Here is a 72,089-nt window from a genome sequence, read left to right on the forward strand (position 1 = left end):
CCACTTTTTAAAACTACTTCATCTGGGGAATGTTTATGTATGATAAAACGAAAATGTAAACGTGGGTTTAAGGTGATTGCCCCGCTTACTTTATATAACAAAATATCTGCTGCTTTTCAAACTTATATTGAAACAGTATGTTAGTTCTGTTCTGACAGTATATAAAGATACTGGCTTTCACAGACACATAAGCAAAGTCTTTTTTATGAGCTCATAAAGGCTAGACTTAGGAATATTTAAGTAGTGGGTAATTCATAGAACAATATCTTTAGTCATTCAGCTAACATAGAGGGCAACCACAATTTATTCTTCTTAGATCTCTTCCTCCCATTTTTTATATGCTTAGAAGGTGAAAGGTATTTAGAAAAGACCTACAGACATTTTTTTTTTATTATTGAACTATCACAGATGTGCTCTCCTGTGGACTCCCCTCACTCTGTGCTCAATATATGTTCACCCACTTCAGAGAAGATGGTGAAATGAACCCAAAATGCTAGCTTACTATTTGCATTATAAATGGAGGCACAAAAGGGTATTTTAAAACTTTGGTTGATCTGGTATATCAAAGATTTCTTTCTAAGCTACTTCAGTGACTGCATTGAAGTAAACTGAAAGCAATAGCTTAAGAAGTGGCAAAAAAAAAAAAAAAGGTGGGGAGAGTAAAGTCATAAAAATTAACCCCGCTTATTCCCATGCAAGTCTTCACTTGATCTCCACACCCAGCCCCCTTTGTGAATCACTTTTGTTTCTTACTCTCTTCTCTATTCACAGGACCCAACAAGGAAGAAATCTGGAGTTTTCTGAATTCAAATGTTAAACTAGTTCTCACTGGAGTACAATTCATTTTCCATGTCTTGCTAAATTTGTACGCAAGCTTCCAGCAAATAGCGTAATCCCCATTTTTAATTTACTTGAGCTCATTACCAATAAATATGGCAGCTTTGACTCTATTCTGCATGTTGCAATGTCTTCCATTTTCCTCTGCTTTATAAAGTACCCAATAAAGTTACCAGTCATTACAGTGCTTACCTGAGACTCATTATCAGCGAGGCTAATGAAATTTCAATAAGACCTTTCCATGTCTCTATGCTTAAAGCTTTCTAACTTCCACTTTGACCTTCACAGCTCTGTGGGTTTGTTTTCTGTTTTCAAAAATGGAGATCAGGCCTCCCTAGGAATCATGGGAAAGTTGAATGGGGTTGAAGAGAAGTGGTATTTGAATTCTACTAAATAGCTACTGAACACGGTAGACTCTTCCATGGGCTCCTGCAAACTGAACCAATCAGAGCCCCTAGGAAGAGGCAAAAGTTGCTATGTGGCCTGGGCAGTGCCCGAAGAAGGAACTGGACTTCTCCTTTTCAGGGGCGGTTAATATGTAAAGGCTGAGAACTCTTCATGGGCTCAGAAGATTGAGAAACGCAAAATTCAATGCACAGAATATGAAATCTTATTATCAGAACAGTAGGGGGAAGGCACCTTTGGTCACCACATTTTTTTTCTTTTCTTTTTTTTTTAAATATATTTTATTGATTTTTTACAGAGAGGAAGGGAAAGGGATAGAGAGCTAGGAATATCAATGAGAGAGAAACATCGATCAGCTGCCTCCTGCACAACCCCCACTGGGGATGTGCCTGCAACTAAGGTACATGCCCTTGACTGGAATTAAACCTGGGACCCTTCAGTCCGTAGGCCAACACTTTATCCACTGAGCCAGACCAGTCAGGGCTGGTCACCACATTTTTTAAAGTAAAATACATACTATTACTGAATATGTCTTCAAAAAACAACGTATCTCAAAAATGAAAAATTATGCCCCTATTTGATTATTTGCCATTGCCAAGAATATTTTAACTATGCTATTTAGAGAAGATGCCCTATCTACCTCTCATATTACAATGTAAGAGTATTTAGACTAAATTAGTATAATAGCTGACATATTTCTACCTACAATATGAAGCTCCTTAAAAATGATCCCCAAATTTGCTTTTTTCTCACACTTTATCATACTTGGTACTGATAGGAAAATAACTCACCTGGGAATGGATACAAGTCTCTCTGTTCCTCTGATATTTACTTAAATAGCATAGCTTCCCAGATATGAAAATTTGAGGACATAGAACTCTGGTTATACTTCCACCAAATATTTCAGTGTTATACTTTGAAAATACATACAAACTTGTCCCCAACCTTCTGAACATTCACCCATCCACACACCCCGACTACAACCAAAAAAAAAAAAAAAAAAAAAAGAAAAGAAAAAAAGAGATAGCACCACAGATAGCACCACTTAGTAAAATAATATTAAGATTGAATTTTGGATAACACTGATCAAGTAAAATGCTAACATTGCCATTTAACAATATGGAGCTTATTAGACCAGAGGTACATCGTCTCTAATTAGGAAATATAGTATGTAATCATTTCAGTTTCACAACAAAATTCATTTTTTTAGGGTGGTTAGATACTCGATTTGCATTTGACAAACTACTGTCTAATGCAAAATTTGCCTCCATGTTAAGCCCAGAATACTTAGCTATCTGTCAAATTATTTCAGTACTGTCTTTAACAAATCAGACCATTGGAAAGACATCCAGATGTCACTAACTTAGGTATCACACCTAGCTAAATTGAAGCCGTAGTATGAACTTCAACTGTGAATCCTGAAAGTACTTATTCATGGACTATCAATTTGCCAGCTCTTTTAAAGTACATGTTTCTAAAATAATCATAGATATTGGTATTTTCTTAGAACTTCATAAAACTTCAAATTGCATTTGGTAATGAAACTTTAGTAATGTTCTATTATTGCTACATATCCCTGTTAGAAACACCTCAGTCAGTATCTTTCTCTTTCTGACACCACATCCTACCTACTTCCTCCAGAGTTCTGAGACTCAAGGCCATGTTACAATGACCTCTGCCATATTTCACCAGGATGTCTTCCCAATGTCGGCACTAAGTCTTCCTGAAAACACATCTCACTTCAATTGTCCGTCTAAATTTCTCAAGGGAAGTCTGCCTGACAGTCAGAAGGAAACAAACAAAACTCCATAGTAATGTAAAGGGGGCTAGAACCGTTATATTTGAAAAACCCTGTGGAAGTCTCAATCCCAGTTGGCATTTCTGTAAATTGTTCATCTTACTGAGGTTGTAAACCAGGTTGAGAACTGGAGGACTTCCGGCTGGTCCTTAAGAAGTAATTTTTATAAGGAATAATAATAAGACTTTGTCAATGTTAATATCTGCTTGGTTAAACAGTTCAATCCACTTTAGAAATGAAAGGGGGGAGAAACTCCATGACAGTTTCAAAAGCAAATAGTAAGGAACATGGTAAACCTTTGATTTGTCAGGGAAATAAAGTCTCCCAGAAAGTATCTCTGTATTAATTAGTAGAATTTAAAATTTAAAAATATAAAAGTCACTACAAAGTGGAATTTTACTTAATCTCTTCACTGCCATAAAGCTGAGGCACTGTCAAACACAGCCTATTTTTAAATAGAAGAATGAAAATACATTTATTTTCATTTTGAGAAGAATTTTATCAGACTTCCTAATCAGTATAGCTTAAAAGTTTATTTAGTATAATTTATTAGGATTCCATATAAACCAGAAGTCAAAAGGTCGCTTATAAATCTTTATATTCAAACTACCTTATTTAGTAAATATAGAACTATTGGAAAATTGCTATAAATTTTATATATTTAGACATAATAGAAGAAAAAATTGTTATAGAAAAAGGTCCTCTCCTACCATCCTCTCACTTAGGGGGTGGGGGGAACACATGCTAAGGATGGAGAAACACAGTGCTAAATCCTTTGAAATTCAAAAAGATCAGTCTGATACTTCATGACAAAGGTTTTATTGTTCATTTCTAACCCTGTCTGAAAATAATCCCAGATTTTATTTAAGTTCTGCCATAGTACTAAATATTTCAGGAGGCAATAAAATCTAGGACAGTCCATGTTGCAAAAACTGCTTTCAGCGTGCCTGATAAAAATGACAGCCCCTCCCCCGCTTCAGGTTCAGATACACCGGAGTGGGTTTTCCTGTTATTCTGAAGCATGCCTTTCTCCTCATATTCACAATAAAAGTTCGGTGTGCTATCTGACTGCAGAAGTTCCTTCCTGAGCACAAGTGCGTCTTATCTGTTGAGAAATTCTGACACCAGGTAGATAGCTGTGTATGTCAAAAGCATCTCTCTCGGGCAGATGACTGTTTTAAAAACGTACATGAACTAGCAAGTTCTCTGTGCAAATATACAAAACACTGAGACTATAAGGCAGTTGTTGTTTTTTCTGGAAAAATTATTTTGCATTTCCATGGTGGACAGTTCTACGTACACCCCTGTCATATGTCCGTGTTCTGAGGCTCTCCAACACTTGTCCACCCCCATCTAACCTCTATACAGTTGGCCCCTGCCCAGTTCCTACAATCTATTCAAGAAAGACTAAAAGCTGGTTGCTATTTTCTAAACACTTCTTACTTCCTCCTATCTCTCTTTCCCATGAGGGCCATGCCAAAACAAAACAAAACAAAACAAACAAGCTACACACTAGGCAGGTTACCTTTGCCCTTTCCCTGAATCTCATCCAGAGCTAAAAGTTGGCACACACTGCCGACCTACACCCAGGTCAGCTTGCTGTGCCTTGCCATCGCGCCACCACGCTGTTCCTGCTCCCGAAGCGGGGTCAATTAGATAAAACAACTTAGGTTTCTGTGTAAACTCATTACTGATCTATCCTTCCAGGTAACTAGAATCTTAGTGAAATTTAGGTGTACAAGTCACCAGATAAAACCTCAATCCCCATTTGTTATTTCTTACACACCAAGTGTGTGCCGGGAATTCTGCTGAGGCTACAAATATGACTAAGAAAGTTCTTCCCCTCCAGGTGCTCTAAGTTCAGGGAAGTCAGCAGATCTAAACAGCGTGTTACATGTAGTAATGAGGACATGCACAGGATGTGCTAGAAAAACAGGAGGACAGTCAAGTGCACACAGCTTTATGGGAAAGAATAGGAGCAGGGGGAATTCTACTCACCCAGTAATACAAACATCAAAAGGCCTGGAAATGCTTTCAGTTTTTGCCCATTGAGTACACTGTTAGCTGTGGGCTTGTCATCCATGGCCTTTATTATGTTGAGATATGTTACCTCTATTCCCACTTTCTGAGAATTTTTACATAAATAGGTACTGGGTCCTGTTAAATGCTTTTTCTGTTTCTATTGTTATGATCCTGTGATTTGTGTCCTTCATTTCGTTGATGTGGTGTGTATCACATTAATTGATTTGCAGATATTGTACTAACCTTGCATCCCCGGAATGATTCCCCCTTGATCATGGTGTATGATCTTTTTAATATGTTGCCGGAATCGGTTTGCTAATATTTTGTTGAGGGTTTTGGCATCTATGTTCATCAGGGATATTGGCCTATAATTTTTTTTTTTCTTTGTAGTGTCTTTATCTGATTTTGGAATTAGGATAATGCTGGCCTTGTAAAATGAGCTTGGGAGTCTTCCCTCCTCTTGAATTTTTTTGGAATAGTTTGAGAAGGATGAGTTCTAGTTCTTCTTTGAATGTTTGGTAAAATTTGCCTGTGAAGTCTTCCAGTCCAGGACTTTTTGATTATTACTTCTATTTCATTAGTTGTAATCGGTCTGTTCAGATTTTCTATTTCTTCTTGATTCAGTTTTGGAAGATTATATGTTTCTAGAAATGTATCCATTTCATCAGATTGTCCATTGTTGGCATGTGGTTGTTCATAATATTTTCTTCCATTCTTTGTATTTCTTTGGTGTCAGTTGTTACTTCTCCTCATTGGTTTCTGATTTTATTTATTTGGGTCCTCTCTCTTTTTTTCTTGATGAGATATACCAATTTTGTATATCTTTTCATAAAACCATCTCTTGATTTCATTGATCTTTTATATTAGTATTGCTTGTTTAGACTCTATTTCATTTATATCTGCTCTGATTATTATTTCCTTTCTTCTACTCAACCTTGGGCCTTGTTTGTGGTTCTTTTTCTAGCTCTTTTCAGTATAAGGTTAGAGTGTTTATTTGAGATTTTTCTTGCTTCTTGAGGTAGGCCTCTACTGCTATGAATTTCATTCTTAAGACTGCTTTTTCTGTGTCTCATAGGTTTTGAGTTGCTTTGTTCTAATTTTCATTTTTCTCAAGGTATCTTTTGATTTCTTCTTTGATCTCATTGTTAACCCATTCATTGTTTAGTAACATGTTATTTCCCCTCCATACATTTGTGGGTTTTTCAGTTTTTTTCTGGTGGTTGACTTCTAATTTTGTACCATTGTGGAAGAAATATGCTTGGTGTGACTTCAGTCTTTTTAAATGTATTGAGACTTGTTTTGTGGCCTAATATCAGGTCTATCCTAAAAAAAGTTTTATATGCACTGGAATAGAATGTATATTCTTGATGCTTCGGGGTGAAATTATCAGAAAACACCAATTCAATGCATCTGATCTACTGTGTCATTTAAGGCTGTTGTTTGCTTGTTGCTTTTCTGTGGATTGATGTCAATGGGGTGTTAAAATCCCTTATTATGACTGTATTACTGTCTATTTCTCCCTTTATGTCCATAAAGATTTGTTTTATATATTTAGGTGCTTCTATGTTGAGTGCATAAATATTCACAAGAGTTATATCAAAAGAATATGTGCACCCCTATATTCATTGCAGTGTTATTTACAATACCTAAGATAAGGAAGCAATTCAAGTGCCCATCAAAAAATGAGCAGATAAAAAAGCTGTGGTACATTTACACAATGGAATATTACTCGGCCATAAAAAGAAATAAAATCTTACCATTTTCGACACCATAGATGGACCTAGAAAGTGTTATGCTAAGTGAAATAAGTCATTCAGAGAAAGACAAATACCATATGATTTCAGTTATATGTGGAATCTAGAGAACAATATAAACTAACAGACAAAACAAAAACAGGCTGACATACACAGAGAGCAGACTGATGGTTGCCAGAGGGGAGGGGTTGGTGCCTGGGTGGAAAAGGTGAAAGGGATTAGAAAGTACAGATTGATAGCTACCAAATAGTCATGGGGATGTAAAGTACAGCATAGGAAATATAGTCAATAATGCTGTAATAACTATTTATGGTGCTAGGTGGGTACTGGAAATAATAGGTTGTCTAACTGCTATGCTATACACCTGTAACTAATACAAAATAATATTGAATGTAAACTGTAATTGAAAAAAAAATTAAAGAAGGCCTGAACTCTACTATTGGGCTAAATATTTGTCTATCTATTTGTCTATTTGTCTATTTGTCTATCCTATTAAACTTAGGATCCATCTCAAAAAAACACTGTACTTAAATACTACTAGTTCTACATTTCTCATCTGACCTCTTTTCTCCAAACCAAATGCCTCAGTCCAGGACCTAATCATCTACCTGGACTATAGCATCACTAATCCTTAGATCAGCGGTTCTCAACCTGTGGGTCATGACCCCTTTGGTGGTCGAAAGGCCCTTTCACAAGGGTTGCCTAAGACCATATCAGATATTTACATTACGATTCATAACAATAGCAACATTACAGTTATAAAGTAGCAACAAAAATAATTTTATGGTTGGGTCACAACATGAGGAACTGTATTTAAAGGGCCAGAAGGTTGAGAACCACTGCCTTAGATACTTCAATTGGTCTCTGGCCTTCACACTGTTAATATATTGAGTTTGCTAAAGGCAAATTCCTAACCACCTGGTAGATTGGGGTAAGGGCCTGAGAAAGACACCCTGAAGAATTGGCTCCTGACATGCTATAAAAACAGCTAGCAAAGAAAAGCAAGAAGGGCATTCCAGAGGACAGCCTAAGCACAACTCTGGAGGTGAGATAAGTATGGTGTGAGCAGGGGAAAAAATCTGAAGTTCCAGCATTTGCATAAGGATACTAGTAGCCTCTGATTTGAAAGCTTGAAAGCCAATACAAGAGATATTTTTAGTCAAGTGAGTTTTATGAAGACTTTTAGTCAGCCTTCCTAAAGCAGCAACTTCCTTTTTTGAAAATGAGACCAGCCCTAACTTCAGAATTTCTCTTCCACTCTCAAAAACTCCTCCAAAGCATGTTCTTTCTCTCCTTTAGAATCCAACATCCCTGGAGACCTTTCCCAAACTTTACTCCATCTATCTCCTCAGATTTAATTGATTCATATAATTATGGCTATTTTGATATTATTCTCAGTTATTACCTCTTCTTCCCCACAACACTTTGGAGGCAGGAGACTTGGATTCAGTTTCTTTCTCTTCTCCTTACAGAACATTTGAGAGCTCTGTGAATGCTGTTAATTTGTCATCTGGCTTAGCATTTCATAAGCAGAAGCAGACACTTACTTTTTCATAATTGTTTCTCAGGTAATATTTTTGCACAGAGGTATCAGCAAAGTAAATCACAACAGGAGGTGGTAAGTGTCCAAGGTCATTAGATATGAAAGAGCAAATATAACCAGCTGCCATTTTAGAACTGGCTGCAATGGATCTGGTGTCTTACACCCTTTGTCTCATTTAATCTTCACATAATGTCATATCACAGCATCAGTATTGTTACCACTATTTTAATGATGAGAAAACTGAAGCTCAGAGAGATTAATTTGCCCAAGTTTTTCAGAACTCAATTAACAATTACTTACAGGCACACCTCAATTTTCCAGGCACTGTGCATACAATAGAGATACGAAGCTTAGTTGAAACAAAACATGGGGCATGCCCTCATGGAGGTTATAGTCTCATATAGAATACAGGCTCTAAACAAATATCCACACAACTAAGTGTCAAATTGTGCATTTGGAAAGTTTTAACCTGGTGAGGACACTTAGGGAAAACAGTATTACAGGAGAGAGCTGACAGTGACTGACCAGAATTTAATCATGGAAAGAAAGGAGGAAAGATTCTTTCCAAGGTAGTAGGGCAGGATCAGGACACAAAACCATTCATCTGACTTAGAAGTTCCCAAGCCAAACATTTTTAAATCCACGAGTTCAAAATAATACAATTAAACACACAAATCTCATTTGCCATCTATAAAGACTGCTAGAAAATAGCTGAAGCTGGTGAATAAAGGGTTAAATCCAGTACTTATCCTGAGTTGTATATACAAACAATAATAAACATATAATTCCTGAGAGTAATCAAATAGGCTAAGTTTCTCTTAATAGAAATAAATATTTCAGCTACTTGGTTAAAAATTCATTATATTAATAGAATTAATATATTGCAGTGGATAATGAATTACGAGATCTAGGCAATGATCTATAATGGCTACTAATATCACAAAAAGGGAGGCAATGAAACATTATTTGCCTCATAATAGAAATTTGCTACACATTTATGAGGTAGCATTGCCAAAAAAAAAAAAAAAAAAAAAAATCTTGAATCTACTCATGCTTTTAAGGTACCAATTTACAGGAAACAGAACAGACTAAAGAACATGTCAAAAGATAACACAGAAATTTTATCATTAAAATCAGGAAATTCGCAGGGAAAAAAAAATGACCCAGTTTCTTCACCAAATCGAAGTTAAAGGGGTAAAAAGGTAGAAGGAAACCTTCAGATTAAAAGAGACAAGAGTATATTCACCATTAGGGTCCAGATTCAAACAAACTGTTAAAAAATGTCTATGAGACAATCAGAGGAACCTAAACCCTGACTTCATACTGAATGTTATTTCTTAATATTATTAAGCAATTTTGGTACAATTTTAAGTGTAACAAAAATTGCAGTTAATAATACTGCAATTGCATTTTAAATAAAAAAGAGTCCTTAACTGTTAGAGGAATACTTGGGAATATTTACAAATGAAATTATGTGAGGGATTTGTCTAAAAATAATCTCAATAAAACAAGATTAAGTGAAGATATAGGTGAAACAAGATTGGTCATGTTCTTGTTAAGATTACTGAATTTTAATAATAACATGGAGATTTAGTATACTCGACTATATTTCTGTATATATTTAAACATAAATTTTAATAACAAAGTTGATATAATGTATTAATATAATACTGTCTTTTAAGTCTTTTTCCCTTGTTCCTCTGTGCCTCCTTCTATAAAGGCTCTTGACCCTTTGTTAAGTCTAATGTTCTCTTTTAAAGATTCAATAGAACAATAACAAACCAAGGATTTCCTCCATCAGAAAAAAAGGAATCATCTGAGCCATGGGGGTAACCTTGCTTTAATTATCACCCTCTTTCTTTCTGAACAAGTTAGTTCTTAACCAAAGTGTAGTTCGGCCAACTCTGAAATATGCTAAGAGAAGACATACTTTTCAGCCTTGACCTTAGGCAGCCTAAAAAGTGCACACCCTTCAAAACTATTCCGATTACACCCTGTCACACCTCTTCCTCATTTTTCAACTTCACTTTTTTACCATCCTGCATTTTGACATCATGGACATTTACAATTATCAGCAAGGACACAGTCCTTCTCCATAGTAACTGTAAGTTTACTTAGTGTTTATATAGAAAAGTCCAGAGTCAGTGCCATGCACACTCAAATGGAGCCTTAGTGTCCAGTCCTCTCAATTCTGAGGGGCAGTAAGTTAGGCCCCAAAAAGTGAGGGGACTTGCCCAAAACTATATACTGAAGGTAAGCACAAGACCTAGGCACTCTGAAATGACAAACACAGCTTTCCTCTATCTCCAAGAACAAAAGATCACTCAGAACTATGATGTTATGATTCATTTTAGCCAATGTGTCCCCAAAACATACAATTCTATGCAGCATGGTTGACTCCCTGGGGGCCACCTCCTCTTTCTAGCCCAATAGTGTTAATGGTGAGCAGTGGCAGGTCCCAGACACAGCAGAAGAGCGTGGAGGCCTGAAGGTGCTGCCAAGCCACAAAATGGGTTGTTCTGTGAGCAATGCAGGGTGGACCATGCTTTTCCACACCTGGAAGATGCCACGTATGCTTTCAGCCTATAGTGTGGACCCTTTTTTTAGTCTTCCCATAGGTTTCTTGACTTTATATATAGTTTCAAAAACTTTCTGGATGGCCTGGCCGGCGTAGCTCAGTGGTTGAGCGTTGACCTCTGAACAAGGAGGTCATGGTCCGATTCCCGGTGAGGGCACATGCCCAGGATGCAGGGCTCCATCCCCAGTGTGGCAATGATTCTCTCTCACCACTGAAGTTTTTATCTCTCGCTCCCTCTCCATTCCTCTCTGAAATCAATTAAAAATATACATTTTTTTTAAAAAGCCGTCTGTATAAAAAAATATACTAGTGCACATTTTAAACCATCTCTTCCTCTCACTTGATAATTTTAATTTTGTTCATTTTTTTAAACAGATACAAAAATGAATAAAATTCACATCCTTTATTAGTGCTTTGGCATTGGTCATTGTTAAGCTGAAGCAATTGGCTAAGTGACCGCTAGAAATAATGTTAAAATTTCTTCTGTGGTAATTTCCTATAAATGCATACAAACAACTCTCCATCACATTCTATAAGTTTTATAGATTTCCAAAAAAGCCAGACCCAAGAATAACAAGCAACCTGCCCAAGGTCTCAGAGGTGATGGGGACATTGCAAAGAGCTAGGCCACCAACCACTGACCCCAAACCCACTCCTTCCACACAGCACAAGAGAGAGGAAAGAACCATGTGGGTGTCTTTCCGAGATCAGTGGAAGAACAACTCCCCAGCTAGGGACCATCAGGACCGTAAGGCCATGTACGTTTTCATTCCCTTTCATGATCTTCCTGTGCAAAGGCCAAAGTAAGTGCTGCGCTTTTACAGGGCTGTAAACTGGCTGTGGGAGAACAGCCTTGGAATGAACCCGATATTGGGTGTGTGTATATGGTTCATGACTCTGCCGTTTAGTGCACATGAGTCACCCACAACCCAGCGAGGCTCCAACATAAACCATGTCCTCAGGCCATGCCCTCAGCCCCTGCCACAAGCTTATTCACACATGATGTGCTAGCCTGGCACCCGAAACTCCCAAATCATCTGTGAGTCAGAGCTCATTACACGGGATACTTCAGGGTTGCTATCCTAATATTTGGCCATTATTTTCTTAATTGAACCAAGGAAAGGAACCTGGGAAATGAGGGGGCCAAGCTGTTATTTATGCAGTAAAGGATATGAGGCAGGACCAAAGGCACCAAGAAGAAAACATTCCAAGTTTAGCTTTCCCTAGAGGAGGTCAACAGCTCTGGAGCCAGACTCCTCAGTGCCAAACCCAACTCTGCTGCAGTATATGTGGGATCTCAGGCATATTACCTCTTCCTCAGCTTCCTCATCAGTAAATGGAAATAACATAGCATCTGCTTTGTAGGGCTTGTTCTTAGTAGGGCAATAATACCTAGAATGTATATATAAATAAGTCCTATTATAATTTTGCCTTCAGAATACTTTGGCTTAAAACCATCTATGTCATAAATATATATGAAGTTAACCCATTAACCCATGGCAACAAAGACTACCATGAAAACCTGAATTTGAATAACTTTGTTAATTACAAGTTTACTCCATATTTGATATCTGGAGTTGGAAAACAAAATAAGTTAGACACTAGTGACCAATATAAACCTCAATGACATCTCCTGTGACTTTAAAAAATGCAATATTTAATCATTTTTTTCATGAAATTCTACCTTAGAACTATGTCCATGTATCTCTTCAACTTTGAGGTCCGTGGGCCTATTTTTCTTCTTGCTAAAGTTCAAAATCTAATTTCTAACACAGGTTACCACTGTAATAAACTCTACAAGCTTTAAAATGACAGGTTGAAAGATACAATTTTTTAGAGTTATGAATTAATAGCCATATATGTCAAAGACTTTGAAAGTGCCAACTTTTTCATATTTATAGATATATTATTGAAATGATAAAAAATGAACTGCAGAAAGAGGAAAGAACTGAGAACCGCATATAATGAATCAAACATACTTAACAAGACATGTACAGACACTTTGGTGTGCATCTCTTTTATTACATTCCATTAATCAAATATTGCTAAAGACATCCATCTGAGCAAAGTGTCACAATGTTATTCTATAAAAACATTCTTTTGAAAAGAGTCCGTCCTGACATCCATATCAACTATATTTGTCTTAAGTGATTGTCAGGCCCACATTTCTCAGAAATTAAGACAATTTCTGTATGTGTCTCCTGAGCTCCCTCTCCCTCCACCCTCTTCCTCCCACCGCACTCCCACCAAGCTGGTTTAAAAAATATATATATTTAGTTGGAGAAAATGCACAAACTCCAATAATGACTCGGGAAAATCTGTGTATAAATTATTTAAATTTCTGAAAGCATGCATGATATCAATTCTAGATTTTAAGTTTTCACAAATTAGAACAGAAAATTCTCGCAATTTAGCAAAATAATTAATCTGTCCTTAAGGGGATTTTTTTTTTCCCTAATGTGACATAGACCTGATGGTTGTACCTAGTTATGATGACCTATGTTTTCATTTTTAGGCTGTTAAACTACCTAAGTATTGCAATTTTTATATGTAATAATTTCTAATGTGCAGTTGGATTTCTATTAGAGTGCTTTTCATGGAACACTAAATCTATCACTTAATATTCTACTCATTGGGAGAAACACACATAAGAGCAAACAGATGAGGAATATGAGGGATATCTCATGATCAATTGCCATCAGACTATGTAAAAATCATAGTATATTCTTAAGTTCCTTTTATTATAGGCAGATATTTCAGAAAATATAACAATGATGTACTTAAAAACACACCCTCTTTTTTCTTTAAATAACCCATGTTATTCAACTAATACATCCAGATAATATTTATAGTTCTCTACACCTATGGCTTGGTTTTGCCATACTTAAGCTGAATCTTCAAACAATTTCGGTGCCTTTTTTTTTTAACCTGAGAAAAGAAACTTCAAAAAACTTTAGAGCTAGAAGATAATCTTAGTTACTATGCAATTGAACAACCAAAATCTAAAAACTGGAAACTAGTAGCTGAATGTGAGACTGATTTTAATATCTTTATTTTTAAAGACAAAGTATATACAAAATTGAAGACAGGTAGAAAGAGGATCAATGTGTCCACGAACTGCTTAGTCAACCATCTATGAAAAGCATTTGGAAAAAGAACAAATGAGGCCAATTGTACCTTTGCCTTCATATAGATTCAATTTTCTCTTTCAGTTTGAGAAGAAAGTTTTTAGTACTTATATAAACCCTTTCCCCCTTAAAAAAATTCCAACTAACATATAAGCAAGTATTATTCAGTTTGACATAAGATAGCTAGAAACTTCTCTTCTAAACTTACAGTAACTACATAGAAAAAAAAAAATCCGGTGTGGACATGATGATTTTTAAGACTGTATTGAAGCCACCTCCAAAACCTGGTTCTTTTACTGTAAGACATCTAGAAGGCCAGTTCTTTTCTTCCGGTCGTTGGCACACTCAGAGTGACCAGCCGACTCATTGCTGTCACCCAGACACAAACCTAATAAAGTCTATTTTTAACTAATCTCCATTAACCGTGATCTGCTAGAGGATTTCTTGCTTGAATGTAAAAGAACAATAACCTGATTTAATTATTTTCTCAAAAATCACTTTCATCATTTTGTCCAGGGGGCCAAGTCCCAAAATCAGAGCAATTTTTCCCTTCCAATTTTATATTGTAAAGCTAGATTTATTTTACTCTTAACTTTAACCTTTTAAAAAAAACAACTTGTCGTATAATTAATTGCACCGGTGTTCTGGATGTCAGAACATGATTTTATTTGATTTTTTTTTTTAGACTAAAAATGAATTTTATCAAGAAAATTGACCAATATTCCTTAAATATCCTGGAAAAGCATGGAGGCTTGGATTTCAAACAAATATAAAGTGTGTTTATGATTTGGATTTTAACCAGGGTAAGAAGTATGTATCTGGCTATTGAGTCCGATGACTACAATCTATTCAGCTGTTCAATGAAAGATGAATGCAAGGAACAATTTAAGTGTTTTACTCTCATCCTGACCACAGTTCTACAAGGTAACTACATGGCTCTTATTTGACCAGTGAGGAAACGGAGGCTTCAAGAACGGAGTGACTTGCCCAAGGTCACAGTGGCAAAGTAGGTAGACCCCAGCTCCAATGAAATCTAGGCCTTTACAACTTCTAAGCCGTGTTCCTGGGAGTCTGCGGACTGCTGGGCTGAGTGCACTCAGTCCGTTCTCTTCCATAATGACTTATTAGAAGCAGCCAGGGCTCAGGGAGGTTCTTCTGTAAAAGAAAGTTTGAAAGAGCCCCACAGGGTTGGCCCAAGGAAGCTGTCAGCATTCAGGGAAAGCTCACAACCAGGCAGACACCCTATGAGGAGATTTCCTAAGAGGTCTTTTGCCAAGTGTTTGGACATCACGATCATAAGAAATTTTTAAAAGCCAGGGAACTACTTGCCTGTGTAAATCCATCTCTGTTTTTCACTTTTTAGTAATCTAACAAGATTACAAAAAAAAAAAGTACCAAGTAGAAAAATATAATTTAAAACAGAGACCATCAACTAGCAGCCTGTGGCCTGAAATCTTGTTTCAACCACACAAAAGTTTATATATTCTTTTTAATTTAGTTTCAATGCTTTAAAAATGGGATCTTTTTTTTCCCAAAAAAAATTCCAGATTTCTGGCTCACCTTAAGAATTTGGGAAATCTGGCCACCCGGTACCCATAGTCTAGCAATTGGCTAGAGCAAAATGTGTGTCATTCGAGTTTAGAAAGGCCACATACTGTCCAGCTTGACATTACTTCCTTCCTCCCCACCCACATTTCAATATGTTCAATTATGTTACTCACTTGGAACCTATGTGCGTTTTCGAGAGTAGAGCGCTGGCCCAAAGCCTTTGTGGGATCCTTAGAGAGCTGGTCCAGACTCAACTCTGCACAGACTCCTTGCCCAGCTTTTCTTGCTTCAGTACCAACAGCTCTCCATAAAGTTGGGGAAAGCTGGTGAAAAAGAAAGAAGTGGGCTTCAACAGGAAGGAGAAGCCTGGCTCTCGGTAACTCATGCTTCTTTTTAAACAAGATGAGCTGCCATTGCTCTCCCAGTCCCAACCTTCCAGGGTAGAGGCTGCAGCTACGAAGGTTGATTTGCGTCCAAAACAGGGAAGACTTTCTCAGCAGGCACCGTCTCTCCCAGTAGGAGCAGCAGGCAGGTAAAGTAACCTGCCAATTCTCAATGCCTCTTTGGAGCTGCTGAAGGAAGACCTGGGGGTACAATAAGCAACAAATGGGGAGAAAGTCAAGTCAGAATGAGATTCCCTGGTTGTGTTCCTCCTCTTTTCTCTGTTTGCATCCTGATAGTCCCCCATGACTTTCTCACTCATCCAGGGTTTTGAAACAGAGCGAACACTCAGGAACAATTGGCAGGTGATTTCAAGTCATTACCTGCCTGCCACGCTAATTACAAGCCATTACCTGCCAGCAGCATGCAGGTTTGTACAGTTTGTGAGACACGGGGAGGGTCTGCTTAACTGGAAGGATCATTTATCTCCGACTAAATAATGCCAGCATTGGCAGCCCTGTGCCTACCGACCAGTGCTACGCTATGTTCAGCTGGCGCTCATTCTGTAAGGAGCATCCTTGAAGATGCGCTCACAGCATGTTGCCTGCAGAAGGCCAGGAGGACATCCATAGTTTTCTGGCATGGATCACTATTTGCCTCAAATTTCACACTGGTGTGTATTAAAGGGGGAAAACACAAATCTCATTTTGCAGTTTTCCCTACTCTAACGACTCTTTGAAAACATACAAAATACAGAGGGAATAAAACTCTACCACTTTAAAAGGGCATTTTATAATAAATATGGTTTTAGATTGCCACCTGTTATTAATGATCAATAAGATAAAGTTCCATTACAATCTTAATTTTCACTTGCAGGATGGATATTGCTAATGCATGTAAATTATGCACGCCTCTATTAAATGAAGGTCCATCAAAAATTGTCATTTCTAATCCATACTGTGTAAAAATTGTGACACAATGGATAATTAAAAATTTTAATGCTTTCCAGTTACTTTTTAAATTATAAAGAGCCCAGTTCTGCTGCTGTTTTAAGTTTCATTTTATTGTATTCTCCAATCTCAGCATAAGGAACACAGGAATTTACTAGCTTTTAATTGCTGTAGTCAAAACCCCATTCTTTTACTCTTCTGTATCTTGGCAATGAACACAAGACACGACAGGTATGTCACACATTATATTTTGACTGAACTTTGAGGATAATTTACAGGATTTTTCCAAAAATGACACTTCCCTTTTATTCAGCAGCTTGAACATAAAGACAGAACACTCTTCTGACTGCAAATACAGCAATTATACCAAGTTATGCTTTGACACTGTTACCACAGGCAAGTGGCCAAAGAGCATCCGCAGTCAAAATATCTAAGCAAGTTAACAAGCTCCCTTTACTCTCCACAGAGCGGGAGAAGAAAGGGAATCCAACCCCTGAGAGATGTTAAAATGAAGGAGACAAAAGGCTGTTGGTGTTTGTTAAAGAAAATGGTGTCAGTGTCTTGGGCTGATCAAGGTGTAGAATCTGAGGCCCTGACAGATGCCCAGGACTGCTTTTGACAGAAAGCCTTTTTCCAGGTCAGATCTGCTTGATGATCTCAACTAATGAATGACCGGCCTGTAGCCCTTGCGTTGGAACTACACCTTGCTTTCATGGGGTGGTCGCACTGGTCTGCCCTTCTCTCACCGCCCCGCTCCCCCATCCTTTGCAAGACTGCATTTTGCCTCCTCTTTTTTTATTTTCAGCTCCATTTTATAAAATATCCCCACGTTTACCACACAAAAGACATTGAAACTAATTAAGTAAACTCCAAAGAACTATTACAAATCATTTTGCTTCAGCCAGAGATATCAGATTTAATTAGGTGATCGGTGTTGACGGGGGGACAAAAACAAAAGCTATCTCCTGTTTGAAAAGGTTCAGGCCCTATAGAGACCCAGTCTTCCCACTATGACACAAATAATAATTGAGCATTTCTTTTTTAAAAAGAAGAAGGAGACAGGCATGAAAAGCGTTTTCTGTGAGAGACAAAAGCTTTCATCGGAGGTTTGTTTTCTCTTTTTGCCAGGTGATTTAAAAAAAAAAAAAAAAGCACACCATTTACAAAGAAATAGCTATAACCAACATTGCTATCGCCATGACACAGAATATAAAGTGCTTCTAACGAGCATAATTTTTACAAGTGATTAATCAAAATCTATTTAGCCAGTCATCTCCAATGATTATCAACAGACTTGCTTCATAGTTCAACGAAAATAGTTTTTTTTCCCCATGATACCTGTCACATAGCAGCTTTTCTTTGGTGTGTAGTTAAAGTTCATATACTAGTTAAATTATCAAAATTTTAGTGAGATAGATTTCTTCTTCATAAGGAAAGTGAAAGAAAAACTGCTGGCCCCACTTCAAGCGCAGCATGGGGGTGTAAAGTGAACCCTGTTTCTGTCATTCACTGGGAGCGTGCTATTTTGATATATTGGCAATAAATAACATAGGATAGGATAATTATTTCTGAATCCATCTTTATCATGAATAAGTTGTCAAACTCTGATGCACAGATATATTGGATCTTAAAAGATTATATTCTTTGCAAAGGAAGGTAGTTTAGTTTTATTACAATATTTATTGAACTAGAAGTTCAAAATGAGATGCTTTTTTAAAACTTTTCTTCTACAGACATATGACAGCCAGACTTCTTTTGACAGTGGAAATCCATGTCATTATTGTCTTAACTCTTACCCCTGTACACATGCGCACACAAACACACACGTAGAGAGATTATGAAGAAAATCAAATACATATTGGTTTCCACATGATCAACAGTGGGCCTCTCTCGTTTCTTTTTTTTTTTTTTTTTTTTTTTTTTTTTATATATTTTATTGATTTTTTACAGAGAGGAAGGGAGAGAGACAGAGAGTTAGAAACATCGATGAGAGAGAATCATCGATCAGCTGCCTCCTGCACATCTCCTACTGGGGATATGCCCGCAACCCAGGTACATGCCCCTGACCGGAATCGAACCTGGGACCTCTCAGTCCGCAGGCCGACGCTCTATCCACTGAGCCAAACCGGTTTCGGCCTCTCTCGTTTCTAACTGATATTTATGGCGTGAAGCAGCTCTGAATAATGGCTCTTTTATATGCTGTTGTTAAACAATTTTCCTGGAATTTTTGTCCAACAAATGCACATAACTTCGTGTGATGGAAGAGCCTTAACGCTAGTCTGAAGCAGTCATACAAGCTACGCAAAAGGCCAATGCAATCAATATTTCCCGAGTTTAAGTACACCTCAAAAAATCCTTTCTTCAGCTCCTAAAATGTTGAAAGGAAAATAATTTTCTCCGTTGGCATTTAAATGGTATCGTTCCGTGTGGAGAGAGTTACTGAGACATTTGTTGGAAGTCAACAAAAATAATTTGGACATATTTTGAACTTATTTTATCTGACTCCTCGACATTTAATTTGGTGTGAAAAACGGCAACGGTAGAAAACAGATGTTAAGGGGCCAAGTATACAGCAGAGGTCAAAACAAACATAAAACACCGCTTCCATTTCTAAAAGAGGGGGGGCAAAAATGATTCCTCCAGCAACAGGTTCGATGGGAAACCTGCTTTTTTATTGTTCTGCTTGGGATATCTGTAGACTGCACAATGCAATGCTGTCTGCCGTGGAGCAGTACCTCTCAGCACTGGTAATTTAAGACTTTCTTCTCTGTAATACACTGAACCATCATAACCTGTCTCTTCCCATTTAGTTTAACCTACAACCACCACATACTGATTTGGCTGTGTGTGGCTTTTTCTATTGCCATTTATTACTCTGCTCGACTCCTGAAATTCTGTTTGCAATTTAAGGCCACAAATTAGAAGCGTAAGTCATCTGTTTCCTATAATCCCCCTGTCAGGACTGGAATCGCATTTGGAGCTCAGCACTGAGTCTGGGCCCGGGCCCTTACAGACTTTCTGATTGGCTGGCCTCGCTAAAAGCTGCAACAGAATAAATAAAATGCTCTGGAAAAATAGAGCTTTTGATCAAAATAATAAAAAAAGAGAAGGAAAAGAGAAAGAAAAGAAACTGGGTTGCAAATATTTTCCTCTCCCTTTCATAATAATCAAATCAGTTGGTACAATGGTAGGTTGGATCTGTTTTCTCCAATAAATAACAGAGCTGAATATTACTCCTTTAAGAGCAAAATGCTAAGTATTGAAGATTCCATTTGGGAGAAGAGTGTAATCCTGCTTCAATCCGCTATGTATTTTTTTGCTGCATATGGAATATCTCTTCTAAGTCTTGCTCTATTTCTGACAAAATACAGTTTTTATATTGCAGATGTAGTAATTAGCCAGGTATTTTTTAATAGTGTCATAGATCTTTTGCTAAGCTAAAAATCTGTGAAGTCCTAACCTATTACCAGGCTTTCCCTTTTACAATATTTTGGCAAATGTTACTTAGTACCCCTGGATTTTATAGAATGCTTCAATTTATCTTTCTAAAAGACATCTGTCCTTTAAATAGCGTAAGAATTTCAAAAATTTGGGAAAATGACTGTTTCTTCTTTCCTTCAGCTCTTGTTAATAGATCTCCTACCAACCCTGCTGGGCTTTAGGGACTTTTAGCATTTCCTAGTTTAAAGTATTTCTATTTTCTTTCCATTTTACTTTAAATGCACAGCATATCAGATTATATAGTAAAAACTGCAAAAAAAAAAAAAAATAGAGACATACAGAATAGCCACATCTAAAACATATTCTGAGTTCTCAGTGCAATTTTGAACTGCCATTGGGCTTTAAGAAATCATCATTCATTAACAGGAATAAAATCCAGCAGAGAGATTCATGTTTATTAATATACTAGCTATACCTGGGCCATAAAGGTTGGAAATAAATGGATCAACATTAGCTGAATGCCCCCAAAGTAGAGTTGTTCTTTCAAAAGGAAATAAAGTTCATGGGGGAAATTATATATTTAATGCAAGCTAAATTTTAGCCAAAAATTAAAATTAAGTTTAAAATATTAGCAATTTTTAGAGACAATTTTAAGAAAGACAGGAATTTTTAAGAAAAACAAGAGTCATAATAAGCCATTTGACAGTTCCATGATTATTTACAATAGCACTTCTGGAAATGTTTTGTGCTCCTGTAACTTCAATTTGATCTCTAAATCTTTTCGCATCCATCTCTGCAGGGTGTTGGTCTACAGTGCGGCCTGTGCTTTCTGGTTATTTCAGAGAAACAAAAGAGGAAAACTCGCCAAGACGCTGAGGTTTCAAAAGAAAGAAACAAACAAACAAATAGCTACTGTACATGCGCCCTCTGATTATTTTCTAGGTTTTTTTTTTCCAACCATACTTTCTGTGTTGCAGATTTATTTAATAAACAAATGCATCTTCTGGGCCCATAATACACAAATGCATGCTACTGTTAATTCATTTACAGAATGCGCCGTGATGGCCCTAAGCAAAAGAGCAATCTTGTTATAATGAATGTGTACTATTCTTAATAAGCACACTGTAGCAACGACCCGCACTGCACACAAAAGCACACCCAAACCATTTGGTTTGTTCCCAGAGCTCGGACACCAGTCCCACTATTAAATAGCTGTGCGCTGGGAGAGCAATCCAGTATTGGCATGCAAATGAGCGCACTGAGAGGCCAGATGCTGCTTTTTAGAAAGGAAAAGTGCCTCAGCTCAAATTTGGGGGGGAGAGAGAACCTGTGAATGTTACCAGTGCAGGGCAGCTTCGAGATTGTGTTCCTTTATATGACTGACAGGGGTGGAACTGCTGGTGGGATGAACCTAGGAAAGATGAATAGAAAACAGAACTTTGCAAACACGTGAACGTTCGTGAGCTCCATATTTCCATAGGTCCGCTGGAGATGGCCCGCCACGTTTCTTTGTTTATTTTGTTACACACACACACACACACACACACACACACACACACACACACACACATATAACTGTATTTTTTTATTGTTGACACTATTACAGATGTTTAATTTGTCTGTATGTGTTTTTTAAGGGGTTATTATTTTTTTCAGGTCCAAAATGATGCCTCTTGTGTTGAAAATTTAAGAAATGTTATTTCTCCTTTTTAAAATGAAGCTATTATATTCATAGGAGTTCAATGACTCTCAAAAGCTCTGTCATTTCAAAAAAATATATATTAGGTTATTGAAAAGAATGCGGATTTTTCTCTTCAAACCAGCTCATCAAGCATGACATTCATCTGTGTTTGTGAGCTTTCGTAATTTGTGGTGGACAATTGGCCCATTAGTCGCTGCCTTTATCTTATCATAACATTTGACTGCCTTGAGGATAGAGTAGGAGGGGAAGCCAGTGCCCAAGAGAATGAACCTGGACTTGCAACAACTTTGGTAGATTGTGTTCCAATCAGAATCAGGACACTGTTTTTCCTCTTGACTCATATTTCATTTTCCTTTCTTCTCAATGTTTAGGGAGTCATTGATTTATTTGATTTCTTGTAGATAGTTGGAGATGATAAGGACTGAAGTCGTGGGTATGTGTTTTGAGAAAAGGACTAATGAAAGGAAGCAGAAACACCCATACGTAGTAAAATTCACAAGGGGAGATAGCCAGATTCCTGTGACACAGCTAATTAAAATATATAAGTTTAATATGTCCCCTTTATAGTAATGGCATTTGGGGACAGAACCTTCCTCTACCCAGCTTATTAATCATGTAACAAGAGAACTTACCATATATCTTATTTCTCTGAACATTTATCTGAATACATACTATTGCCTTGATACTGCTCAAAGCTCTAAGAAGAGTTGTTAATCACAGGGAATAAAAAGGCTCATGGTATTGGCCAAATCTACATATTAAACCTCCTGGTTGTGGGTTATTAATTATAAACCCACAATAAATAAATCTTCTTTGCAGAAATACTGACTTTAGTAAAAATAGAAATGGATATAAATATATGTGGTGGACTTATTTCAAATTATTTTTCTTAGTTGATCATAGCAGTACCTTTAAATTTCTTTGCAGCCTTTTCCCATCAGTCCATTGGTTCATAAACTATATTTATACACTTAATAGAAATTTATTTGAACACTCTGTTAGTTTCCAAAGACTATCTACATAACAAAGGATCATAAACCAAGTGTCTTAAAACAGTAGACAGTTGTCCTGTTACAGTTCTGGAGCCTAGAAATTCAAAATCAATGTGTTTTCGGGGCCATGCTCCCTCTGAAACTTCTCAAGAAGGGTGTGTCCCTGTCTCTTCCAGCTTCTGATAGCCCCCGGCATTCTTTGGCATATGGCAGCCAACTCCAATTTCTGCTTCTGTCTTCACATGGCCTTCCTTCCTCTGTCTGTGTCTGTTTCTTCTACTCTTTTTAACAACATCAGTCATATTACATTGGGGCCCACCTTAATTCAGTAAGACCTCATTTTATCCTGATTACATCTGCAAAGACACTATTTCCAAGTAAAGTAATTTCTACACACACTAGGAGTTAGGAGTTAACATCTTTTGATGGGGAAAGAATTCAAACCATTGTAAGTACTTACTGAATACCAGGCACTTGCATTGGGGAATTTTATCAATGGCGATAAGATCCTATAAAAGTTGTTGTGGAATTCATTATAAGAATGTTATTAAAGACATATTGACTTCATCATATAGAGTTCTACCTAAGAGAACTTGGGAGAGTATGCTCTCAGGACTCGGCGTGAGGAATCATTGAGTTTTTTCCAATTGTCTTTGTTAATGTTAGATGCTTTTAGTCTCATAACTGATCTTATTTTTGTCTTTGAATTGGCTGTTAGTATTTTCAGAATCTAATTTGGACCAATCACAAATAAGTATACAATAACTACATAAATGTATTTTATATAATAAACTTTGCTCATTTCTATCTTATTTTTCTAAATTTTATTTCTTTTTGCCATTTTCATGTTTTTATCTTGACAATGCATTATTGGAAATGGCATTTAATGACTAATTCTGGGGCAAAGCAAGTCACAAATAAATACATTTTTAATTAATTGGGATAAACTCAAATTAGATTTCCCTAGACCAAAAATAATTTTAAAAATAAAATATATCATGAAAAAGAATATTTTACAAATATTAACCTATTTGTTCTCAACAACTAGGAATAATCAAAGGTTAATGGTATGACATAGGACATTTATTTATAACATAGGTTGAGTCCTCATGTAGTACTAAAGTCTGAGAGAAATATTTGAAGCAATAAAGTTTCTGAAAACTTCTGTATGCCCTACAATAAATTAAAATAAAACAACTAATTAACATGGTAATTTGCTTCAGATAACTGAAAGCTATCAAATAGCAGAAGGAACAGACACTATCTTCTCAGAGACAAGATTTGTATCAATCACTATAGTGTATTGCAAGGCAGAGTGTGAAGAACCAATAACCCGAGATGACCAACACTGGGAAAAGGATATCCCAGTCTTAACTTTCCATTATTAGAAACGTTCAAGCAATGACATCCCATGAGTCAGGGATCTGAAATAATTAATCTAAGCATTTATTAAGAAGTTGGCTCAGAGAGCTATATTTCCTTCCATCCAACTCCAAAATCTTAAGATAAATGACTTATTTTAAAAATATAGCCATTGTTTTAATATCATTGGTTACATTTAAACAGTTCCAAATTTATAATTTCACATTTAGAAAAGAGTCGGACATAGTAATTTGTTCTATCCAGGCACCAATTGTACACCAAAACTTTCTTTCTACAATCTTACTGAATAGCACAGCCACAAAACCTAGAATTTGGGTCAACAGGCCATATTTCAACTTAGTAATTTTTTAAAAAAATATCAAGAGAAAATTATTTGTTCAATAACGTGTAGCAAGTCTAGAGCATAACCAGAATTAAAAGTTACCACTCCTGATTCCAAAGAATTAGTAAATAATGACAATCACTACTCAACCAACTCAATTCAAGCCGCACTGGCTTCTCCTTATGTAATCCTTAGACACCTCGTTTCTGAATCCAGTCGCTAAAAAGCATAGGATGGTCCTGTGGCTCTTCGAGTGACAATTGTGAATGTGTTTCAGAGTTTCATCACTTTCAGACCATATCCATGCACGTTGGTCATTGTCAGGACTAAACTTTTTTTCCCATGCACACATCGGTGAGCCAGATTTCCTTACGGCAGGAAGGCAGGACTTACCCGGTCATCTCCCTGTAAACATATCTACTGTGCTGTGCTGCCCTTTGATTCCTGGGTTTTCTTACACAGGGACGTGCACTCGGTTTGGTGGACAACATCATTACTCCTTCCTCCCTTTCCCTGATGGATGACAGACTATTGCAACAAACACTGAGCAGTCCCTCCCTGTGATTTCTGGCTTTCCCAGTGACATGCTCTGTAACTTCACCCAAGCCACTCACCCTTCCTATGAACACGGTCCTTCCGTGGAGAACTGGAGGTCATTGGTTTCACCAGATCCCATTCAGGAATCACTGAAGTCTGCACTTGAAAGTACATATAGACAAGGGAAGTATTATCGTTATTATTGTTGTTATTTATGACTAATACAGCTGCAGAACTTGGAGATTTACGATCTCCCCGTGGATTTTACTGTGGCCTCCAGAACCTGAGATTTAATTTTAAAAGAATTAAATTTCCAGTCTGCTTTTACAGGGGTGACTGTGAGTACGGATGCTGACAGACTGTTGTCTTCAGAGGCAAAAGCCAGACACCCAAAGACAATGCCACAGCTCGAACAGGGGGTGACCCTTTCCCATTCATCTTAATGGAGTGTTAAACTTGAAGCCTAATTAGGTCCACTTAAATGCCAACATTATTATACTTTTCTCTGCTTATCTTCATACCAGAAACAATCAACTAATGCACTCATTTAATCTGAGTGCGTGCAGCGATCACATCCAGACACCCTGTCATTTTGATAGCCTGCTTTGCAGTCATAAAAGTACAACTTTTAAACTTGCACTTTGGTTGTTTTTAATTATCCACATAATTAGATTACTTTCTATTACCTTGAAATTTTAGAGGTGAGGCTGCATACACATACATACACATACGTATGACGTTTGTCAGGCAGTGGGGCCTGATCACGATTCCCACAAGAAACTGGTATCGGACTTGCTCCCAGGATAACAAACTAAGATGTGTTAAATGAAAGATCCCACTCCTGCCCTTCAGAGAAGGTCAGCTTTAGAGTTTATACGTTGCGTCTGTGCCTGAGCTTCCCACATTCCCTTTCTGATTCATTGTTGCTGCCTGGACTCCATTTTAATTTTTAATTCCTACAACAAACCTTGGGAGAAACAGAATTTAAAATATATAAATCCACACTTGCCTACTTTGTACCAAGGGAATCCAGATCTGGGGGCTCAATTAAAAGCCCTTGACAACCTTATAAAATATCTCGTAAAACTGTATTTATTTACTCACAGCTATAAGGAGGTTAGTCTGTTTCTCTTTAATGATCTCTGTGCCAAAATGGCATACAAGAACACTTTTGGAAGTTCATCATCAAGGGTATGGATAAAGACGTTGGTGGATATCTTCAAGATGGGACAGGTTTCCCACCCCTCCGCCTACACACCCTTCCACTGATGGCCATACCTCTTGTCCCCCACAGCTGAATGTCAAAGAACACGATGCATGCAGGAACCTTTTCCAAAAGTGTCTGTGATCGATGCTGATAGTACACACCTTGGTTTTCTGACCCTTCCTAGACAAACAGAAGATTATATTTCTTAGCCCCTTTTGCAATTGGATGGGACTATGAATAATCCTGGCCGATAGAGTGGGACATGGAAGGAGGTCGCTTTGGGGAAAAAAATACTTGACAGCCACTGCCCACTCCCCAATGCTTTCTTTCTCAACTTAGACAAACCCTGAGGCTTCATGTTGAGATAAAGGTGCAATGAGATAGACGTAGCCTGATATGCTTGGTCCTCACATGGAGAGGCCCTGGGCCAGCAGAAGGCTCGCATGTCTGAGAACAATATCCTTTTGGTTAACCATGAAGATTTTGATATTATTTGTTGCTTTATGTTGCCTAGTCTTTCTGAGCTAAAACAATGTCTCAGAATTAATTTCTAAGCCTAACCTCACCAGATGGATATCATATGTAACTTTCATCGCTGCCTTCTTCCAGCATCAAGTACAAGCGAGTGATCGAATGAAGATGCAAAAGTCACTCCAAACAGTCGACCGGGCTCCGATTTCACTCCTCATCGTTGCCTCCCTTGTGTCTTCTACTTTGATCTTGAAAGAAGTAAACTAAGTCACGTCACAAGCTGCTCTTTTCCACCAAGAAAGAGACTGGGAAGACAATGGGTTGTGCACAAGGCTCAGGGCATTTTCCGAGACAGAGAATTAATATCCAAAGGCAGGCAGGCCAGAGTCAGAGGGTTGGGAGGAAAAAAAATCCCGTAGATAAAACCCTACATTTCAGGTTTGTATTACCCAAAGAGGCACCAGGGCCAATGCCCATTCGCTAGCTATAAAATAAGCAACTATCCAGAGGGCTATTAAAGAGAACAGAAAAAAACAAAAGGCATCATAATCTTTAAAAAGGAGGCTTATGTGAATAAAAACATCAAATTAAATCTGAATTGAGCCAGGCAGTATTTTGACTGAGCCTTTTAGATGGCACTTGCAAACATCTAAACTTTGAAAACAGTTGCTCTGACCACTTTGTAAGGCAAAAAAAACCTGATTTTTACTTTGACAGGAATATGTTTAATGTGTTTACATTAAATCGGGTCACGTGGTTTCTGACTTCAGAAGGAGTTTGTTTCCCACTTACACACTCAGTTAAGAAAATTCCCTAGATGATACATGGATACTAATGAGCTCCAGCAGGGACTTAAGGAGGAAAATGAGCCTTAGGGAGCCTTGGTAAGAAGGGAGGAAAGTGTGAGATGGAGAGAAAGGGGGAAGCGACCACTGGTGAACAGGCAGGCCACATGGCCAGGAGCCCTGTGAGTTATCTAAGTAAGGATCGGCTTGGTTGCTACAGAAGATTGCAAGCCAAGAAGACCATGTGCGTAGTGGAAGGCACACTCACATCAGAGTCAACTGGCACTGGGAAAACAATTCCCCAATTACCACCTCTGACCTTCAGCATGTCGGTCTCCCCATCAGCAAAACAGAGATAAACATACCTACATCATAGCGCTAGTGTGGGGAGGAAGTTTTGGATAAGACCATGCATGTAACGTTCCTAATACACTGACCACACAGAGTAGGTTTGCAGTTAACATTAACTCCTACTAGATTTGCATGCTATGTGAATTTCACTTGGTAATAAAAACCATATGTACGCAGCAACTTGGCGGGGGGGGAGAGTGGTACAGGCGAGTGCCCTCAATGATTGGGTTTCCCTCGTGAGCAGGGAGACACAATGCTGACATTTCTTCAGCTGAGCTCAAGTCCTAACTGACTGAGGTAGTGTGAGTATTTCCCAGGGGCATATATATGATGAAATGGAATTTTTAGGATAATTTTCACCTAAAATTTCATTTGGAATTTTACCCCTCAACACTACATAAGGTGCAACTCTGCTGTTATGATACAGTAAGGAATCCTTATGCTGCAGTTTGTGAAAGAACACTCACGGTTTTGCTAAGCACACTTTTTATATGTTCTCTCCTCCACCATGAAAAGTAACATGGTGTTGCAAAGACTACAGCACTGGGGCCAGCAGACCTGGGTCAAATTTTAGCTTTTCCATTTGCTAGTTCTGACATAAAAGCAAGCCCTGAACATCTTTGAACTTCCATTTCCCCATCAATAAGTTGGGGTAACTCAGAGGAATGTAGTGAAGAGTAATGTGCCTAGCATAATGCAAGCAACAATATGAACTCTCTCCCAAAGCCTAAACCCCTACAATTCTAATAAGAGTTATCAGAACATTCTGTTATTTGTGTGCAACTCTCTCTCACCGGATTATGAGTTTCTCCAAAGCAATAGCTAGGTTATTTTATACTTCGTAATCCACATATTTGGAAGGAGAGAGTTAGGAATTTGGCTCTGGAAGAAGAAATCAAAAGTGATCATTGTTGAGCACAAATGAAATAAAGAAAACTATATTATCCCTCCCCTTGTTATCCTTTCCAACCCCAACAGGAACTGGAAGAAGTCATCTGTAAGCATTGTCTCAGCTCACGCACCTCAAGTCCTTTCCTCTGTGCACTCCAAAACACAGCCATTTCCATCATTTTAATACTGCTTGGGCCAAAGTTACCACTGACCTCTATGTTGTCAAATCCAGAACTCTCTATTCTCTTACTCAACCTATCCTCACCCTTTAGTGTAGTTGACTGCTGTCTTTTTCTTAAAATTCTTTCTTCTCTTGGCTTCTATGTCACCATGCTCTCATGGCTTTCCTCTGTTCAGTCTCCTTTGCTGACTCGTCCTGTTAATAGACTTCTAAACTTTGCAGTGCCAATTCATTCCTGGCCCTCTGCGCTATCTACACCTTTTCACTAGTGTGCCCTTCCATTCATTCATTGGGTAGTGAGTATCATTCTTTATCTCTTACCATTCCTCAGAAATCCAAACTCATCTAACCAACTGTTACTTGAGGTCTCCAGCTGTATGCCAAATAAATAAAAATTCACACGCCTAAAAGAGAATTTTAGATTCCCTCCCCTCGCCCCAACTGACTCCTGCCCCAGGGTTCTTCATCTCGTTAAGCAGCACTATTCTCCTTCGGAGATCAGGACAATAATCTAACACAGGGCTTCTCAAGCTTTAATGTGTACATGAATCGCAGGGGAGCAGGGAGGTCTTCTAGTTCAGTTGGTCTGACTTAACGCATATGATTGTGCACTTATAACAAGTTCCAAATGATGTGATACTGCTGGTTCTCAAATTACATTATTGAATAGCAAGGATTTTGGAGATCAGTGCCTCTGTTTCCCTAAAGCACATCCACAAATACATACTTTAAAAAATCAGCAATGTTTCATCAACCACCTTCCTCCAGAATCTAGCTGTTCTTCAACTCACAAAACCTGGTCAATGCTACTCATCCCCCTTCTCTCATGCTACCATCATAGGCTCCTACCTAGCCCCCTGCTTCTAATTGGTCCCTGACTTGCAGGATGTTACCTCCACTGCAGCCTTATAATACTAATCACATCACATCACTACCAAGTTTTGTGTTTTAATCACACCTACAGTTAAATCTCATCAATGACTCTTGAGTGGTCCCTGCCTCTCCTTCAGCCTAATTTGGTGTCACTCACTCTGTGGCCAATGATGCTCCAGTCACATGGACCCTTCGTTCCTTAACCTTGCCCAGCTCACTCCCACCTTGAGGCTTTTTGCATTTGCTGCTCCCTCTGCTTGGAAGGCTCTTGCTCTCTTGATCTTTCACATGGCTGGCTCCTTTCTGTCATTCAAATCACAGCTTAAATGTCATCTCAGAATGACCTTCCCAGACCACCCGATCCAAAACAGCCACTCTGTAACCTGTCACTTGATATCAGATCACTGTCTTATTTCTCTGCATTTCACTTGTTGCTATGTGATATTTTATGGATTATTTATTGATTGGCTTATGCTCTCTCTTCCTACCTCCTGTTCCCTTCCTCCTACCCACACTAAGAGGTAAGCCTGGGAAAGCAGAAATTATGTCTAACTTATGACCAGTTGTGATCCCAGCATCTAGGTCAATTTCTGATATTTAATAGATAATCAACAACCACTTGATGTATGATTTGATGAATAAGTGATTCAATAAGAAGTTCTGGAGTCTATTACAGAAGGAGAGAGTACGCAGCTCCTTGGCATCTGGGCTTTCCACCTATTCTTGCAGGAGGATCCTTCTTAAATCCTCCTCTGAGTCCTCCAATCCCACAATGCTTAAAAGTGAAGATGAACATCGAGGGATGAATTGCCATCACTTTTGTGATGCCACAAGCACTAGAATTCTGCTCATTTCAATAAAAGCCAGTCAGTTTCTCAAATAAAAAGAGCAGCTCCTCTGAACATGAACTTAATTTCCATGACTCTCCAATGACCACTTTCAGAAGCTTTACTTGAATCTATAGCCATTTAATATTTGAGGGGTGGGAGCTCACTCATAATGATTTGAATATGGAGCTTGATTAGATTATGCAGCACATGCATGGAAAGAGGGTAGTTCCAGTGGATCACAAAGTGTGGTCCCCCAGCCAGCATTTTCTGCATCACCTGGGAACTTATTAAATATGCAGATTCCCAGGCTCTGGCTCCAACATTCTGAATAGAAAGTCTCAGGATGGGGCCAAGCAATTTGAGTTTTAAAGATTCTCCAGACGTTTCTGATGCATGCTAAAGTTTGAGAACCACCCATTTAAACCATTTACATATAGCATGCCTGGGTATTAGCAGGCAGATATTCTGGAATACCTTTCATTGACCTAAGTTTATCCAGGAAACAGGACTCAACCTAACCCCTTCACTCAGCTTCCGTTTATCTTCTATATCACTCTCCTTTGTTCCCTCCAATTTAGCTGATACCCTCTAGTGCAGTGGTTCTCAACCCTGGCTGCACATTAGAATCACCTGGGAATCTTTTTAAAATCCTGATTTCTGGGCCTCATCCTCCAGAAATTCTGTTTCTTTGTTATGGGGTGGGGCCACAACATTAGTAACAAAGAGACAGAATTTCCGGAGGATGAGGCCCAGAAATCAGGATTTTAAAAAGATTCCCAGGTGACTCTAATGTGCAGACAAAGTTGAGAACCACTGCTCTAGTGATTCCACTGGTTCTTGGTATTCAAGGAAAGAAATAACACCGGATGTTTAAACTAACCATGCTGGGTAGAGCTCTCTCTCTCTCTCTCTCTCTCTCTCTCTCTCTCTCTCTCTCACACACACACACACACACACACACACACATAATGAACTTATTGAATCATTTATTTATCAAATCATACATCAAGTGGTTGTTGATTATCTATTAAATATCAGAAATTGACCTAGATGCTGGGATCACAACTGGTCATAAGTTAGACATAATTTCTGCTTTCCCAGGCTTACCTCGTAGTGTGGGTAGGAGGAAGGGAACAGGAGGTAGGAAGAGAGAGCATAAGCCAATCAATAAACAATCCATAAAATATCAAATAGCAACAAGTGAAATGTTTTTATATTCACTTTAATAATTTAGTAACTACCTGTAATCTCGGTTATTGAGCACGGCAGTAAATGTAGTAAGACTCTCTTACTTGTAAAAAAAATAATAATAATAATTTAGTAACAATAACCAAGAAAAAGGAATATTTACATATGTCCTATTGCTTTGCTTTCCCCTGTGCTGCAGTGTCAGCCATGAGCCCTGGCTTCCTGTGCTTCTTACTGATTGGGTACAGATGGGATGCTCACAACTCCAATTGAAATCTAGATAGTCATCTGTGCTTCTGACAGGCTGGCTAAGAGTCAGAGCTTCCCACAACCCCTCCTTGGGTTCCATTAAATGGCTAAAATGGCTCAGAGATCTGAGAAATATGTTCCTTCTAGATCCCCAATTAATTGTTAAATAATGTTGTCATGAGCAGCCAGAAGGGTGAGATTCACAGGGTGAGATTCACGTGCGTGCACACAACCTATTCAGTTGCTAAAAGAAATTCCAAGTGTGTAGTCATATCTGAACTATGATATGTATTTCACCCAATTGTTCAATGAACCAAATCTCAGCGACCTCAACATTATTCAATTCAGGCAGATTTGATATTCTTAGCTACACAGCCATGGCATCTACCTGCTTTCAGTTTTGATCCTAGAAATATTCTGTGTCAGCCATCACTAGTTTCAAGATGAGAGCTTACATAAGTTAGTGGTGAATGAATTAGTATTTTTAAAAGTCAGTATTTATGGAAATTGTTTCCCAATTCATGGCTAAAATCCATGAATCACTGTGGATCCATGTTTTATTTTCAAATTTAAAACAAAAGCAGATCTCATAGGTTGCTTTGTAAGTCAGTTTACATAGTCACATGTAGAGACAAAGTTTTGTTTCCTACTACCCACCCCAAGTATATCTGTTGATTCCTATTTAATTCTTCAGTTGTCAAAGTGTGAAAATATTAGTAGTGTGCTTACAGTCCTAAATTGAGGGTGATATTTATCACAGAAGGTAGAGATAAAGAGAGTATAGAGGACACTCCAGGAAATTTGAATAAACTGCATGGCTATCATTTGGCTATATTTAGGGATGTGCAACTAAGAAAAACATGTTAGTGAAAAGTGAGAACAATGTTGGAAAGTTGTTACTTGAATTTCCCTAACATATTCTATAATGTCATGCATTGATACATGGATTTTTGTCTTTTAGCAATCATATTATTCTCCTTAAGGTGCAAAAAGCTGAAGCCAAGGAAATATTAATTCTGTTCCTCAATGTCAATATTATGCAAAGATTCTACTTTAAATATTACCATAATTGCAATACTATTTTACAATTATATCAGACCCAGCCACTTTCATATGCGTATAGTACATCGTTACTTTTAATAATCATCATGAACCTGAGGACAAAACAAAGGTTATTTTCTCCATTTGAAATATCAACCTCTGAAAATAAGAGATGTCAAGTGGCTTAATCAAGACCACATAACTAATTTGCGTGGAGCTAAAGTGAATTCCAGGTCTAGCACTTTTTCTGTTACATAATACACACTTGGCTGAAATTCCCAGACATCCTAGGACATGGTAGAAAAATTATTTCTTCAATAATGTAATGTTGCTTTACTCTAACCTGATTATGCACTTTTTTAAGCCATAATGACAAATGCTGGTTTAAAAACTATATTCACTGACTGATATGAGAAATCACCTTCTAAGGACACAGGCCCATCCCACACTTTGCAATATTCTTATCATGCTAATGTAACTGTTGGGAGTAGTGACAGCAGGATGGATATAGAAGGACATTCATTACATGAAGGAACAGTACATATTGATTTTTCTTTCCATTGCAGAGACAGGTAATACAATTTCATTGCCTATTCAATATGAAAAGAGGACTTAATGGAGTTATGGTTTATGATTTGGCCATTGTGTCAGACTTCCTTTCCAGCAATCCCTTTTCCATCTCAGACTCTACCCCAGGACCCTAGCTAACCAGACAGCTAGATCTACCCATTTAGGACCCAACACCATTGGTCCTGCAGAGCATGAGACAGAATATATGAAAGAAAATAGTGAGTGAGGGACTCTTTACAGGTTATTTCCCTACAGTCATGGTGGCTGAGGAACGCTGGAGACACACATCCACAGGGATGCCCTTCAGTTGTACGAGATAAAAGGCCACACTGCCCGCAGATGATGTGGTTAACAGTCCTAAGGTCATAGAAACTTGAGAATGGATTCCTTGTGGCAGAGTTCCTTCCAGATATGGCTCAAAACCAGACATTTTAGGTTTGTTGTTCATTTTTTTGGCTTATTTCCTTAAAACCAGTTGTGAATGTTATTAGGAGACAATTCTCCACAGGTCTTTCATATTCTTGCATATCTTACAAGAAGCACTGACTTCCTTTGTTCCAGACTATCTGTGCAAGGATATATTTTTAATCCTCATCTGAGGATATTTTTTAATTGATTTGAGAGAGAGAGAGAGGGAGAGAAGGAGAGAGATATGAGAGAGAAACTTCAATTAGCCACCTCTCATACATACCCTGACCAGGATCAAACCTGAAACCCAGAAACCCAGAAATGTTCCCTGACCTGGGATCAAACCCACAACCTTCTGGTGCAGGGGATGATGCTCCAACCAACTGAGCTACCTGGCCAGGGCTGTGCAAGGATATTTGAACAATTATGGAAGATAGAGTTTCCCTCTCAGGCCATGAACCATCAAGCTTTCAGACTTTCTAAGTGCAGGATTTCTACCCTATAACTCAACTGCATGTGCATATACGGGTAGTATCACCTGTTCTAGCTCAGTAAGAATGCAGGGCTTAGGATACCAAATATTCTGCTGCTCATGCTGCTTGCTGAGTTGTGAAGAATAAACTCCTTAGTCTCTGATTGGAGTCTTTCTTGCTGACCTGACCTTGAAATAACCAGGTAAAAGTAAGAGTTTGTAAGAGTTGTGGTCACTCACATTCAATTAATCTAGGTGTGTTTGTTAAATTACAGATTTGTGGTGTTAGTTACACTTTCCTGCTACAGAGATTTGTACTGGCCTTTACTGCTGCTCCTACCTGTTGCCAGCTTGATGAGCTGGTCTTCAAAGTCATTTGGCTAAAGAAGGAAAACAATAATGTAAAAATATTTCTGTTAGATCATTTTGGTTCAATACTGGAAAAAAATGCTAAGAAATTATCCAGTGCTTGCCCTACTGATATGGCTCAGTCTTGAGAGTCAACTCATGAACCAGGAAGTCAGGGTTTGACTCCCAGTCAGGGCACATGCCCGGGTTTTGATTCCCATTGGGACGCATGCAGGAGGTAGCCAATCAATGATCCTCTCATCATTGATATTTCTCTCTCTCTCTCTACCTTTCCCTTCCTCCCTAAAATCAATAAAAAAACATATTTTTAAAAGAAATTATCCAATACTTTACACGTTTGCCTGTGTGGGCAAATTATGTTAAAATAAATATCATACATAAATTCCTCTGACAGAGCTCAACCTCCTATAGAGCCCTCACACCTATTTCTGGGACTTCCCAAGAAGTGTCTCCTTTCATGTCTACCATGCTCTGCCTTGTTTTGTCTCTAACTTATGATCCTTGCCACCCTGACAATTTAGCATTTCCAACTCTCCTGACACAGTTTTTTCTGTTCTGATGTCTATAGAGAAAGGGAGATGGGTCTTCCCCTATTGTGATATACTTAATGCCAACTCAGTGTTGCTTGGGCAACAGACATTTCTAGCCATATCCAGAACCAGCTTTAAATGGGAACCACCATGTGGGATCTTTCTTCTCCTCAACATCTTCAGTAGCTCCTGGGTCAAGCTAGTCATGTATGCAGATTTCTGCCCTTAGGATATGTCATCTTTCAGATTTCTTGGATCCTCTTCACAAAGAATTCTGTGGAACCAGTCTCCACCTGGACCAGGCATGCCTGTACCCCAGGGATTCTTGTCCCCTGGGCATCTACAGGACTCATTTCTTCAACTTTGGCTCAAAGTTATCTGGTTAGGGAGGTCTTACCTGACTACCCATTTTTAAATGTTAGCCTTTACTCCTACTCCAGCTATCCCCTTCCCTGCCTTATTTCACTCTGTTGTACTAATTAATTCCAAATGTATTATCAAATGCATTTCTTGGGTTATTATTGTCTTCCCCCACTGAAATCAAGTTCTGAGAGAGCAAGAGTTTTCAGTTCTTTGGCTCACTGATGTACTTAAAATAGGGCCCAATACCCAGTTGGTCCTCAATAAATATTGAAAGAAGAAAGAAAGAAAGAAAGAAAGAAAGAAAGAAAGAAAGAAAGAAAGAAAGAAAGAAAGAAAGAGGAAGAAAGAAAGAACCCTAGCACATTAAACCTAATGCCCCGACACCTACTTTGGCTGAAAAGATAATTGTGAATAATGATACAAAGAAGTTATACTCACATGAAGGACCAAATATTTGGATAAATCATGATCCAGCCACTCATTGTAGTTGCTTTTGATTTGAAATGAGGTTATAAAATACAAATAATTTTTGCCTGGTTTTTCTCTTCTTTGTAATTATTAGCCATATTTAAATCCATATAGTTCTTATATCCAATAATATAATTGTTTAATCCCTTTCATTTTCTGTTGCAGCTTAACAATGCTTCAGAAATTAATTACAACTATTGAAACTTTATTGTGATTCAAGATATGCAGTTACCCATCATAATAAGCTGGGACAGATTTTGTATGTGTGTTAACTACAGGGAAAATTAGCAAGAAATTGCCCATTTATTATGTAGGAGAAACAGGTCAAAATGGAAAAGATAGTCTTGGTTTGGGGTTCACAAATCTGTGAAGCAAGACTGATGGGCAGGTAAATTGCTATAAATTTTCGGGAAAGCATTTAGAATGTGGTTTACCCTTAACAATTCAATAAGGGCAACCAACCCCCCTTCAGTCAAAAATCCATGAATAACTTGAGTCAGCCACCCTTAGATAGGGATTCCCAACTGCCAATGGAAATGACTGTTTTCAATCTGAAGTTGGTTAAATTTTCAGAAGCAAAACCTAGGGATACCGAGGGCTAACTCTGTACTTATTGAAAAAAATTCACATGTAAGTTGACCCACGCAGTTCAAATCCCTGTTGTTCAAGGGCTAACTGTATGCAAAATTCTTTTAAAATATTTATATATTTGAATGTATCTATTATATTATTAAATATGCATGTAGACGGATGTTCATGGAACTGTTCTAATGAATAAAAATTTCAAGCAACCTACGTATTCAACAACAGGGGAATGTTTAAGTGTTACATTCCTATTACTCTGTATAAAAGAATATTATTTAATCACTGAGAAGTCTAAAGACACTTCTCACAACACAACTCTGGAAACTAAAAGCTAAGGTTCACTTTTCAAGCAATAAGCATATAAACATTCATAGAAAAAAGTGGAATAAAAATTTCAAATACGTTATAGGGATTACTTCTGTCTTAGTCCATGTGTGCTGATATAACAAAATACCATAGACTACATAGCTTATGAAGAACAGAAATTTATTCCTCACATTTCTGGAAGTTAAAAGTCCGAGAACAAGGTGCTGGGATGGTCAGGTGGGGGTCCTCTTCTCAGTCCCAAACTTCTCATTGTGTCCTCAAAGGCAGAAGTTAGGGAGCTCGTGAGGCCTTTTATATGAGGGCACTAATCCCATTCTTGCCGGCTTCACTCATAACTTATTCAGCTCCCAAAGGCCCCACCTCCTAATGCCATCATATTGAGCATAAGGATTTCAACATGAATTTTTTGGGGGGGAGAAAGGGGTGTGAACATTCAGACATGTCTACAAATTCTGATTGTAGAACTAGAAATCATGTTATGGTTAACTCCTAATATACCAAAATATTCAGTTGTATTAGCCACCATGTTCTTTAGTGATGTTGATAAACAAAACACTTTTGTGACAAAAGAATTTTAAACAGTTAAATACATTTTGATGATGATATAAAATAAAATTTATATGGTCACAGTAAGAGCTGGCATTTAATGAACTCTGATTTGAGTCAAGTACTGTGCTAAATACTTTCATTCCTCTATGAAGTAGGTATCAGTCTAATATGTTTATAGATGAGGAAAATAGATTTTTTAAAAATGAAATAACTATTTCAGTATCACATGGCCAGTCAGGGGCAACGGCAGATTTGATCCAGATTGTTCTGCCTTCTGACCTTCTGCTTTGGAACGCTTTAGTCCACAGAAAGAGTTGACCATGACCTACCATGAGTTAGCTTATACTTTAATTTTGGTGGAGACAGTAAATCATTTTTAGGTAGTTTACCATTACTGAGGGCAATTGCTATTCAGATAATTACTATCTTTTAACTCTGCGTCAGAGATTTACTCCTTTATCTAAGATAAGTACTTGAACTTCTTATTGCTGACAAAATATATAGAACACTAACAAAGCTGAGTATATTTACAGTTTTAACCAATTTTAATTAAACCAAAATTATAATATAAACTCTTTTTCATGGAAAAGTCCTTTCAGAAAAGATGTTTTCTGAAAATAAAACTAGCACAAAATTTCAAGCTAGAAGACTGGAGTTAATTTCCTAATAAATAAAGAAAATATTAGAACCATGGAAAAGTCAAACTGGCCTTTTAAAAAGCTGACAGTTTCATTGAGTCTGCCTCTGAATGAGATGTTGGGGACTCTCTTGGCAAATCTCCCAGATGTCCAGGTAGAACAGGATACACTGATTAACCAAAACAGTCTGCTTTTGCTCAAACTCACCTCCGCTCTAACCAAGTGTGAAGCTTATCAAACTGCCAGATCAAGAGAAAGACAGTTTTTACCTGAGGAGGGGAACTGAGCAAACTGCACTGAACACGCGGAGCCCTTATAACCTCAGAGAGTCACAGTTTCACATTACCTAGAAGAAATGCTAGATCAAGAAAAGTTCCTAGAGAGAAGCAAAATATGCAAAATAAAGAGAGGGACTATTTTATAAATTGTATTTAATGTGAAACAAAGAAAACACAATTAAAAGTTTTATCTCAACTTTTAGGAAGGAATAATTTCTAGAAAAACATCCCATAAATGTAAGGTCTAGAATTAAAAACTAAATTCTTTTAAGATTTTGTAATTTTAGTTGGTAAAGATTCTAATGATCCCACAATTTAAAATTATTTTAAAAGGACAAGCCCAGGAGTTACCACGATTTGTTTTAAGGAATCTGTATGTTTAAAACTTAATGAATTAAATACAGGCTGTATTTCTCAGATATACTTTTTTAAAAAAAAAAAAAAAAAAAGCATCATGTTTTTTAATTAACGGATAATGTCCTCAAGTTAAAAAATAAAGAATGTCCCTTCCCCTGAGCTACCCTTGGAAGGTAGTAGTCAGTAATGCAATCAAATATGTAGGGTTATTTCAGCTGCCTGCCAAAATATTGCTCATGACTATTTAAGTATGCAGAAAAACGCCATTACATCAATGACAGAAAGGGCATGATTGTTCTTATTTCTGGAATTCTTCTGATGTGAGTCAACTCACGGGGTGGAGTTTCACTGGAAAATGGCTTTAGGAATGTTTTAAATGAAGGAAGAACAGAACCAAGCCTTCAAACACAAACATAATGGAAAACCATAGAGCCAGACTTCCCCCAGCAAGCAGGGACAGAGACCCAATTCAAAGTAAAGTCTGTAGTTACAAAACACTCCAATTTTCTGTGCCGTTTTTTATTTTTATTAATGGAACATTAATTGTTCCTCTTTAATAATCCAAATAAAAAACATTTCACCCTCCATATACAAAAATAAAATTATGTGACTTTGCTTTTCATTTCAGAACCAGCAACATCAGATTAAATGAAGAGATAGAATATGAGATTATTTTAAGTATTATTTTTATATTTGACCCCAAATCCATTATTTATGCATCTCCAAATTTGGATAATTTGGAGATGCATAAATAATCCATAACTAAAAAAGAACTTTCTGATATATATTTTAAACTCATAGAATTAAAAATATGACATGGTAGAGAAGGCCCACTCTGCCTGGGCTGATCACATATAAACTCTGTCTCTTGTAACTCCCTCTAGAGACGGAGATGAAGTGATCCAGTTTATGATTGTCAGGTGTTGCCTACAGAAATAAGTTCTTCTGTGGATTTTATAATTTTATGCATTTGCTTTGTCTTTCCAAGTAAGTGAGGCTAAGGAGCTTTCTTTTATCTGTCTTGTTATTCCCCCACAGGGTGTATTATAGAGCCTCATCCTCTGTGAGCATTCTCTATTTATTTGTTAATTCCAGTAAATTCAAAATGTTTTTGTGGTTGTAATTAAGAAGATGAGCTCTCTATGCCTAGATAATATTCCCTATTATTTGGGGTTAGGAGTAGAAAGACACTTGTTTAATAATCCATTAAGTATGCCAGCAGTTAATATGGTAGCGCATACTGTTTAGTCTAGCAGCTTTCACTTTTTTTCATAAAGAGAAATTTTGCTCAGATACCCAACAAACAACATCAAACTCTTCTGGTTGAAGTAAACGGAGGGGATTGGGTGAGAGGTGGGGAAAGGTGGAGGCACAAAGGAACTGAAGCCCAGCCAGTTGGCTCCCTACCCGCCATCTGACAAAGGCCACTGGGAATTTCCAGCCACCCTGGAGTCCTGTGTAAAATCACTAGGTTAGTCTGCTATGTAATGTATTTTAATAAAAAGAAAATCTCTGCTTCTTCCTCCTGCTGATTCAGGGTCACAAATTGAATCCCATATTTTCACAGCCTATTATAAATATACTGCCATTTGAAACAACATAGATGGACCTTGAGAATATTACGCTAAGCGAAATAAGCTAGTCAGAAAAAGCTCAGAACCATGATTTCAATTCATATGTGGTATATAAAACTGAAACTCATACACATAGACAACAGTATGGGGGTAACCAGAGGGAGGGGGCTAGAGGGTAGTAAAGGGTAAAGTTGCCAAATATATGGTGATGGATGATTATTTGACCTTGGAAGATGGGCACACAACGCAATATATAGATATTATATCATAGAAATGTACACTTGAAACCTATATGACCCCATTAACCAATGTCAACCCAATAAATGTAATAAAATAAATAAATATATATGTTGAATAAATGAATTGACAAAGTGAATGAATACTTATAACCAAAATGAACAAAATCCTTATTATCGTCATAGTATTTGCTCTAGTTGACTTACATGGGATATGAGAATATAAATATAATGGAACTAGAGAAATAAACAAGTGAAAGTATCAACTACAACTAAATGCCAACATGTGAACATTTTAGAGGTTATTTTACAAAGTAAAAATGTATATACCTGGTATTCTTTGCTATCTATGGTAATAAAATGAATTCTAGGGCACATGTATGTTTTTGTTGCTCTGAATGTACATCTCCCTCTTTTGATAACAATGGCTTTAAAAAGTTTCCCATTTGGGGAATTACCCCTTCCCTACGCATCCAATCTTGGCAATCTGTCCATCAAAATGTTACAATCACTCCCTACCCACTGACCTCAAGCCTTGCCAAGGTGTAGGCACATTACCCAAGCTAGATTAGTCAGACCATCTGACCCTGACATATGAAAATGTCCTGGGTTGACAAGATGTAAGGGGAGAGATGGAGCTGTTCTGTCCATCCATTAGGATCTGCCACTTGAATCACTGCAGCTGTGCTAGTCTGGAGTCTTCTGAGCCCCAACTGTTCAGCCTCTTCTTTTTGTCTGTGGGCTACAGCACATCTTTCCAATAACACCCTTACTGTATTTATTAATGTATTTTTATTTGTATTTAAGTTAGCCAGAGTCCATTTCTGATACCCAAGAATTCTAAGACCCTGGGCACAAATAACACAGCCAGAAATATACTTGAAGAAGCTTAGATCAAACAAGTCATGTTCATGTGCCACAGTGAAATGTAGCCCAGTCTCAGCTTGGTTTATTAAGATTTATCTCAGTATTACCAGGTCTTTTGAAAATGATGCATGTAGTATCCTACTACCCACCCATATGCAAACTAAAGACCATTGAATTGAGATCAGGAGAAAAATTTACTGTAGCTTGGGGCAAGTTATAAAAACTTTTTAAATCCACTTTTCCTCATCTATGAAAGAATGAGGCTAAAGTATAAGGTCTACAATGCCTCCTGTAATTTGACAACATATGAATTTTTAAGTTTACAAATAGAAAATAACACATACCGCCTTTTTTTTTTTTTCTCTTTTGGTCAGAAGTAGGCATTCAGAAGGAGTCCCTACTGTCTTACTTCAAGGCAGTATTTAAATTTAACACCAGACCCACCCAGGACCAGATTAAGCTGTGGCGTGACTTTCCTCCCGAGCTTTGTAGAATCTTTTTTCTGATGGAAATCAGTGCCACTTTCTGTACTCACATTTTCCCTTTTCCGTTCTCCTTCTATAGTTGAAAAAAAAAAAATGAGTTATAATTAGAATCAAGAAAATACTCTAAGGATAAATACAATGTATCCTGTTTTTATAAAAGGTCATTCTTACAAGCTATCAAAGCCCTTTGCAACAAGTACCTAATTGATGGTCAAAGCCTCCTCTGTAGGAATAAAACACTGTGCCGGTTTACATACGAAGAAAGGAAAGAGGGAGTCGACAGACTTTTAGTTGACCATCTCAAATCTGGAAAAACAAATCCAAAATTCAGAGCACTTCCATTGTAAAACATTGAGTGGCAAAGGAGCTCAGTAAGTTGCAGATTATTTTAATGTTGACCTAGAAAGAAGTGTAATACATTTTTAATGAAAACAAAGTGAAAGACATATTCAAATAGCTAAGAGTAAATCCTAAAACAAATAGCTAATACAGTGGTTTTCAGAATAAAGTTCCTTGGTGACTAGTTGATGACTTCTGTGAAACTCCCATGTAAGTGTGACAAGCTTAATTTACTGTCAGCCTGCAGAAACTAGAACAGAGTCTGCACTTAAGACCGGGTTATACATACTGATAAACCAATACTCACAAGTGATGAGCATAACAATAACTGCATGTCACTCATTTAAACCAGAAACATATTTCCAGCACCAGCACCACCATGTTTTCTAACACAGTGTCCTCAGCTGGACCCGCCCAGGATCAGAGAGGAAGCTTACATGCCTCACTCATTAGATGATGCCTATTTAGCATTCAATCATCTACTCTCTTATTTATTCAAAAACTAATTATTCCACGTGCCAGGCACTGTGCAATGCTCTCTAGCAAATTAGTCATCCATGAATCAGTAGAACTAATTCTCTCATCTTAGAGCACCTAAGGATCCCAGGAGAATGTCCATCAACAAAGAAACTAGAAGACATTTCCTGACTTAACAGCATACCTTCATGCATTTTCCCTTTAATTATTTGGTGGAATAAGTGAGGATAGTCATCAGTCACTTATGACAGACTCATGGGAAGCCCTCATGTCATAGAGGAGCTAAAATGCCAGGCAACCTGGTAAAGTCCCAACTGAAGATTTTCCAACTGCACTGGACTTCCTGGTATAACTTAGGAGACACGGCACACATGGGCTCCTATCCACAGGGAAACACTCATCCCTGCCCTGAGCACAATAGACAAACATAGGCCACGCCTTCAGGTGTACAGAGGGAACGGGAGGGACCCTTTTGCAACACCTACCTTTCATCAGTCACTAAACTAGTCTCTTTGACAATCTTAACATCTTAATCTTCAGCAGTCCCTTGCTCAGTGAGACTTTCCCTGATCACTGAATCAAAAAATCAAACACTCACATCACATACCATGGACTTTATTTCTTTTTTTACTATTTGCTTGTCTCCTCTGTAATATGAAATCCCAAGGATGCAAAAACAGATTCCTGAACAATGTACCACTAGTCGGGACATGATAACCCAAACTCTTTTCCCTCCCAGTCATGGACCAAGTGGAAAACAGGATAGGAGGGCAAAAGGAGCTCTAACACTTTTCCTTTATTCCTGGTAAAGTGCGTGGAAACTGCTGCTGCTGCTATCCAAGGCAAAGTGGCAACCCCACACCTCCGCTACCACCAGCCCTGATTTAAACTATCCACTTAACGGCAGGCAGAAGGCCTGGAAAGTCAAAGTCCTGTCCCATGCAGCACAAAAGGGGAAAACAGTGAAAAGGAGACAAGACACATCTGGGACTCACTACCCAAAGTGCGATCCTCGGACCAGCAGCACCAGCACCTGGGAGCTTCTTAGAAAAGCAGACGCAAGCCCCACTCTAGGCTTCCTGAATTGGAACCAGTGTTTCCAGAAAATACCTCGGTGATCTGTACGCATTTAAAAAGTTCAATAACACATGTGAATAAAACTTAAAACTATTAACCCCACCAAGGATATGTGTTATAGGACTTAGGTTAGCAAGTAGGCAAAACCCTCTTCCTTCTACTATTAGGTGCCAATAAAATGAAGAGACAGACAACCTCATTCTGAATTTTTCCAAGAGAAGACACAAGTGATGATTTTAAAATATGAGCTGGTTTGCTTGTTTATTTGTTGCTTCTTAAGGACAGCAGGAATTGGGGCGGGGGTATAAATCTCTACCTCCACCCTTAATTTCTCTATCTTCTTTCTTCATCTATAAAAAAGGGAGTGATAACACCTGCTATTCGGGCCATGGTTAAAATTAAATGAGATGATACACATCAGAGTTCTTTGTAAACTATATAGAATTTTTTTTAAGTTTGTTCTTGTTACAAAGAGAAAACTCATATATCAGCAGCACCTCAGGTTTTAGAAATTCAGCATATTGTGCCATTGATGGATCGCAGAAGATTTTACAAATATGTTTATATTCTAGTGCTGATCAAACATGTGCAGTAGTAAAACAAACAATTTGATTTAAGAAATGGACTGAGGAGCTAAATAGACATTTTGCCAAAGAAGACACACAGATGGCCAACAGGCACCTGAAAAGCTGCCCGACATCACCAATCATGAGGGAATGCAATTCCAAAGGACTATGAGGTACCACCTCACACCTACAAGAACGGCTATTATCAAAAACACAAGAAATAACAAGTATTGGCGAGGACGTGGAGAGAAGAGTACCTTGGTGCACTGTTGGTGGAAATGTAAATTGGCGCAGTCACTATAGAAAACAGTTCCTCGAGAATTTAACAATAGAGCTACCATCTCATCTAGCAATTTCACTACTGGGTATCTATCTGGAGCGGCGGGGGGGGGGGGGGGGGACACTAAATGGAAAAAACATATGCATCTATATACTCATTGCAGCATTATTTATAATAGTCAAGACACAGAAACAATCTGAGTATCCATGGATGGGAGAATAGATAAAGAAAATATCACACACACACACACACACACACACACACAATAAAATACTATTCAGCTTTATAAAAAGAATGAAATCTTGCCATTTGGGACAACATGAATGAACCTTGAGGGCATTATGCAAAGTGAAATAAGTAGGCAGAGAAGGACAAATATCACATGATTTTACCTATATTTGGAATCTATAAAAAGAACAAAACAAAACCCAGACTCATAGATATAGAGAACAGATTAGTAGTGGTTGCTAGAGTGAGGGGGGTTGAGGGAGTGAAAAAGGTGAAGGGGATTAAGTACAAACAGTTATAAAATAAATAAGTCATGGGTATGTAATGCCCAGCATGGGGAATATAATCAATAATGTTGTACTAACTTTGGAAAGGGACAGATGGTAATTAAACTTTTTTTTTTTTTAATTCAACTTATTTTTTTTAACTCTTTATTGTTTAAAGCAGTGGTCAGCAAACTGCGGCTCTAGGGCCCCTTGAGTGTGGCTCTTCCACAAAATACCAACTTCTGCGCACGGGCCACGAAGTTTCAATCCCACTGCACGTGCACACCCGCACGTGGTATTTTGTGGAAGAGCCACACTCAAGGGGTCAAAGAGCTGCATGTGGCTCGCGAGCCACAGTTTGCTGACCACTGGTTTAATGTATTACATAAATCTCCTTGGTAATTAAACTTATTGAAGTCAACATTTCACAATGTATATAAATGCCAGATCACTATATTGTACACCTGAAACTAATATAATATCGTATGTCAATTATACCACAAGAAAAACAAGAAAGAAAATCCTGTTGATTTAAATGGGTAAAAAATTCATGAAGAAGTTTTTGAAATTGTATAAGTAAGAAGATGCTGAAAATACTTTATTAAATCTCTGCTTTTAGTTTCTGAATAAAAGTTTTGCAGAATGTATCTTTTTAAACTTTTGCAGTAGTGGTGTTTGTTGGCAAATCAAATGAATTTTTTTAATGTTAATATTTAACAGGCCAGTTTCTATGAGATAAAAATGAGGAGCTGAGAAGGAAAAGTTTGAAGGTTGGCTCTGGTATTTTGAAAAAGAAAAACATTCAATTAGGTATATGTAGACTATATATTTTTTTCAGAGCTACAAATATAAAAATATATATTTTTTTTTAGCTTTGAAAATTCAAAACTACTGTCTATCTCACTCTGACTGCAACTTGCCAAATGATTGTAATGTAGAAAATGGTTATCCTGAAATATGGCCTCAATAAACAGCTAGTTACCCTTTTTTTTTTAATTAGCAGGTAATGAGATATTTTGTCTATTTATACAGACACATAAATTTTAACTTGACGTTTGTTTCAAACTGATTAAACAACATATTCATATTTCAAAGATTATGAAGCTTTTCCTTGGGACTGGCCTTTTATCTTTAAAAGAAAACAATGCTAATAGTTTCCTTTTTCCTATATTCAATGACTATTTACTACCCTTTCTTGATGTGGGCTTTCAAAATACAAAGAAAGTTTGGCAAGTTTTCAATGTCCTTTTTTAAAGTCTGTTCTTAGGCGCTCGTATAAAAGCATAAAGAGTCCTTCTTAGGAGAATTGATAACGTCCCATGTTCAGTATTTGTATATTAAGGATTGTCAGTTACGTTCAGTGCATTCATTCATTGGAATCCGTCCTGTTAATCTGCATGCAACTGATTTCAGGGAAACAAAGTGATCAGAAGAAGTCAAGTTAACATAACAATTTCTTTTCTACAGAAAACAGCCCAAGACACTATGGGCCCAAAATTCAGAGCAAGTTACTGTATTTGTACATTTTAAGTCACACTTGGCAGTTTCTCCAAACACAGTGGTCAGGAATTGAAAAAAATAAACATGTGTTTCCAGGATTTTCTTTTCACATGCCACACAGAAAGTAATGTTACAACTGTTTTCACTCCCTTTAAAGAGTGCGTAAGGAAGAAACATTTGCCCATTTGTGTTATTTTAAGGTAGATTTTACAAAAAAAAACAAAAACAAACAAAAAACAAACAAAAAAAACAAAAAAACAAAAAAAAAAACCAACAACAAAAAACATTATGGGGCAAGATAAATATTACCTTCACCTTAAAAATGGAAGTTTAACTTCCCTGAAGGGATTTCTTCAAAAATCTGATCTATCCTTATACAGTGATATTTTGTGCTTCATTTTTTTAAAATATATTTTATTGATTTTTTACAGAGAGGAAGGGAGAGGGATAGAGAGTTAGAAACATCAATGAGAGAGAAACATCAATCAGCTGCCTCCTGCACATCTCCCACTGGGGATGTGCCCGCAACCCAGGTACATGCCCCTGACCGGAATCGAACCTGGGACCTTTCAGTCCGCAGGCCGATGCTCTATCCACCGAGCCAAACTGGTTTCGGCAGTGCTTTAAATCTCATACTTAAAATCAGAACACTTAGCACTTTCTATCTTCCTGGCCTTAAACAAGAGAGAAAATAAAAGAATCAACCAGAAAACAATTTTTAAGCAGCCAGTCTAAAGCCATTCCCATTTCGCTGAAAGAATGACTGAGATAAAGTAAACGTGTTGCTTTCCTGAGGCTGAACGAAGTCTTAGTGGCTGCAGGAGGATGAAAATCCACAGGTGTGCTTCTTGTTCAAGACAGAGGAAACAATCAATCAGAGTGTGGATCTCCGAAGTCCATGCAGGCCTCCAGACCCAAAAATATCTCCACTACTGATAGGCCAGGTGGCCTAAATCTCCAGGCCAACCTTCCCCCTTAAAAAGTCTTGAAAATTCTGACCTATTAAAATGTGAATATCATACTTTGTACAATAACAATAGCAGCCAGCAACTCATTAGGAGGAATTTATTTCTCAGTTCCCTAACAAAGATCTGGAACTACAGAGCATAGGATCCAGGGTGGAAAGTGAGTTAGGTAGAGAATAAAAGAGGAAAAGCATTCAGAGTGGAATCCTTTTTAGGAAAACTAAATGCTGGTGGAGACCATGGGCCCTATGGATAATGGCATGGCTCTGGCGCCTGGGTGAGTGGGAGAAGATGGAAGAATGAGAGGATGAAGAGACTTTTCAGAACAGGTTGGACGCTATCAGGAGTGTCTACATGGGAAAGGATGATTGGAAAGTGTTGTTATAGAGGACGGGGGCGGGGGGGGGGGGGGCTGTTCTAGCTATTGCACTCCTTGCCATTTATCCAATAAGTTGAAAACTTATGTCCATACAAAGACCTGCACAAGGATGTTTATAGCATCTTATATCATAAATGTCAAATAAAAGATCCTTCAGCAGGTGAATAAACTATAGTATATCCAGTAAATAGAGTATTGTTCACAGCCAAAAAGAAAAGCCGTGAAAGGAGGAGCCTTATATGAATTTCACTAAGTGACAGAAGCCAATGTGGAAATCTACACACAGTGTGATTCCAAGTATATGACATTCCAGAAAAGGCAAAACTATGGGGACAGTAAAAAGATCAGTGGTTGTCAGGGATCAGGGGAGAGGGAAGGATAAGTAGGCAGAGCACATAGGATTTTTAGGGCAGTGAAACTACTCTGTTTGATACTATCATGGCGGATACATGTCATTGCACATTTATCCAGACTCAGAATGCACAATACCAAGTGTGAACCCTAAGACAAACCATGGTTTTGGGGTGATAATGATGTGTCAATGTAGGTTCATTGGTTGTAACAAATGTGTCACTCTAGTGGAATGTTGATAGTGGAGAAGGCTGAGTGTGTGAGGTCAAGGAGTATATGGGAACTCTCTGTTCTTTCACTCAATTTTGCTGTAAACCTAAAACTGCCCTAAAAAATCAATTCTTTTTTTTTTTTAAAGTAACTGTTTAACAATTTTGTCAAGGACAGTCTTTTTTAATCTTTACTTTGGTTTTGTTTTTTTGGGTTTTTTTAAATCTTCGTTGTTGTTGTTGTTTTAAAGTTATGGCTCCTTTGATATTCCAATGACAGCCATATATTCTCTCCCACCTCAAAAATAATAGTACTTCCACACATTCTCACAAAACAATGCATACAACTTCCAGTCTTCACAAATTCTCTGAAACCCATCCATACAACTAATACAGTTGTTTTGTTTTATTGCATGCTGCCAAGTACCAGGCACTTTGTTAAGTACGGTATGATACTCTATCTCGTTGGTCCTAGCAACAACCTTCTGAGGAAGACATTATCATGCTTATTTACTTAGAAAGAAACTTAATTGCAGGGAACTTTTTTAGCAGCTGCTGAGTGTTAGAGCTGAGACTCCAATCTGGGCTGATCCCAAGGAGCATGTTCCTAACCATTCCCTACAACGGCTCTGGTAGGTCATGGACCCCAGCTAAGCAGCCCTCATCTGAGAATGAGTCTGTTTGCCTGTTCCCACATTCCTATTCTTCTGTCAATAAAGTATTTCTCTAGAAACAGCATGTGGACAGAACACAGAGATGGACCTACCCTGGAATAGAAGGTAATCATTTGCAGCTGATTTAATTTCCATATGGACCCCATTCCCATCTGTCCTGCCACCTACCAGACCATAGGTGATGGGAAACAGCAGGTTCCTTTGTATACCCCTGAGAGCAGAGGACTTGGTTCATGGCTGAAAAGGAATATTCCATAATCAATAGAGAGTCATACCAGCTAATACACAAACCACGTGTATTAATAGAGATTTGTAAACTCTTGAGTAAATTGGATTAAACATGAATAAATGAAATGGAGAACAAAAGTGAAGTCCAAATCACTTAACATGATCCAAACAAAGCCCTCACAATCTTCTTCAGCCCCAACTTTATGGCTCTGGGTGTGGAGTCTTTCTCTTAGGCCAGACCAAAGAAGAGCTCTCTTCTCAATGTCTCAGAAGGACATCAAGTCCAAGGCATGGAAAAGGGACTATATTGTTTTCCCTTCTGGATAGGTTTCTAACTCTAATTTTAAATTGTTAATTAATAAAATAACTGTCCACCAAGTCAAAAAAAAAAAAAAAAAAAAAGCCAGAAACATGAATGTTAGTCTGAGATGTTTAGCCACTCTCATACCCAGAATTTAAATTTTCATGTCCTGGTGATTCAACCATCAAAATATCTTTTTAGGCTCTTCCATTATTTACCAGGAGTGTAACAATAGCCTTCCACCTGGCCTCCCACCACCAACCTTAACCAACACTGTAGATGCCATTCATTCTAAAGCATAACGCTATTGTTCTCTGTTGAACTTTTCACTGTGTTCTCATTTCTTTCAGAAGGCATCCAAACTCTTCAACATGTCATACAGGTCCTGATGTCCACCAATCTCCACTCTTTGCTCACCCACACCAAACCATGGGCACCATTTTTTTCTCCATGCGTATTCATGGAGAATTTACTTGCCCATAACACACATCATACTCAAAATCCTGCCCTCTATCCTATGCCCAGCCAGAGAACCTCACCAATTCCATCACCTACATAACTCCAAGTTATTCAAGATTCAACTCAAGAATTGCCTACCCTTGTAAGTCTTCCTTAAAAATCCAACCTGGGTCAAGAGTGCCCATTGCTAGATGACCCAATAGGCCCATCATGTTCTAATGGCACCAAATAGGAGGGGCACCAACAAGCTGAGGGAAAAAAAATATTAGTCTGAAATCTTTTGATTTGCTTAAAGCAATAAAATAGTTATCCCAGACAAAGTCAAAAATTTGCTGGTCTTCATTGTACTGATTTTAATGTTAAACATTATGTTTATGTTTAATTACAAAAGAGTACATACAACATAATCTTTTCCATGGCACACACTGAGCATCCCTCCTCACTAAGTATTCACATAAGGAAGATACCCCCTATAATTGTTATTTTTTCTTGAACCGCATCCCAACTAGAATGCGAATTCCTACTGAACATGAATTTGCGGCTTTCCTTGTTTATACCCAGTTGTCAGTGTGCCTGTCAAATACTAGGAGTTCAATCAATGCTTATATACAGGAGGAAAATTTGGGTATAAGGGAGGATGGAAGGAAAGAAGAAAGAGAACGAAGAAAGAGGGAGCAAGGAAGGAAGTTCCTTCTAACGCTAATATTCTATGCTTCTAATTCTGAAAGTGAATTCTCAATGCCCCTTTTGCCCTGGTATCTTTGTTAGCAATATATAGAAAGGCAGCTTTTAACTTGGGCAACTCTGAAGGCAACTAAAATCAGTCTTTGTGAAGCCCAGTTTACTGTAAGGATGAGCTAATTATTCCATGGCTCTAACCTAGAAAGGTTTTTTAACATGAATCCAGTCTCATCTTCAAGCTCCCACAGGATACATAACTAGACACTATTCACCATCTTCCCTGACCTGCCTGTTTTCTAATACATACGCTCTGGGCCACCAGGGTCTCTGATACAAGCCAAAGGATCCCAGAAGCTGGACACCTCTACATGTCAATGTTCAGAGGAATCTTAACCTGAGACTATCCAGTAAATGGTCCCCAAAGCAGTGTGTTCTGCTCACACCAACCCAAGGGCAAAGGCATGCCCCTTCTACCCTACTTGCAAAATGACGAAAGCCTACAAATTCAGTAAGTCATGAGGCCCCTTTTTTTCCATTAAAAAATAATAAAAGGCTAAACTGAGACATATGCTAAATGAGAGCCAAAGTATTTTGAAAAGTTACAATGAATTCTTATGACAGAAATTATATTATGCATAATATAAACATCTGTATTTAAGGAAGAGAATGGTTTAGCTCCAGGAAATAATAGCTAAGCAGTGATGACTTAAGCAAATGTTTTACAATTAATGGAAATAAAAATTACATATCATTATAGCTAAGAGATGCTGAGAGAATGGGACAGGAGGTAACTCATACCAATGGACTCTAATGCAAGATAGAATTAAAGTTTCTATAAAAAAAAAAAAAAAAAAAAAAAAAAAGACTCTCCCCTAAAAAGGGAAACTGCAAAAAGATGAAACGTCTTGAAGCTCAAAGATGTTAAATTCTACTCTTTAAACCCCATTACATATGTAGTTACTGGCATAGCCATTTCTTACCTTCACCGGAGTCGATTTGCCTCTTAAAATGAGATATTTAAAGGCAGACTGGCGGCCTGGTGTCTTGGATGGCAGATCAGAGTTCCAAAGCCCTTAAGACACTGCAGCACTAGTTCTTACTAAATCATAATTAACTTCATTGGGAGTTACATGATAGCAACTTAGAACAGAATTTGGCCGAACATTTTAGTGTTCTTCTACTTGGTAATTACTACTTCAGTGGGAATCTCAAGTAAGAAACAGAGGGCAGAATTTGGCCCACAAAGAGAAGCACATGAAGGAACTGGCCAACGGTATAATGCCAATAACAGAGAGTATTAAAGTCTCCCTTGAAGCATCCCTGTTAGCTCGTTGATTTCATCGTGAATGTAAATTCAACCAAAATGGCTACTCAGATTCTTCACCAACTCTCCATGAAGGACCATTTGTAGGGGAGAATACAGCTAGGGAATGGCTCCATATACCAGTTAATCACCCTAGAAGAGCAACTATGAATAAACTAAGGAGAGAGCTGGATGCTGTTTGGCAGGTTAACCACGTAACAAATTCTCATTGATTCAAAAAAAGAAGCCATGACAGCTCCAATTTGGACATTAAATACCTGAAAAATAAGATTTAGCCCACTTGTGCTTCAACATGAAAATCCAATACTAGGTTCAGAATGATAGTTACAATGATAGTTGTACATTAGAGAATTTCCAATTGTACCAGTATAATATACAAGTTTTCAGTAATTATACAATTTGCAATTTTTCAGTACCATTAATTGAGGAACCTAACTTTTCCTGAAATACTATCGCAGTTCTCCTTCAACAGTCTTGATATAGTGCATGATCTAATTTTTGTCATGAAAATTGAGAATTTTTTGCTTGCTTGCTTTAAATTACAGTATTTAGTTTAAAAAAACCACCTAATTTTAGGATATTATCAATTTGATATTTGAATTTCAAGAACACTCAAAATCACAAACTGATGCAGAACATAGCAAGGCTAAATTTTTAGAATATAGTGTTACCTGTGTTCTTCCCAGTGACTCACCTGAAGCACTGAACAAGATAACTAATTCATTGCCTGAGGGCTAACCCACAATCCCTTTGATGTAGTGTCTTGGCCAGATTTTCAATTGAAGGCCACGAACAACACTTCCCCAATAGCCCAGAGCTAACTCTTCTTTATCTTCAAATCTCATTCTTTACGACAACACCTCACCTCCCCCTTATCAGTCCCTAGTTCTCAATGCCCCCCTCCCAGCTTTGAAAAACAAAAGAAAAATCATGCATATGCTCTTCCAAGGAAGGCAGACTGCTCTCCCATAGGCCAGCCCACCCATGTTTGTTAACATTCTGAGAGACATTTGTGCAGAGAACAAATTGATGGAGCCCATGTTTATATCAGGAATTTCAGAAACGGCAAGAGACTTATTCGTGGAATCTTAACACCCATTCAGACTGTCATAAAACACAAAGGACCAGATTCAATAAAAACTCTGTCCAACTTTCACAACACTAAAGTCTGCGTGAGCCTTCAAAACAAAATCAATTTTTCCAGTTTTGCAAAGGCTGTTCAGACTTCAGTAGCATGGAAGCCAGCTGGGGCATTTCCTTATTCATCCCCTAAATTAGTTTCAAACGTGGTTTGAGGACCACATTTGATCAGAAGAATTTCATTCTCTTTCTCTCTCTCTCTCTCTCAACATATTTCAGAATACATCACATGGAGAACAAACAACAGAACTGCGGCATATGTCTCATGCAGTTAAAAGCTTTAAAACTGGCCCATAAAACAGAATTCTTGGGTACACAGTGAAAAATATTTTTTGATTCCATAATCCATACTGCAGTAAAGTTGGGTATAATCATTTTTAAAAGTTGCTGTGTCCATGGACAGCTGTTCTTCATACATACTGGGAATGTTTCCTTCACATTCCTAAGGACATAAGAGTTTGACACGAAGCCAATGCCTCTAGAAATGGTGAAAGCTAAACGCACCCCATACTGATGCTTTTACTCTCCCAACAAACTTTCTCCCACAACTGAAATGTTAAAACTTTTACCCCACAGCCCACATTCGGAGATTAGTCCAATAACTAATGCTCTGTCCAAGTAAAATACATTTTGTCATAGCTTGAAAATGTTACCTTTCACAGAAGTATAGTATTTCGGACCAGCAGGGAACATATGTCAACATTATCTATTATTACCCAATGTCAGGACCGAAAAGGGAAGGTGGGTGGTGGATGTTAATAACGACTTAAGCGATTTCTAAAAGAGGCATTTGAGAAGTACAAAGCCAGAAGTTTCAAATGTTTTGTCTTATTTTCGCTGTGTCAGCAACCTGCTCCCCCACAAGAACAAACCTAATGCTGCCTCCAACCCAACGCCTAGTTCTCTTTTCAATTTTAGCCAACGCTTTGCTAAGCTGGAAAGTTTGAAAAATACCCTAGAAAACTTCTCCACCAGAAAGGAAAAACAAAAACATATGACCAGCAATGATGAAAGCGACTCCCACTCGCTAAGAAAAAGATTTTCAATCACAGAAGCACACGGCTTTTGGATTTGAAAATTTATTTTCATTTTTCAAGCTACTTGTCTGGTGTTTAGATTTGGGGGTTGGGTTTCTTGTTTGACACTGGAGGAGCTGGGGGAAATGCCGGTTGGGAGTGTAATTGTATTTAAGCAACTTTGACAAAAGTAAGCAGAAAGCATTCTCCTCAACTAACAAGGCTGCAGAGGGGACAATGCTGGGCTCCTGTTGAATATGGGTTTCCCCTGCAGGAGGAGCTAAAAGTCCCTTTCCAAAACAGTCCAGAGGAGGAAATGTGCCTCCTACTTTTCCTAAAGTTGGATCAAGATGTGGCACAACATATATTGTGAATCTGTGGCTCACCAGGGCCCCTATCCTGGGCAGCCGTGGCCATAAATGGCAAATATGCTTGGAGGCACCCTGATTGGGAGCAATTAAGTTCTCATTGTTCCTTTGGGCCATGCATTTCTACCCAGTATTTCTCAAGGAAAAGGAATTTGAGTTCTTACCTCACCACATGAGCATCTTGGGAAAGAAATTACTTTGGGTCCCAGGTAAAGGCCTGTGTCCTGAGTGAGGACGGGTACCAGAAGTACTGGGGTAATATGTCCCTTGAGTGCTGAAAATTTGTACACTTAACATCAGGGGCAGAGTACTTGGGTTTCTGGGTCGATTGAAAAGTAGGTTCTGATTCACTCATTTGTTTGGTGGCTGTCAAACTGAGTCTTTCCCTTTGAAGGAATCATTCAAGAAAGATCATAAAATAAAAGTGTCTAAACAAACGGCTCATGCTTGGGGACCCTTAGAACTACAGAAAACTCAACCCATGGCCGAGCACGTGTTGCAAGACTGTGGAGGAAGGTGGCAATGCTTCCTCTGTTGACTTTTGGAGGAAGTTATCCTAATCTGTTCTTCCTCACTCTCAGTTTCTGAGGACAGAAGTCGTAGACCTGCAGGTTCCTTCTAGATAGATCACTAAGGCAGACAGGATATTTCAATCCTAGCATTGAAGTAGTCGCTGTTGCTACCCAGACAGTATTTTAATTGCTAAGTGGCAGTTCATATTCTTCCTACAACTGAGTGAGGGATCTAAAACAATCAAGTTATAGAGAATTTTGCACTCTGTGTGATGAGATGTTGCCCAACGCACCAAGCAGAGGAGAGGGGCGCTCCCTTAGTTCCTCAGCTCATCAGTCCTCTGGCATCTACTCCTCTGGGACCATGTTTATGTGGCTGGTGAGGTCACAGGGGTGTTTGTCTCTGGGGTAGAGTAGAGGGTTAACTGGACACCTTTCATTTAGAACAGGCTTCAGTGAATCTCCACCTGAACTAACAAACCACAGAAGATGTTGTACAAAAATAATACTAACCTAGATAAACAGAGTGTCCTTTAGAAGAATCGTTAAATGTTGAGATGGAAAAAAAATTCTTAAAAGTTCAACCTCCTGTTTTGCAAAGATGAGAATTGAAGCCAGCAAGAGTTTAAGCAGTTTGCTGTGTCACACAGCTTAGTAGGTGCCCTGATGCCACTGCACTTTGGCATAGCATCACGGGAAACGGAGGAATAGTGCTGGAAGGTAGGCTTCTGGTCCTCGTGGGGCAGGAAATATAGGTAGCAGGTTAGAAAGGGTATGTATGACCCCTGGATGAAGATGATGTTTATATGGGCCTCTCCACCTAGGACTTGGGCATTTTTCTGCAAGTTTGTTATCCTTCAATTTAAAAAAGAAGGAAAGGGAAGAGAGAAAAAATAATAATTAAATGAAGTAAAAAATATATATCATTTCAAATTTTAAAAAAATAAAATTTAAGAAAATGAAAATTTACAAAATTTAAGAAAATAAAACACTAGATACAAAGAGGGTTGACTTAGGTTACCATTCCAACCCCAACACTGGGAAATAAGAATTTTGATAAGGAAAACAGTAAGACATTGAACAAAATAATAATAATATTAATAATACTTATCACTTGAAATGTACTAATCATCAAACAACCTGTTCTCTAAGGAGAAACATTAATTCGTATCATCATTTTATAACCATGAACACTAAAGTTCACAGAGATTTATTAACTTGGCAGAGGTGGCACGGCTTGTACTGGAACAGCAGGGAGGAGAAGCTGGGGCTCCGAGCCGGCATATCTAGGTGTTCTCGCCACCACAAGGCATTGCCAGTAATAACAACATCTTCCTTTTGTGAAGACAGGACATTCTCCTTCATTCCACAAAATACACATAAAAGACTCGGCACTTTATGGGTTACAAACATGGAATGGAAACCTATCTTTAAGAAATTTGGTTTTTTTCATGAGGAAGTGAAACAGCTTAGTTTTCAAGATGTAAATTCAATTACCAAAAATTAATCTTATGGGCCAGTTTTGTCTTCACTTGCATTTTGAGGTGGCCAGTCTAAGAAAAGCTGAAGAAGCATTTTTAGGCTAAAATTGCCGAGAACTAAGTTCCTTTTTGAGGCTAGAAACATTTTTAGGGGTGGAAGTGGGGGAAGGTTTGATATTTTCATTTTTCTTCTCTGCTGCATGACTCACAGATAGACTGCGTGCCTTATGGAGAGGTTCATAGACACGGATGAAAACATTAATACCCATTTTTGTTTATTTCACAATTTGGAATCTGAAAATGTGAATGATACATGATCTCTGCCACCCTCCGTCTAGTAAAATTTGCAGAGGAAATTTTCAAAGCTTGGAAAGAAATGTCAAGATTGAAAGATGAAATTATGTCTGGGTCTTCTTCCTGCCCATGTCCCCTGAGCAGCAAGCCTGGACGAGCCTTGGGAGCATTGCCAGTGCTAATGTTGAGCACGTTAATTTGTGTGATAGCCTCCTGGGTGAATAGGTCAGATGCTCTGCTTCAGAGTTATCCTTGAACCTTTTCCTGGTTAATATCACAATTCTTGCTTGTTATATTGGCCTGTGATTAATGGATGACATTTGCCTGGATTTGGATTGAGTGTTAATATACCATGTTAGACTGCAACTGACAGGCTCCCTTTTTCAATTTATTTGAGGCTTCTTGCAGAAGAATAGTAAAACATCTGATGGATCCAGATAACACCAGCCAAAGCAGACAGCTAAAAGAATTGTGCCAAATTAATATGCCTCAAATAATCACGGCATTGCAGAATTTAGCCATTTATTTCTGACCCTTGAATTACCAACTTGCCACACCACACAAGTCGGTATGTTTGGTTGCCACAAGAGGAATAGCTATGAGGTTTTAAAGTAATTAGCTACAATCTAATTCACATGTGAATTAGTGTAACCTTTCTGAAGAAAAGGCTACTAATGTGAACTAAAAGCAGTTCCACTTCTAGAGATATGTCTTACAAGAATAATCAAGAGTATAGACAAATATTTGACTACATGAAACATTTCTGCCAAGCATGTTTAAAATCTTGAAAAGATTGGAAACAAACTAAATGCTCAACAATAGGGATTTAACTAAATAAATCATGATGCAGCCAAGGTAAAGAGTGGTATGAAAGAATATTTAATGATACTAAAATAAATTCAATATATGATCTTGCATAAAAAGAGATTTTATAAATTACAGTAGGATTTATATTTTTAAAATGTGCATATAACATAACATGCACAGATGAAATATTTGTAATTAAGTGAACCAAAATATTAACAATAGTTATGATTATATAATTGTGGGTGTTTTCTAAATTTTTCATTTCATATATTGTTACCTACTAAATTTTCTATAACAAACATGAATTTTACTTTGGTTAAGAGAGAAACAAAAACATTTTCTAAAATAAAGAAGAACTGGTCACCACTTATAACAAAGTATTTGTCAATGCAGCAAATGCAAAAAATAAATGTTACAGGCACGTTATGGATCTTACCTTCTTTTCCATCCAAAGTGAAAACCCCTTTCCAATAAAACTAAAATAAAATATGATGTTTGTTTTTAATTACTGTACTTTTCTATATCCATCCTATAATGTCAAATATTAAAATTATCTGAGGAAAATATTGGAAATACCTGTTTTAAACATAGCAGTGCTGTTCAGTGGACTACAGTCTTGATATTTAATCTGCTACTATAAGTTTATATAATCTTTCAATGTCTCAATTTAATTATTAATAAAAAGGGGACAGGCTGTGAGTCATACTCTGCTCATCGAAGAATATTAGACCAATCAAACCAAAAGGAGGCTTTAATTTCATTTGGTTCTAGTTCCTGCTTTAGAATAGAATTAAAAATAAATATAGAGAAAGAGATGGAGAAAGTGAGTCACCTAATTTACATCTAACATAATGCAAACAAGCATTTCTTTAATAGGTGTTCAGTAGATGAAGTGCTAAATTGTAGCAACCTAGAAGCAACTTCTTAATGGAAAATCTTAGCGTTTTTAATCTTACCACAGATTTTTTTACCTTGTCAACTCAGAATTCATCTGATTTTGAAAAAGGAAAATCTTTTACTTGGAGACCAAGGTATGCCACAGTACACCTCAAACTAATTAAAGATGAATCTCTTCTGGAACAATAGTACAAAGAAAAAAAGCAAATTATATGTTATAATGCAGACAAAACAGTCATCTACCAAAAGAATATTGCCTTCTTTTAATTATTAGACTAAATCATTCCACGGAAAACTGTTTGGCACATAGTGAAGATAAGAGAATGATAAACATAATACAAAACAATAAAAGGAGATAGATTCTCTATTCAAGCAAACTCATCCTACTTGCAAGTGAAACTACCACATAACAAGGCACCTCAGGGACCTCAAAATGTCCATGGTGCTTCACGTGAGGCCAGGATATACCTTTGCCTGCTTAACATTGACACGGTTTCATCTTCAAGAACTGGCTTTTGGTATTATTCCAACTAAAATAAAACAACTGAAACTCTATGTCAAAACAATTTTAGTTGTTAGAAGAAAAGATGTGGTAGGCATGTCATTCACTAAGTATGATTTGCGTAAACATGGGGCTGATGGTTTGTGCTTGGCCAAGGCAACTATGAAGCATTTGGGGGTAGAGCAGTAGACTGGAGCACAGCCTATGATGCTGCTCGAGTTCAATTTTTTGGGTAGCTTCCTTTTATCCAGAGACACCTGTGGCACTGAGAGCCCAAGTGAATTTCTAGAAACTTTTTATATCTTTGGTTTGAGCCCCTCCCCGCCCGCCAGCACATGCCTGGAAAACACCCTTGCAAGAAGAATGGTTGCTATGCTCTCTTAATGAAAAGAAACTAAGCAAACCTAGTAAGTCATTGCTGCCTCCCACCCCACTGAGCCAGCTGCCCAGTGTTGCTCAGGGTCCTTGGATGAAGTCTCTTTCCATGGAGAGATCTACCCAATCTATGACCAGGTTTCCGCGCAGCGATGAGGGGAAATCTTACTTCTCACTTTTTCTAACAGTTGTTTTGCTATGGTGCCGGGTCACTACTGTCCACTAACCTCCTATGAAGTCCCTCCTTCAGATTCACCTTCCAGTAGCATCCTTACCTTTATAAATTGGCATGTCACCCTGGGAAGTATCTCTTCATGAGTTATATTTCCTTTTTTCGTAATTAAGCTCTGTCTGAATTTCTATTTCAGTCTCCCTCAAATAATTGCACATCCCCCTTTAATCTAAACGATGTTGACATCGACTAGAACTCTGTCTACTAACCCCCCTCCCAGTAAGTTTACCCAATGCCTCACCTCACCTCCATAAGCTCTTCCCATGATATGAGAGACTATGGGACATTTGGGAGGTAATCCCAGTTCTCTGGGGCTATAGCTAGTTTTGTGAACTTTGGCTGATTGGCTCATTCTCCTGAAGGACTGGCACTCGTGGTGCGATGAAAGAACACAGATACGTGAGAAATAGAACAACTCTAATAATAACCATGGTTTGCATAGAAAAAATCAAGAGTGTAACATTTGACACTAGAAAGCACACGCTTCCCAGTCTGTTCAGATACAACAGTATTATGAGAAAAGGAAGGCAATAAATATAGAGCATATTTTTTAAGAATTTTGCCCATGAATATAAATGATGAGCAAATGAGGGTTATTTAGGGATAGGGGAGCTGAGAAAATTTTGGGTGATGTTTGCATTTATGTTAATGTTTCTTAGTTAAAGGAAATCTGATTATAATATTTATAGCTACCATTTAGTGCATACTCTGTGTCAGGGAGTTCTTTACATATGTTTTTCTTTTTTTAATTTAATTGGCACAATTGTCCTTCCTTATCCCCATTTTATGGGTGAGAAAATCAAGGTTCAGAGAAAGTAAGTAATTTGTCCATTGTCAAACAGCTAGTCAATGAGGTGGCCTTGTTCAATCGGAGGTCTACACACTCTAAAGGTCAAGCATGCAAATGAAGGCAGTGAAGAGGAAAAAGCTAGGGGAGTAAGAAAGAGCTGCAGTTGTTTGAATAAACAGGGTCTCAGAAGAAGCTAGAAAACTTGAATTAAAACATAAGAAAAGAAGGAAAAATATGCCTTGGAAGGTGGAACTGTACTTACTTCTCAGAGACAAGCATGAAAATTAAATGCTTCTATATTAGAAGGTGACATCACAACCCAAGTGGTATTGAATGATCATCAGAAGGTTCAAGTGTGCAGGAGTTTTTCAGGCTAATTACCTGCACCGGATGGAAGCTATAACTTTGTTGAAGAGTAGAATTTGGCACAACAGGTCTGTGTTGGACATTAGCCACCCACTTAGTTACTGATCTTCTATTTAGTTTCACTCACTTCCCAGTCAGCCTCACAGTATAAGCCAGGGCCTATGAGTACTGGACTCCTTAAGTCAATATAATACAGTTTCACATGGTAGTAACAATACTAACCATATGTGGTACAACAACAAATGATTTAGACTGAGATTCAAGAGACCTAACTTGTAGTGGTAGATTTACTAACTAATTTTGTGAGCCTAAGAAATTCACTTAACTTCACTGTGACTCATATTTCCAGTCTGTGTAGGAGGAGATTAATTTATTCAACAAATATTCATTGAGAGAGCCTGCAATGTTGTAGGAACAATTATATGTGCTACAGTGTACTCTATACCCTGCACTCTCCTGGAACTTCCACATCCCAGTAGTAAGTAGCAGAGCCAGAAAATCTCAAAGGAAGTAAATCAATAAAATCTCAGAAAAAAACATGTAGACAATAACACAGGGAAGTGTGAGAGAATATGTAGCAAGGGGACAACTTACAGGCTCTTAGCATATCAAGGCAAGAGGTGGTGGTGGCTTTTGGGAAAGAATATATTCAGGATAGCAAATAAATAACTTTTACTGATGGATTAGACATAGGGTGGTAAAGGTAATAAGGAATCAAGGATAAGTCATTTCCAACTCCTACATAGATGAAGTTGGCATTTACTGAGCTGAAGAAAAATGGTGAAGATCAGGTTTGGGGTTTGTAAATCAAGAGTTCTGTCAGTTGGTTGTTAGGCATTGCCCTATGTCATCTCTGAGGTTATGCCAGTTATAATATTATGGGATGCTAAACTGTAATCAGATAGGCCATTCTGAGAGATGAGAGATGATGGGAAATAAATTATATCTATGTCCGTGAGTGACTAAGGTAGGATAGACATAACATCTAAGACATAGAAACTGTGTGTTGGTAAAATGGCCAGCTCGGATGCCTACTTCACAGAGTATCAAGATTAAGAATAGGAGAGCCCTGGCTAGTTGTGGCTCAGTGGGTTGGAGCATTTTCCCCCATGGGTCACAGGTTTGATTCCCAGTCAGGGCACTTACCGAGGTTACAGGTTCACTTTCGGTCAGGCTGTGTGTGGGAGACAATCGATGGATGTGTCTCTCCCACATCAATGTTTTCCCTCTCCCTTCCTTCCTCCCTCTCTAAAATCAATTCAAAAAAAGAAGACAAAGAAGATTGTAGATCTAGAACCAATGTCATGAGAGACCTAGTACATCGCCCTGGAGATTCATATATGAGATGCCGAAGATGGCATCCACATCTGGAAGATGGGAGGGCAAAGATGGCAGAGACCTCTCTCAGCCACGGGTTGGTGCGAGAGTTCTCATTGCCTTTCTCGTAGAATAAATGAGTTCGGAGACTGTAGGAATATACTTGGGTGGGTTCAGTGTGAAACTTGCCATTCTACTTGGTAAGGGCTGGACTTATCACCTCAGAGGTGTGAAAACAGGTGTGAAAAACATCCCCCCTCCTGACCCCCAATACTTCTAATAAATGCATTCTTTTTCAAACCTTTCACTCGGACAATAACTGATTCTAAAAACCCCATAGTACTTTTTCCCCCTGCCTATTCTTCACCTTCTTCAATAGAATTATCTAAAACTCCTGGGGTCAGGAATGCAGTGTCATGATTAAGTTCAGGGAAACAGGGAATGAATTGCTATGGCACGCACTTGCATTTCACTTTGCTACCAGTTAGTATACATGAAAATACTGGTTTGCAGCATCTGCTTTACAAGAAGATACTCCTGACAGGTCGTCAGGCAGCGTGAGGAATATTTCTGCCCCACAAAGGAGCGTCGTTGCTGGAGTCACCACCACTGGCACAGGACAGACAGCAAACGGTTCCTGCTCCCATTGACAACCAGAACCAGAGACAAGTAAGGATCATGGGAAATGTTGCAAGGAAACACATTGTGTAAATTGTAGTGTAATATGCAAATCTAGGCTGTGATTCCTGTGTTCTTATTCAATCATGAGAAATGGCTGTTGGGCCCTAGCCAGTTTGGCTCAGTGGATAGAGCATCAACCTGTGAATCAAAGGGTCCTGGGTTCAATACCGGTCAAGGGCACATACCTCGGTTGTAGGCTCCACCCTGGCCTGGGCCCTGGTTGGGGCAAGTGCAGGGGGCAGCCAGTCGATGTGTTTCTCTCACATTGATGTTTCTGTCTGTCTTTCCCTCTCTCTTCCACTCTCCCTAAAGGCCAATGGAAAAATATCCTCGGGTAAGGATTAGCCAAAAAGAAAAAAGAAAAAGAAAGAAAGAAAAGAAATGGATGTTGGTAATTAATGGGTGACATTTCTACAGATCCATCATTCCTAAGGCTAGCTCACAAGTGTGCCATCCCAACCACAGCCAGTTTTGAACCTATTAAGCAAAGACTATTGCTAAGAAGAATAGTGGCTTTATATGTGTAGAATGTTACCATAATAGTTTCACTTCAACACTAAATATTTAACATTCAATAGCACTGAAAAGGTAATGGGCGGTTTTTTCACGCCTTTTTATATTTGGTAAGTGATAGGTCCCACCCAATTGCGTTGCAATTTATTTTAAATGATAGGTTTTTACAAAAAAACCTCACCTAAACCCTCATCTCGTGTATTTCTATCAAATTTAACCTCATTTTTTAATGTACAGAGGCCAATATACCCCCTAAAATTGTCGCCGGGTATACTTATCTTAGCAAATAACGTTCATCTCATAAGTTTATTTTATATCTTTCTTTCCTACCCTGAAAATGCTGGCTTCACTCTTGTTTTCCTCTCCTATTACCATCCATTCTCTGACTCTATTTTTTCTAAGGTCATACATTATGACAGAAAATATGCTATTTAGACGTTTGACCCTTCCATCCTCAATCATGTTTAAAAATGCGTTTTTTCTCCTCTTCCTTATGTCAGCAAAGTTAGAATATAAAAAAGACACACATCACAACATATCTATGAAGTAAAACAAATTTCCTATATTTGGCTTTGTTTTAACTAATGTGCTGAACATTTCTAAATGCATGGCCTCCTTAAAAGTTGCCAATGTCACACGAATGTTTAATGTGAGCTTTTCAACAGAAGGACCCAGTCTCCATCAAGCCTTTAGCACTGTAATTCCCACCCAGGAATTCACCATGTTCCAGTCGTTGACTCCAAGATGTTGGGTAACCTTTATACACAACAATTCATGTGTACTTGTCTCCGTTTATAAATATGACCAGGTACGTTGTCAGAAGGCCAACACACAGCATCCTGTCTCCATATCTGCATCAATAATTTGACAAATTAAAAATGTTGTTGATAACTATTTTGAACTTGTTTATTAGACATTTCCTTTATTTGAACAAAAATTCTACTGGAGATTATTAATAAATTCTTCTCCTGCTACTATTATAAATTGCTTTAAAAGACTATAGGTATTGGGAGGAAATAAGTAATTCATACCCACTCCAAGCACAATCACATTGTTGCCATCTTTTTCAACTTATGACTTCTGGAAGTTAAGCCTACACTCAACTTAGAAAAAAAAAGAAAAGACAGGAGCCAGGGAGCCAGAATGCAGTGATCAAGACATTCAGATCAACAGGCTTCCTAAATTCACTGTTCTCCAGGTCGAAGTTAAGATGGAAATTCCACACAAATTCAAAACCTGTTCAAAATAAAAGGACAAAATGAGATGAAACACAAAACTCCATAGCTTTATTTAAGACGCACTATTTAAGCTATCAAGGACTTCCTGTTGTTCTTGTTTTAAATAATTGTATGGTATCCTTTTGTTCTCGGGCTACTCTATATCCAAGTAATCGCATATGTAAATGACTCAATGCAACATTGGATGCCACTGACAGGGTAAACAGGACTGTTTTTCCAGAAGCATCATATGTGCCGGCAAAAGTGGCATTAGAAGCTTGTGGTCAGATCAAAAAACCACAACTGTAATTGTTTATTTATATAGCTCACCATTACTCTGTCCGTTTAAGTTCACATTTTTTTTTTAAATTTCTAAACATTGCCGAGTTAGCCTTAGAAGAGTGAAAAATGCATGGTTCGCCTAAATGATTAAAGACAAACAACTCAGGCCTGTGCATGCAGCAAGATGCTTTAATATGGAAATTATTTACTTTGCCCTGGCTTATAGTTTTCATTTTGATGCTGCCCTTGAAACTCTATGATAACAGGGCCATTCAGTGGAATTTCTGCATTTTTTTTTTCTTTAGTTCAGGGCAGCTGGTTTCTTTCCTCTCGAAGCAGAAAGCTGAAGTATATTTATCACTCTCACAGTGACTCAAAACAAACAGGAAGTCTTCATCAGCCGGCTCCTGGGCATAGCTGATATTAGGTACTGGCAGAGAGGAAACAGAGACCTCATTCTGTGGGAGTCCAACAGAATGGACACGCAGATGCAGGCGATAATAAAGTTAGGGATGCTCCAAATGACCACCGTGTTCTCCCAAGATTAAGTGCTCCTGCAACGCTCACCAGTTTTCAGACTGCAAAAATTCCTCCGTTTTCCTTGCCATTTCAGTTTGAAAGAGTAGTTTGAACTGGATACCACAGGCCTTAGAATCCCTGTGAACCTATGCGCCAAAGGAAACCTGGGCGGGAGCTATTCTGGGAGATTTGGCTTTGATCTGGTTGCTAGGAAAAAGCCCTGCTTTTGTCTGCAAGTATTCTGAATGGCTCCTTCAGTCAGAATGAGGCCTGCAGGTCACTGTCTGAATTAAGTGAAGAGGATTTTTTTTTAATGCTAAAAATGAAGTTGTCGCTGTGTGCCATAATCAAGCTGGGGAGAGTGAATTAGGCTGCGGAGCTACGACTTAAACTCCAAGGTATACTGTGAAAATCACCGAAGCATGCTTGCAGATCAAATACATGCAAATATTCCTCAGCGGCCCATATGTTCCTGGAGACCTAAGCCTTCGCCTCCTTTTTCAAATAAAACCTGTTTCAGATTCAAAGCCCACTCTCGGTTTTATTAATGCAAATGTTTGCTATCAAACCATTTTTTAACCTTATAAACAAATAGAAAGGTCAAAGATTCACATCTAACTTTTCTGTATAACTAAACCAAACTCAGAATGGATGAGACTGAAAAGGGCTGATACTGATTCGAAAATGTTTAGGCAATGCTCTTTGGGAGGTCCTTCCAATATTGTCTTTTTTATTTGTTGACTAATCTCCTTCTTAATGATAATGCTTTTACCTTTGTACAAGGGCTTTACAACCATTATCTAATCTTCACAGATCCTGGTGAGGTAGAAAGGGATCCAATCTTATCTCCATTCTGCAGATGAGGAAACAGAGATGCAGGGAGGTTGAGAAACAAGCTTACATTGTAAGTGGCAGCATGTTCTGTCCAATTGCAAAAAGTTGACCCGAGGCCACAGGCTTTGTTTTTCCAGGAATGGGCTGGATTTGACCCTTGTTACGGAGATGTTCACCAGTCCCCTTCAACACCAGAATTTCCATAGGGGATGCATTGAATCCCCATACAAACTGTTGGAAACATATGCAGCACCCTGGCCCAAGTGAGGCTCAAGCCTTCATCTTGGAACCATGGCTTCTGGTGCCAATGAACTGAGCCATAGACTGAGAACCTAAGTAGCCCAAAGCAGACTGGGAGCCACCCAGAAAGTTCACCGCTCCCCTTCCAAGTGCTTCTGGCCTAGGAAGGAAATGGCTATTTTCATCAACGTATCTAGTTTTATTCTCCCCCAAGTTTGCAATGTATCTTGGACCCCAAATCCTAAAATATAAGATATAAATACAAAAATAAAAGAGAGCTAAGAGGTAAACCACATGAATGAAAATTGAACAGCAGTAACAAATATATATAAATAAATGAGTGAAAAGTATCCAGAGACTGGGACCTTCAGGACCATAGCATTATTGTGGTTCTGAAGTTGGACTTCACTTGTATTTGTACCTGTAGGTCTAGATGGTAAAGATAAGTAGAGGTTCAAAGTGAAAGGGATCCCTTTCTATATTAATGTTAGATGTCCTCTCTTCCCTTCCTCCCCTCCCTTCCCCTCCCCTCCCCTTCCCTTCCCTCTCCTCTCCATTCCTCTCCTCTCTTCCCCGTCTCTTTCCTCCTCTCCTTTCTCTCTTTCCTCTTCTCTCTCTCTCTCTCTCTCTCTCTCTCTCTCACCCCCATCTCTCTCTCTCCCCCCCCCCCCCATCTCTCTCTCTCTCAGCTTTATTGACATATATCCTCTTTTAAAGGAAATAGGGACTTCTCTTCTCTCAAAAAAAGTTACAGGGAGAATGTACGCAAGACTACCCAAGTGTTAGCCTGATGTGACCTGTGTTATCAACCAGGTGGTGGGGATTATCTCAGGAAAACAGGCTGGGGAAGGAAACCTCTAGATGTCAGAGCACCTCTAGACATTTCAGAAGCAGGATGACAGGCCAGCCTATCTTCTGGAATGTGACTTTTCCTGCAGAACACCAAGCAAAAAACTCAGGAAGCCCACACCAGGCATCTCTGCCAAAAGACAAAGCAGAAGTGTTTTCAGGGCTGCATATCCTCTCTTGGTCTACCTGTTTACTTACTTTGCTTTGCAAACTGCAGATTCAGCTGTAGGTCTATGAACTGTGTATCTCTGAACACTACTAAATGTCCTGACTCTATTCCTGAGAATCACAGGGCCAATCTAGGTTTTTTTTATTTTTGTTTTTTGGGTTTTTTTTTTAAATATATTTTATTGATTTTTTGCAGAGAGGAAGGGAGAGGAATAGAGAGTTAGAAACATTGATGAGAGAGAAACATCGATCAGCTGCCTCCTGCACACCCCCTTATTGGGGATGTGCCCGTAACCAAGGTACATGCCCTTGACCGGAATCGAACCTGGGACCCTTCAGTCCGTAGGGCGACACTCTATCCACTGAGCCAAACCGGTCAGGGCCCAATCTAGGTTTTAGTATCAAATAAGTGGATTCTGAACTCTCTCAATCCACCACTGCCAGTGTGTTGGGCTCAACTCCGAATGTGGAGAGGGATCAGATTGTTTTCCTGGATCCATGAAATAGCAACAGGTTAGTGGTACCAAGGAGCCAGACTGCCCAGTGGTTCTTCACACTCTGCCTAAGTCCAACTCCAAAGACCTCCTACTGAGCAAGACCCCCCTACTGGGCACGCACCACCTCACTTGCTCACTGCTGCCTTGTACAAACCTCCCAGCAACCCAGGAGACTGTGGCATTAGTTTCTCCATGTCACCATGGTTAGATCTAAGCAAAAGCCAAAAATAAATTAGGTAAATGTAGTCAGTTCAGGCACAAATTCAGCAGGTGAATTTATTTCAAATTACTGTTTTGATCCTTCTCATTTAAGATACTCTTTAGAGACATGGAAGAGAACCTTATCATTCTCAAAGAAAAGCAGTATTTGATTTCCATATTTAGTGCATATTTAATCATACAAAAATACTTTACAATCCTTTTTGAAGTTATTATGCATTTATTAGAGGATTATCGATTTCAGTAATGAGAATTTTATTGTTAGTATTGGGTTGAGATGAGACATTCTTTTTTTTCCTGGAAATTTCTCTATCACTTAATTGAGTCACCTTATTCCTTCTGCCCCAATACACAATGGTTCCTGTTATTCTTTGAATTAATTTGGATAAAAGCCTTCAGCAAAAGCCATCTTCCTGGATCCACAGCCTCCTTTCTGAGTATTTGTTAACACATTATACTATACTAATGTGAATCCACCCACCAGAAATTAGACAATCTCTCCTGGTTTTAATATTTTTCAAAGGCTTACAAAGAGCTAATCACTAAAGCAGTGATCGCCAACCCTGGTTTTGTGACAGCCTGGGGTATCTCCAATTACCCCCTAGATCCTGAAGAAACAACATTCCAAACATTCTTCCAAAGAAAATTAATTATAGTTTTATTTAATTTGAAATATAAATATCTGCCATTGGAGGTAGGAAGTGTGTCACAGTGGGATTTGGTAGGCTGGAGCATTGTAACAATAGCCCATTGAAACTCCTCAAAGCTCAAAATCATTATGCTTTCTCAAAAAAAAAGAAATGCTATTCTTATTCCTACGAACTAACATTCTAACACACACCTTATGACAGGCACAAAAAGGAAATTGGACAAAACCCACTCCAGGACATTTCCTCAAAAAGAATACAAATAAGGTGTGTCACACATTTTCATGAATAAAGTAAACACGATAATATCTAATAACACCATGGCACTATTCTATGTGCCTAAATTACAGTTGTGCTAAGAAATGAGAAAGTCTCTGGAATAGGACCAGGATTGCCTTTTAATTGTCCCTTAGAAAAAGCAAAGAATAAAATCACCTGCAATGGTTTTCTTTCGAGATCATTCACCTTATTTTTAAAATACAAAATCAAAAACATATTGAGACGCATGGGGAGGCTGAGCATACTGTCTCCTTTCCTCAGCCGGGCTCAGCAGCTCCAGCAGGCCCACAGTGCCAGCTTGAGACTGGCAAGGCAACTAGCTTTGCACAAAACAAAACCTTCATTTTTCAGTTCCAATCTGACTCCACTGAGAACATCTGTCTCTCTCTCTCCTCACCTTTGCTTTTTGTTTTGTTTTCTGAATTGAGGTCTTTTCTATTTAGGGTTGTTCTTCCTTTATGTGAAATGCCCCCTAAGCAAATGAAAAACAATGACAATTTTATTTTCACATGGAGATTTCTCTCCCAGGGCCATATTCTGTGAATGAATGGCTTGTAGGACACGCGGCTAATAATAAACTCCACCAACTGTGCCAACGCAAGTGTGAGGAAAGCACAGGGAAGCGAAGGCTGGCCAGAGGAGTTTCCCCGTACCTGCCATGCTGACTCCTTCCAAGAAAACTGCGGAGCCGGCTTGCTTATTTACTTGCTTTCTTGCCAGGAAGGTATTCCTTTTAAAAAGTAAACATAAATAGCTCCTACCACCCTTCCTTGCCTTGAAATCACTATTTCTCCTAGAAAATAAACTCCATCTGTTAAGATAGTGGAGAACTACACTGGACAAAACATACCCATATTTGTTGAAGGTGTAATCCTATACCTGCTAGGAAGGGAACTGGGAGCATATCCCATGCAGATTTAAATGTCGCCATGTAATACTGTCTAAAACCAAACCCATCCAGAGTGACTGCGCATGTCACAAACTTATCTCATCTGACCCCCCAACACTTGTACCAGAGTGTCACTGTCACTGAATTGTCTGGATTCCAAAGAGCATTCTGGCTGAGCTCTCACCCACCCCGTGGATTAACTAACACCATTTTTTTTTTTTTTTAATTTCAAATCTCAGGCTTGTTTTTCCCCCTGTAACATGAAAACCTTTTAGTCCACCTACCAACCATCAATAAACTGGTATGCAAAGAAGAAAGCAACTTGGTAATTGTTGAAAGAGGGCAAAGTTAGAAGTATTATCCACATGACTTATTCCACAAGCTACTTCATTTATTGGATAAAACATAATATTCTGCCCATTACTCAAGCCATCCTCACTCCCATTCTTTTTATTCATTCTTCATCCATTTAATAACAATTTATTGAGCACCTACCACTTTCAAAGCTCTTTGCTGGGCACTGAGTGTGCAGCACTGGATAAAACAAAGCAAGTCCTTTTCTCTTGAGCCAAAATTCATTCCATTATTCTGGGGAGAGATAGACATAGACAGATATTGGTTTAGATAATTTCAGGAAATTAAAAGAACTCTGAAGAAAGTATAATTGGGTAGAGGGATAAAGACTAATTTGAATAAAATATTCTAAATACAAAGACAGTGAACCGCGCCTTAACAAATCAGGTTGGTTGTCCAGGGGAAGGCTAGGATATTTGAGCTAATTTTCTATTGCAAGAGAGACAGCCCCACCCCACAGAAATAAATAAATAAATAAATAAATAAATAAATAAGAGTAAAAACGCCCTACAATGAGAAAGAGCTTTTGAGTCTAAGGAACAGAAGAAAGGCAGAAAGGCTGATGCATAATGAAAGGCAAAATAAAGTTAAGCCTGGAAGTCAGAGGGATTTGGAGGTTGGAATGTGTTCTAAAAGCAGTGGGCAGCTATTGGGGGATATTAAATCAGGAAGTGACTTGATCTGATTGAGGCCTTCAAACAGCACATTGGGTGTCCCGCTCTATGGGGAACCTAATAAAAAAAATCAAACCGCCAAAACTGGTTTGGCTCAGTGGATAGACTGTCGGCCTGCGGACTGAAGGGCCCCAGGTTTGATTCCGGTCAAGGGCATGTACCTCGGTTGCGGGCACATCCCCAGTAGGAGATGTGCAGAAGGCAGCTGCTCGATGTTTCTCTCTCATCGATGTTTCTAACTCTCTATCTCTCTCCCTCCCTCTCTGTAAAAAATCAATAAAATATATTTTTAAAAAATCAAACCATGGCTGATTCAGGATGTATTTTTGAGTGAGTAGAAGAAAACGGATCAAAATAATAGT

The 72,089-nt window shown here is 38.2% G+C and overlaps 2 long non-coding RNA genes across 2 annotated transcripts; both read right to left on the reverse strand.

Annotated features, from left to right (window-relative positions):
- Positions 1 to 13,252: 13,252 nt before the first annotated feature.
- On the reverse strand, positions 13,253 to 27,222 carry LOC118661776. Its single transcript, XR_004969466.1, has 6 exons — positions 27,095 to 27,222; positions 26,600 to 26,708; positions 25,399 to 25,477; positions 16,046 to 16,197; positions 15,787 to 15,936; positions 13,253 to 15,220 (listed from the first exon to the last, which is right to left on the reverse strand). It is a non-coding gene; the product is annotated as an uncharacterized LOC118661776 (long non-coding RNA).
- A 15,154-nt stretch (positions 27,223 to 42,376) lies between these two features.
- Positions 42,377 to 59,454, reverse strand: LOC118662187. The gene is made up of 4 exons (XR_004969613.1): positions 59,358 to 59,454; positions 56,318 to 56,659; positions 42,665 to 42,863; positions 42,377 to 42,537 (listed from the first exon to the last, which is right to left on the reverse strand). It is a non-coding gene; the product is annotated as an uncharacterized LOC118662187 (long non-coding RNA).
- Positions 59,455 to 72,089: the final 12,635 nt, after the last annotated feature.

Source organism: Myotis myotis, unplaced genomic scaffold (assembly GCF_014108235.1).
Source record: "Myotis myotis isolate mMyoMyo1 unplaced genomic scaffold, mMyoMyo1.p scaffold_m19_p_8, whole genome shotgun sequence".
Lineage (NCBI taxonomy): Eukaryota > Metazoa > Chordata > Mammalia > Chiroptera > Vespertilionidae > Myotis > Myotis myotis.